The sequence below is a fragment of the Mytilus edulis genome, chromosome 2, assembly GCF_963676685.1.
Source record: "Mytilus edulis chromosome 2, xbMytEdul2.2, whole genome shotgun sequence".
Classification (NCBI taxonomy): Eukaryota; Metazoa; Mollusca; class Bivalvia; order Mytilida; family Mytilidae; genus Mytilus; species Mytilus edulis.
Window position 1 is genome coordinate 8,469,679 of NC_092345.1, and position 53,624 is coordinate 8,523,302.

At 32.6% G+C, this 53,624-nt stretch overlaps 4 protein-coding genes across 4 annotated transcripts; 1 reads left to right on the forward strand and 3 right to left on the reverse strand.

Moving 5' to 3' along the window:
* Positions 1-6,634: 6,634 nt before the first annotated feature.
* Positions 6,635-18,603, forward strand: LOC139511373 (uncharacterized). Its single transcript, XM_071298039.1, has 10 exons — positions 6,635-6,785; positions 7,801-7,853; positions 8,406-8,468; positions 11,102-11,186; positions 12,170-12,250; positions 13,234-13,344; positions 14,414-14,557; positions 16,461-16,505; positions 17,724-17,745; positions 18,549-18,603. Exons 1-10 carry the CDS (start codon positions 6,743-6,745, stop codon positions 18,550-18,552), a joined length of 651 nt encoding a protein of 216 aa, XP_071154140.1. The 5' UTR covers positions 6,635-6,742; the 3' UTR covers positions 18,553-18,603.
* Positions 18,604-25,426: 6,823 nt separating this feature from the next.
* LOC139510426 (uncharacterized) lies at positions 25,427-25,810 on the reverse strand. The gene has a single exon (XM_071297009.1). The coding sequence runs from the start codon at positions 25,808-25,810 to the stop codon at positions 25,427-25,429; it is 384 nt and encodes a 127-aa protein (XP_071153110.1).
* A 3,819-nt stretch (positions 25,811-29,629) lies between these two features.
* LOC139510427 (uncharacterized) lies at positions 29,630-30,133 on the reverse strand. The gene has a single exon (XM_071297010.1). The coding sequence runs from the start codon at positions 30,131-30,133 to the stop codon at positions 29,630-29,632; it is 504 nt and encodes a 167-aa protein (XP_071153111.1).
* A 9,025-nt stretch (positions 30,134-39,158) lies between these two features.
* Positions 39,159-49,935, reverse strand: LOC139511375 (low-density lipoprotein receptor 1-like). Its single transcript, XM_071298040.1, has 9 exons — positions 49,794-49,935; positions 48,811-48,863; positions 48,002-48,064; positions 46,475-46,559; positions 45,486-45,584; positions 44,395-44,583; positions 42,237-42,392; positions 40,045-40,066; positions 39,159-39,213 (listed from the first exon to the last, which is right to left on the reverse strand). Exons 1-9 carry the CDS (start codon positions 49,834-49,836, stop codon positions 39,210-39,212), a joined length of 714 nt encoding a protein of 237 aa, XP_071154141.1. The 5' UTR covers positions 49,837-49,935; the 3' UTR covers positions 39,159-39,209.
* Between the last annotated feature and the right edge of the window lie 3,689 nt (positions 49,936-53,624).

Consider the following 53,624-nt stretch of genomic DNA (forward strand, 5'->3'; position numbering starts at 1 on the left):
AAATATAAGAGGAGAACAACGACACAACATTAAAATGTAAAAGTCAAGATAGTTATTTCGCTATTCATTTTTATGATTTTTTTTTTTATTTCAAAGCAACCACATGCTCAGGATTTATTTGTTTTACACTGTTTTCACTTTGAAGAAAACCCGACAGGGTTAGAAAATAAAATAGTAACACCGACACTAACATAATTCTGTATTAATATTCTTGTAGTTGTTGGAACAAAAGACATTGCATCACATTACATAATTATCAACTTAATCACATTTTCCAGTTGATAGAAACACGCAACATCTATTTTTTGTAAACTGCTGTAGTAATTGAAAAAAAACTTTAAAAAAGAAGGGTAACTATAGCATAATGTCCATGTAATTCATTCTATAGTAAATTAAATCAATATTATAAGGGAAACTATCATGACCTCATTGATATGGTCATTTATAAATCCACTGTTGACAAAACTTTAGATTTTTCGAAATACGAAAGATTATCTACCCTCAGAAATATATTGCTTTTCTGAATTATTGGTTATCAATGATCTTCATCGTCGTACCTTAGTTGTCAATTTTGACTTTTTTATTCGAGCAATGATGAAAAAAGTTATCAAATGTACCAGGATTATAATTTAGTATGCCAGAAACGCGTTTCGTCTACATAAGACTCATCAGTGACGCTCATATCAAACTAGTTATAATGCCAAACAAGTACAAAGTTGAAAAGCATTTAGGATCCAAAAGTCCAAAAGGTTGTGCCAAATACGGCTAAGATAATATATGCCTGGAATAAGAAAATCCTTAGTTTTTCGAAAACAGAAAGCTTTGTTAATAGGAAATTTATGTTGATGATTCTTTAGAAGACGAAACGCGAGTCTAGCATGAACAATTTTAATCCTGGAATCAATGATGAGTTTATCTTCCGTGACACACTCTGGAACTAATAGGACAAGACAATACTATGCTATGTATTTGCCAAATGATATTTATTTGCAGCTGGTTGATCTAAGAGTAAATATGTATTCCAATATAGATAAAAGATAGATTTACTTGAACAAGTGCCATCCTAAAACATTACAATTAGTAGTATACAAATATAGCAGACATGACCCTCTGCTGTTGTTTTTTATTTGGTCGGGTTGTTGTTTCTTTGACACATTACCCATTTCCATTCTCAATTTTATGTGAACATACTTAAATCATGAAATAGTGATACAATTGCTGATATCTGATCAGGACTGCCCATGTAAGCTCTGTGGCTTATTTCAAATAGGATTCCTTTATGTTACATTCTTACTAAGTGTTGAATCTAGGAACAAGACAATACTTATGTCAATGTAAATTGTTGAATAATTGTGAAAGGGTTGATGTATCACTAGTAAAATGAGAAATCTAGGAACAAGACAATACTTATGCCAATGTAAATTGTTGAATAATTGTGAAAGGGTTGATATCTCACTAGTAAAATGAGAAATATAGGAACAAGACAATACTTATGCCAATGTAAATTGTTTAATAATTGTGACAGGGTTGATGTATCACTAGTAAATAAGAAATCTAGGAACAAGCCAATACTTATGCCAATGTAAATTGTTGAATAATTGTGAAAGGGTTGATATATCACTAGTAAAATGAGAAATAATTGTGAAAGGGTTGATGTATCACTAGTAAAATGAGAAATCGAGGAACAAGACAATACTTATGCCAATGTAAATTGTTTAATAATTGTGACAGGGTTGATATTTCACTAGTAAAATGAGAAATATAGGAACAAGACAATACTTATGTCAATGTTAATTGTTGAATAATTGTGAAAGGGTTGATATCTCACTAGTAAAATGAGAAATCTAGGAACAAGACAATACTTATGCCAATGTAAATTGTTGAATAATTGTGAAAGGGTTGATGTATCACTAGTAAAATGAGAAATCTAGGAACAAGACAATACTTATGCCAATGTAAATTGTTGAATAATTGTGAAAGGGTTGATATATTACTAGTAAAATGAGAAATAATTTTGAAAGGGTTGATGTATCACTTTTAAAATGAGAAATAATTGTGAAAGGGTTGATGTATCACTAGTAAAATGAGAAATAATTGTGAAAGGGTTGATGTATCACTAGTAAAATGAGAAATCTAGGAACAAGACAATACTTATGCCAATGTAAATTGTTGAATAATTGTGAAAGGGTTGATATATCACTAGTAGAATGAGAAATAATTTTGAAAGGGTTGATATATCACTAGTAAAATGAGATATAATTGTGAGAGGGTTGATGTATCACTAGTAAAATGAGAAATAATTGTGAAACGGTTGATGTATCACTAGTAAAATGACAAATCTAGGAACAAGACAATATTTATGCCAATGTAAATTGTTGAATAATTTTGAAAGGGTTGATATATCACTAGTAAAATGAGAAATAATTTTGAAAGGGTTGATATATCACTAGTAAAATGAGAAATAATTGTGAAAGGGTTGATGTATCACTAGTAAAATGGGAAATCTAGGAACAAGACAATACTTATGCCAATGTAAATTGTTGAATAATTGTGAAAGGGTTGATATATCACTCGTAAAATGAAAAATAATTGTGAAAGGGTTGATATGTCACTAGTAAAATGAGAAATCTAGGAACAAGACAATACTTATGCCAATGTAAATTGTTGAATAATTGTGAAAGGGTTGATGTATCACTAGTAAAATGAGAAATAATTGTGAAAGGGTTGATGTATCACTAGTAAAATGAGAAATCTAGGAACAAGACAATACTTATGTCAATGTAAATTGTTGAATAATTGTGAAAGGGTTGATATATCACTAGTAAAATGAGAAATAATTTTGAAAGGATTGATATATCACTAGTAAAATGAGAAATAATTGTGAGAGGGTTGATGTATCACTAGTAAAATGAGAAATAATTGTGAAAGGGTTGAAGTATCACTAGTAAAATGAGAAATCTAGAAACAAGACAATATTTATACCAATGTAAATTGTTGAATAATTGTGAAAGGGTTGATAAATCAATAGTAAAATGAGAAATAATTTTGAAAGGGTTGATATGTCACAGTAAAATAAGAAATCTAGGAACAAGACAATACTTATGCCAATGTAAATTGTTGAATAATTGTGAAAGGGTTGATGTATCACTAGTAAAAAGTTAAATCTAGGAACAAGACAATACGTATGCCAATGTAAATTGTTGAATAATTGTGAAAGGTTTGATATATCACTCGTAAAATGAGAAATACTTGAGAAAGGGTTGATATGTCACTAGTAAAATGAGAAATCTAGGAACAAGACAATACTTATGCCAATGTAAATTGTTTAATAATTGTGAAAGGGTTGATGTATCACTAGTAAAATGAGAAATAATTGTGAAAGGGTTGATGTATCACTAGTAAAATGAGAAATCTAGGAACAAGACAATACTTATGCCAATGTAAATTGTTGAATAATTGTGAAAGGGTTGATGTATCACTAGTAAAATGAGAAATCTAGGAACAAGACAATACTTATGCCAATGTAAATTGTTGAATATTTGTGAAAGGGTTGATGTATCACTAGTAAAATGAGAAATCTAGGAACAAGACAATACTTATGCCAATGTAAATTGTTGAATAATTGTGAAAGGGTTGATATATCACTAGTAAAATGAGAAATAATTGTGAAAGGGTTGATGTTTCACTAGTAAAATGAAAAATCTAGGAACAAGACAATACTTATGCCAATGTAAATTGTTCAATAATTGTGAAAGGGTTGATATATCACTAGTAAAATGAGAAATAATTTTGAAAGAGTTGATATATCACTAGTAAAATGAGAAATAATTGTGAAAGGGTTGATGTAAAACTAGTAAAATGAGAAATCTAGGAACAAGACAATACTTATGCCAATGTAAATTGTTGATTAATTGTGAAAGGGTTGATATATCACTAGTAAAATAAGAAATAATTTTAAAAGGGTTGATGTATCAATAGTAAAATGAGAAATAATTGTGAAAGGGTTGATGTAGCACTAGGATTATGAGAAATAATTGTGAAAGGGTTGATATATCACTAGTAAAATGAGAAATAATTGTGAAAGGGTTGATGTATCACTAGTAAAATGGAAAATCTAGGAACAAGACAATACTTATGCAAATGTAAATTGTTGAATAATTGTGAAAGGGTTGATATATCACTAGTAAAATGAGAAATCTAGGAACAAGACAATACTTATGCCAATGTAAATTGTTGAATAATTGTGAAAGGGTTGATCTATCACTAGTAAAATGAGAAATCTAGGAACAAGACAATACTTATGCCAATGTAAATTGTTGAATACTTGTGAAAGGGTTGATATATCACTAGTAAAATAAGAAATAATTATGAAAGGGTTGATGTATCACTAGTAACATGAGAAATCTAGGAACAAGACAATACTTATGCCAATGTAAATTGTTGAATAATTGTGAAAGGGTTGATATATCACTAGTAAAATGAGAAATAATTTTGAAAGGGTTGATATATCACTAGTAAAATGAGAAATAATTGTGAAAGGGTTGATGTATCACTAGTAAAATGAGAAATCTAGGAACAAGACAATACTTATGCCAATGTAAATTGTTTAATAATTGTGACAGGGTTGATGTATCACTAGTAAAATGAGAAATCTAGGAACAAGACAATACTTATGCCGATGTAAATTGTTGAATAATTGTGAAAGGGTTGATATATTACTAGTAAAATGAGAAATCTAGGAACAAGACAATACTTATGCCAATGTAAATTGTTGAATAATTGTGAAAGGGTTGATATATCACTAGTAAAATGAGAAATCTAGGAACAAGACAATACTTATGCAAATGTAAATTGTTGAATAATTGTGAAAGGATTGATATCACTAGTAAAATAAGAAATAATTTTGAAAGGGTTGATGTATCACTAGTAAAATGAGAAATAATTGTGAAAGGGTTGATGTATCACTAGTAAAATGAGAAATCTAGAAACAAGACAATATTTATACCAATGTAAATTGTTGAATAATTGTGAAAGGGTTGATATATCACTAGTAAAATGATAAATAATTGTGAAAGGGTTGATGTATCACTAGTAAAATGAGAAATAATTGTGAAAGGGTTGATGTATCACTAGTAAAATGGGAAATCTAGGAACAAGACAATACTTATGCCAATGTAAATTGTTGAATAATTGTGAAAGGGTTGATATATCACTCGTAAAATGAGAAAGAATTGTGAAAGGGTTGATATGTCACTAGTAAAATGAGAAATCTAGGAACAAGACAATACTTATGCCAATGTAAATTGTTTAATAATTGTGAAAGGGTTGATGTATCACTAGTAAAATGAGAAATAATTGTGAAAGGGTTGATGTATCAATAGTAAAATGAGAAATCTAGGAACAAGACAATACTTATGCCAATGTAAATTGTTGAATAATTGTGAAAGGGTTGATGTATCACTAGTAAAATGAGAAATCTAGGAACAAGACAATACTTATGCCAATGTAAATTGTTGAATATTTGTGAAAGGGTTGATGTATCACTAGTAAAATGAGAAATCTAGGAACAAGACAATACTTATGCCAATGTAAATTGTTGAATAATTGTGAAAGGGTTGATATATCACTAGTAAAATGAGATAATTGTGAAAGGGTTGATGTATCACTAGTAAAATGAGAAATCTAGGAACAAGACAATACTTATGCCGATGTAAATTGTTGAATAATTGTGAAAGGGTTGATATATCACTAGTAAAATGAGAAATAATTTTGAAAGGGTTGATATATCACAAGTAAAATGAGAAATAATTGTGAAAGGGTTGATGTAAAACTAGTAAAATGAGAAATCTAGAAACAAGACAATACTTATGCCAATGTAAATTGTTGAATAATTGTGAAAGGGTTGATATATAACTAGTAAAATAAGAAATAATTTTAAAAGGGTTGATGTATCACTAGTAAAATGAGAAATAATTGTGAAAGGGTTGAGGTAGCACTAGGATTATGAGAAATAATTGTGAAAGGGTTGATATATCACTAGTAAAATGAGAAATAATTGTGAAAGGGTTGATGTATCACTAGTAAAATGGGAAATCTAGGAACAAGACAATACTTATGCAAATGTAAATTGTTGAATAATTGTGAAAGGGTTGATGTATCACTAGTAAAATGAGAAATAATTGTGAGAGGGTTGATGTATCACTAGTAAAATGAGAAATAATTGTGAGAGGGTTGATGTATCACTAGTAAAATGAGAAATAATTGTGAGAGGGTTGATATATCACTAGTAAAATGAGAAATAAAGATACTGTAAATAACGGTCAACAGATTTGTTATTGTGACCGCAGTGCACTATCAACTTATGATAGTTTTCCCTTATAATTATGCTTTTGTAGATTTTGAGTAAATAATTTACATGTTTTAGTTAATTTACAAAAACTAAAGTATACTCCTGCATATTGTATGAAATGAAATAAAAAAACGTAAATAGCGTAAAGGCAGTTCTATTTATTCGATAACATTTCTTTTGACTGAATTTCCTCAGTTTTATAACAACCACTTATGTGGCACTATATATAATGAGACCAAAATTCTTGGTTCATGATAAATCTAAATGTTTCCCATGTCACCTAGTGAAGAAATAGCTCGAAGAAATAGCTAGTCACGTTTTATTTATCAACAGAAATAGATCAATTTGGTTCTTATCGTAAGCAGCTTACTTAAGTTAATACTTACTTCAACAATGGGTGTCCTTACAACGCTTGTATCCGTACTTGTAATTCTTCGTAAGTATGACATTTCTTTATCTGTGAAAACTATAATTTATATTTATATGAAATACTTAATGAAAATTTTGTATTGAAAACATATTGGAATTCAATATCATAGAATAAATATGAACGTGAATTACATTGGAAAAATTACAAAACAAAAGGTTCCGTTTATTTATACATTTTCAATTTGCATAAAGGTTGTGTTTTTCTTTTGAATTTATTGTATATCGTATATGACAAATCAAGTAAATTATGTGACAAACAAAAGCAAAGTTCAGATACGTTTTGGAGTTGTGGGAGACGTTTTTTGAGTTTGAAACAGATTCAAGGTTGGATCACATACATCATTGATATTAAACCAATAGCAAATCTGTATAATTTGATAATTTGAAGAGTTTGATTCTGATATTATTTTTTTTTAAATTCGGAAGGCATCTACGTAACCTTAGTCGTTAGGTCATTTTACCTCTCATTTTGTAGTATCTATGTAGTAAGAAGATTTCTTGTAATGCATAAATCATTTTCAATGACATCGATGACAAAACTGCCAATAGCATATCTAGATTAATAAACAAATATATAGGGGACTAACAGAACATAACAGATTTAATGAGAAAGGAAATTACAACTGGTCTTATAATTCAATTTGTGTTTCTAGGTCAGTAATTTAGAACTGCTTATCATTCATTTATATTGCATAACTCATCATAAGATCTTACAGATAAGACTAATGCGAGAGAATGATTTTGTTATGACTATTGTTTTGCTGCTAGACATAAACAGAACTCAAATGTTATACATTTTTTATATAATTTTGTTTTATATTCCGCCGACACCCTCCACTGATCATTCCATGCTGTTCCAACCTATTTCTTGTGTACATTATCGAAATTACATTTTAACAAATCTAACAAAAGTCATTTCTATTAACTTTAATATATGAGGGTGTTAGAATCGAATAGGTCTACTTTTAACAAATCGTACAATCACTTTGTGTGGACAGTGACATATGGTTTTTCTAATTCAGTGCCAACAGCAACATCGCTTTCGTGTGTGGATCAGACATGTGACAGTAGTCATGTATGTATATATGCACAACATTTGTTTTTAAATTACTGAAATAAACATTTCTTAATAAGCTATGCTTAGATTAAATTTGTGCAGGAAACTTGTTACATTCGAGCCTTAGTTTAGTTATTACGTTAGAGCAGAAGCATCGCTATCGTTTTATAACCCTTAGAAATTTCAAAGAATCATTCTCTCCATATAACCTCATTTTTATACTATAAGCTAAGAAATACAGTTGTACACGTTTTAGTTTGCATTGATATAACGGTTGTTATAGAGTGTAGCATTTCATTGAGGAAAGCATAACAATTTGAGAATTTCTTGGGAATATTCTCTACCAATCAAAATTATTGAATATTATGAAAGATTAATGTTATTTGAATAAATGTGAGTGAAAGTTTTGAAAATGATTCTATTAATATGATATATAATGTTTATTTTTTCAAAAGCAAATTCAGTTTCAATTGAATTATTTGTATTTCAATCAAAAGATGCTTATCAAGTTCTACATTTTTCAAATTAATCAATATGTAAGGACTAATTGATACGTTATTATTCCAACAGGTTTGCAAGCTTCAGTTTCATCAAGGAACTTTAGCTAGCCACAACTGTGATAGGCTTCATGCCGTAAGTAGTAAAAATAGGCAACAGTAGTGAACCCCTGTTAAATAGTAAAAAATCGATTAAATGAAAACAAAACAGTGTCACCAACCGAAACCCAGGGAAATATATCAATTATAAGAGGTAAACAACAGAACAACAGAAACACTGAATAGATCCAGAAACAAATGACAACATTTATAACAGTTTATAACAACTGCCATATTCCTGACTTGGTACAGGACATTTTAAGAAAAAAATGGTAGGTTGCACCTGGTGCAATAGCTAGCCAAACCTCCCGCTTGTATTGCAATGTTAACAATACTGCTCAAATGACAACTTACCTGACAAGAATACATTATGAATAAACTCAAGAACACTCATAACAGAGAAAAACATAAAACAATAACATTATGATACACTACAACATAAACACCAAAGCTTTACACTGGACTTCTTTCGTGAATTTAAAATAGTTTGGAGGTAGACTTTTCCAACAATTTGTCGGCATTCCTATGGGAACAAACTGTACGCCTCTTCTTGTCGACCTCTTCTTATTATTTTCATATGAATCGGAGTTCCTCCAGACACTTGTCAAAAACAAGAGGATCAAAGAAGCCAGATTATTTAATTTCACTTTCAGATATATTGATGATGTTCTTTCCATAAACAATCCGAACTTTTCTGATTCGGTGCCATTAATATATCCCCTAGAACTATCAGAACTAAAGATTAAAGAAACAACAGACACGGCTTCCTCCGTTTCATTTTTAGACTTATATCTCGAATTTGACTTACACAGTCATCTCAGTACCAGAATCTATGACAAACGAGACGATTTTGATTTTGAAATTATAAATTTCCCCAACCTTAGTAGCAATATACCAACTTCACCTGCATATGGGATATATATTTCCCAATTTATTCGATTTTCAAGAGCTTGCAGCTCCTACTCAGACTTTGTAAAACGTCATCAGTGTCTGAGTAGAAAGTTGATGAACCAGGGGTATGTCAAAGAACGTCTCGTCCTTTTTCTAAAAAAGTTCATTGGAAGGTACCAAGACCTTGTTGATAAATATTCCGTATCAACTTCACAAATAATACACGATGGTCTTGATGTATAGATTCTGCGCACTGATGTTGTTTATCATTTTAACAACGTGATTTATAGTTCTTTCATTTGTCTTTGTTCTATTATTAATATTACTTTTACTGTTGAATGGTTTTATGTGATATTCGTTTGACGTGGCTCGGTACTAATACATCTCGTCAATGTGTTTGTATTGGCTTTCATTTTTTGATTGTGTGTTTTGTATATGTGACTTTTTGTATTTCTTTGGAAACTTATAACGTGAATCTGTACTTTAAAAGATCCCGTCAGTATGATATTGTTCTATTTTATGTCATTATGATATATTTCTATTATGAATTATAATATACGTTGAACCACAAACGTCAAAATCATTCAATCGCGTAGTGGAATTAACTATTTGTGGATTCTTATAAATTCTATATATAACTTTTGGACTAGTTTAAATATCGGTCTATATCTGAAATTTATTCTTACATACTTCTGATTTTTTAACCCTGTATGCTAACATTGCCTCGGTAAATTTTAAAATTGTGTGTATGCAGATTGAACGACAAATCTATGTGACGTATAGAATTTTCTGACGTCAGACACACAAATCAATGAATGTGTTTGTAGATAGATGTTTTTGTGTTCTGTTAAATTGTTCTTGTTAAAATTGTTATACGATGATGACTGATATACCCATATTCTGACTATTTTATTTATTGTGTCTGTTTAGTTAGCACATCAATGTAAATATAACGGAAATTGATGAGACTGCCATCAAAGTGAGAGGGTTAGCGCTATAAAACCAGGTTTAATCCACCATTTTCTACATTTGAAAATGCCTGTACCAAGTCAGGAATATGACAGTTCTTGTCCATTCGTTTTTGATGCGTTTTGTTATTTGATTTTGCCATGTGAATATGGACTTTCCGAATTGATTTTCCTTTAAGTTCAGTATTTTTGTGATTTTACAGTACACTACAATAGAATTATAAACTGTGCGTCATAAAAATTTATTTTTCTAGGTTATATCCGCATTATAAAAAAAATCCAGTATAATAACATTTGACGAAATGTGTTTTTACTAATGCATCTCAGAATCGTAATTATTTTCTTATTTTGTTAAAAAAAAAAAAAAAAACGACCAAATAATAGATATGTATTCTTGAATTTGAAATCATAATTCGTATTATAGTTCTTAAGACCTTCAGAATTGTCAGTTAAATGACAGTTGACATGTGTTATCTGTGTATATTTATACGAATAAAACAAGTTAAAAAGGCCACCTAAAGTACGATTTTGAAAACTATGAAAATGCAAGCTTGGACTTTTCTATCAACTGGGAAACATCTATGTATGCGAACGATGCTGGAACTTTTGTAAGCTGACATCTGTTGTCGTAAAGGTTTGTTGTCAACCGGTGCTCATTGCCAATTTCTAGATAAAATTCAAGATATTTGGCAAACTTCTTTGAAAGGTTGTGTCATTTTATAAACAATCTTTTTTTCGTTTTTTTACTGCTTATCTGATACCAATTATTTATTTTTTGACTAAAATCAATGTTTTATTTCACACCTTCAAGCATGGACATCATCCAAAATGCAGTGATCCATTTCCTTCCAACGACCATTGCCATTGTGATGATGAAGCTTGCATGAATCGTTTATGTGAGTTTTTCCTATGACTTTCATCTTTGGAAAAAGATTGTTCCTATGTGCGTTCATAAATGGAAGACGCCTTAAAACAAAGGGTAGAAAAAATGTGATACACACAAATATATATTATATTGACCTAAAACGGTACTTAGATCTAAATCGATTCTGAATAATGAAATAACGATTATAAAAAATGTTCAGACTTTAAAATCTTAATTTTTTCTACTTATGGGGTTGTATAAAAACCCTGTCAGGTCATTTTAATTCTGTGTTTTATTAGATTTATTTATGCTTTGTATTCATCATATAATTATGAAAAAAAAGATGTGGTATGATTGTCAATGCCCTTTTCAGCTGATTTTTGTAGTTTGTTATTATGTTGTACTGTTGTGACACTGTTTCGTGTTAGGGAGGGTTGGCGCCTTAAAACTACTAGTAGTTTAACCCCACTATATCCGGTCTCCATTCATGATCCTGCTTTCAGTGATCTGCAGTGGTTGTTGTTTGTTGCTGTATGTCATATTTGGTTTTTATTTATTGTTTTGTAAATAAATCAGGCCGTATGATGGTCGGACGGAAAAAAAGACACATTGAGCTACAAATTATTTACAAGTGATTCAAGGGATTATCGTAAAAGAAGAGGGACGAAAGATACCAAAGGGACAGTCAAACTCATAAATCTAAAACAAACTGACAACGCCATGGCTAAAAATGAAAAAGACAAACAGAAAAACAATAGTACACATGCCACAACATAGAAAACTAAAGAATAAACAACACGAACCCCACCCAAAACTAGGGGTGATCTCAGGTGCTCCGGAAGGGTAAGCAGATCCTGCTCCACATGTGGCACCCGTAACTTTACTTCTGTGGATTGTAAACTCGATCACAAATTACTCGATAGTAACGATGAGGGTAATTGTAAATTTGAAACTTTCTATCGTTAATTATTGTTTTAATATGCAACACCAAAACAATTTATGACCTATGAACAGATGCATTGATGACAACTGCTGCAACTATTGATATGACCACTGCCGACCCGATGGTAAACCCAACTGCAGCACCTACACAAGGTAAAATTCAAAAATGCTGATTTATCTCATTATTACACTTGTATGTATTAACCAACTAAGTAGATTGTAGTTTAAATGCACTTTTGTAACGAACATTGGAACAGTACGTATAATGGAACAATAAGGAATTATTTATGAATCGTGATGGTTAAACCAGTCATTGCAAAAACTCCGCAAAATGATGTTGTCTTCTTTGGCATCTTAGCTTTGTGTTCCAAACGTTATCACCAGTCAATTTCAGGCTTATTGTACGCCAATTTGAGGACAGATGAATTCCAATAAAGTACAGAGAGAATCATATACTACTATTGTGCATGTGTGTGTGGGGGGAGGGGGGGAATAAACAAAGTGTTGGTCAAGTGCAATAGCAAACAGACCGGACTCTTACGATGAAAGTGGAACAATGCATTATTCAATATTTCAATATACAAATAAGATGTGGTGTGATTGTCAAAATGCAACTGAGACCAAAGGACAAGGATGTTAACTAAAGTCACAGTACGGCTGTCAAAAATACGCAAAGTCATTAAATTTTTCGGTTGTATGATGACGATGGAAGTTTTTAACGACCTTGCCTGGTTATACAGCCCTTGCACGGTCGGTGGTTGTATGATATCAAAATTCATTTGCATTTATACTGTGTTAATTTGTCATTTTAAAAGTTCCATTCTTTTATTTTTACACGAAACCTAAATCTGCAAGTGTTCAAATTTGAGGACAGATCAATTAAAAAAATCCGTCTATTACATCTATTTTTCAAAATACAATTCCTGTCAAGGTGAAATGTAACCGGATTTTGTTTTATATTAATAAACACTGGAGATGCAATATTGTCTTCCATCAAAATAAGATAATTTTAATGAAAAGTAATTTTGAAATATGTTCTCTTCTAACTGTTAAGTAGTTTTTTTTCAAGCTGTTGAATTCATTGAATACTAAGTAAAGAATTTGAAAAGATGAAAAGTCAATTGTTATTATTTAAGCATCCGTAAAAACCACAGCAGCCCAACCACCTGTTACAACAATGGTACCACAAACTTCTCAACCTGTTGTCACAACAATGGCACCTGTAACTATGGCTCCGACAACTCAAGGTAAATATGTGTGTCACACATTTTCTACTTTTATTGATACATATATGTATTTTTAAAACAATCTAAAGTGGGATGACAAAAACTTATAATTACTTTTATCTTTCTACTGCGGTATCTTTGGTCCAAACTTACGTAATATTTTATCATGAAGTACTTTTGTTTAAAACGTATGTTATCTTCTCACATAGGAACATATTTGATGGCTCACTTAAAATCGTGCATAGCAATATAAAAAAGAAGATGTGTTCAATGAGACAACTCTTCACAAAAGACCAAATGCCACAAAAAGTAATTACTATATGACAATGTACGGCTTTCAACAATGATCAGATTTTATTTATCAAACTGTAACAGAGATGTGACGCTCAAGGCCAGATTCCGCGTTAAACAGAATTAAACCATTGATATGGTCATTTATTATAAATTTACTGGTATAACATTATTGAAATGTGCAAAAACGCTCAGTAATTCTACTTCTGGGTTTGTCTTAGTTGTATTTAGCCAAGCTTTTTCGGATTTTTTTGTTTTGTTTTTTTAATTTATTTTCAATGTTGTTATGCTTTGGATTTTGTTTGTTTGTATTCTTGTCTTTCAGTTTTTCTTATGTGCTTTGTCTATGTGCCATTTTGATTTTCTTTGTTGACATATTTGTTTGTTTTTATAGTGGTTAAGATTATAATACAATGCTGACTACTTGACCCCCATTTTGTTATTTAACCTTTCAGTATATCTGTTTTGTTTGTTCACACATTGTTGTCAATATAATGAAATTATGCGACTGTCATAAAAGTTATAGATTTAGCTAGCTAAAATAAAACAGAATTATGCCACCATTTTCTACATAAGAAAATGCTTGTACTAATTCCGGAATATGACAGTTGTTTCCCAATTTGTTTTGTGTTTGACCATAAGATGAGGAATTTTCCTATTCGAATTTGTGTTTGAGTTAGATATTTTTGTTACTTCACTTTCCACTGTGTTGAAAATTATTTGTTTATTTTATTAAATCTATCGACTGTATCTTACAAATAATACAAAACGTACAATGATTATGTTGATGGTGTTTTAGCTACAACGGCATTGGTATGCATGGACCAGGATAAAAGATGTAACGATGCAATTTACCAGCAAATCTTATGTCAATCTGTCGACAATAAGGATTACGCAATTCGAACATGTCCAAAGTCATGCAATTTATGTAACGAGTTCTTCGGTAAGTAACGCATTTACCTAAATAATTCATCGACCTTTTTTTTTTAGGTATTATCATAGGAAAATATCCTAAAGTGTTTAAAAGACAGCTTTTCAAAAACTAAATCAACTAAATTATTCATTCATCGTTATTGTTAATAAATAAAGGCAACACTGTAAATAAAATTTTCTATACAGGACAACTTCAGGTACGATTTAAGACCGTTTTGATTCTAAATTGAAATGACTACTAAAAATATTTTAACCTCTATTAAAAAACTGCCATTTTAGTTGAAAAATATTATTTTCATTGGTATTGCAGTCTTTATGTTTCTAACATAAAACAATTGTTTTGTTAATTTGGTACGTGGTCCAATATTGTCGCCGTCGAGTTAAGTCACCAGGAGTTACTTAACTTTTAGATATTTGAAATAAAACATATATTTACCAGGATCATAAAACACATATTGGAATGATTTAATTCGATAATTATATTGTTACGTGAATGCCTAAGAATCTTATTTGAAACTGTAAATATACAGAAAGTATAACGTCCTATTCATAACACTTAAATACATGGCGGAAGGTATGCTGTTAATGAGAAAATGGGAATCCTTAAATCGTCAAATTTGTCATAAATCATGATGTTACTGGAATGGAAAACAATATATGAAGTAGACGTTCAACTTTTAGTTGTACCCTAAAATTACAAACCACTAATATACAAGTCATTAAGAAACGTTATATTATCTCAATTTTTGATAATTTATTCAAAATTTCGAGAAAAATACAAAATTATTACAAATAAACTCATCATAGATACCAGGACTAAATTTTATATATACGCCAGACGTGCGTTTCGTCTACAAAAGACTCATCAGTGACGCTCGAATCCAAAAAGTAAAAAAAAAAGCCAAATAAAGTACGAAGTTGAAGACCATTGAGATTCAAAATTCCTAAAAGTGTTGCCAAATACAGCTAACCTAATCTATGCCTGAGGAAGAAAAGCCTTGGTATTTCAAAAAATTCAAAATTTTGTAAACAATTAATTTATAAATATAACAATATCAATGATAATTCATGTCAGCACAAAAAGTGCTGACTACTGGGCTTGTGATACCCTCGGGGAAATAAATCTCCACCAGCAGTGGCATCGACCTAGTGGTTGTAAATAAACTCATCATAGATACCAGGACAAAATTTTATATATACGCCAGACGCGCGTTTCGTTTACAAAAGACTCTTCAGTGACGCTCGAATCCAAAAAGTTAAAAAAAAAAACCAAAAAAAAAAAAAAAAAAAGGCAAATAAAGTACGAAGTTGAAGACCATTGAGATCCCAAATTCCTAAAAGTGTTGCCAATACAGCTAACCTAATCTATGCCGGAGGTAGAAAAGCCTTAGTATTTCAAAAAATTCATATATGCAATGATTGAGACTTAAAAGACAAATTATGACTTTGACAGTCCTATTCCTGTGCACCTGTGTGCCGTTAAGCGCATACTTAAGCGTTTACAGCACCTAGCTTTGATAAAGCTTAAACCAATGATAAAGGTCGTCGTGAAGGTATAGAGATGAAAAGAAAATTACAAAAGCTGCTTGTTTGCCTTCGCCAAGTTCGTGTAAATAATAAATATTAGTGTGATACAAGTATACTATATTAATAAAACAAGCAGAACAATCGACGGGGCATTCAGAACTCATTTGTGAAATACACATAAAACCATAATAAGTTTTGACTTGCATGTTTCAATGCTAGCACTTTTTATGCCAGAGGTTTAACCAGAACTGTTAAATGGTGTTGAATATTTGCATCCTTAATTGCTTTTATGAGAATATGTCGTCTTTTTTCATAATTGTAGTACAACACAACTACTTTTGATAATATGTAATGTATATATATATATGTATATTAATAATTTGTAGCTCTGAAATCGAGTACAACACCTGTACCTGTTGTCACAAAGACAGGTAACTATATGTATATTTATATAATATCCAATAAGTAATACTACCTATTAAGAGATGACAGAGAGGTATGATAATTTAATATCGTTTTCAACCATAACAAAATATTGAGATGCCGTATGCTTGCCAATATGATATCATAAAGATGTGAACCGTTATATGTCACATAACGGCCTTCAACAATAAGCAACTATTTCACCTGTAAAGGCTCCAGGATCATAAAATGTAATTCAATTGTAAAGAGAAATCCAAAAGCTTATTTGGCTTGTTAAAATAAAAAGCAGATGTGGTATAATTGCAAATAAAACAACTCTCCACAAGAAACCGAATGACACAGAAATTAACAACTATAGGTCATCGTACGGCCTTCATCAATGAGTAAAGTCCATACCGCTTATGGCTATAAAAGCTTAAGCTAATGTTAAATTTTTCAAATGCGTTATACTATAATGATACTTATAGTATGGGCGCAAATCGTTGTATGTATCTAATATTTCTTTATACTATTCACGTGTACATTTCAATAAAACAAAAACAAAAAGAAATTAAAACAATAACGACGACAATGAACATATGAAATGAATCTTTAGAGACGCTCGATCGAGGCAAAGTTATTGAAAACAAAAATTATAATGTTTACTTTGACGAGATGTAAAGGAAACTCTTCCTTTATCGCATGACGTCACAGCAGTCCAAGCAAAAGAGATGTAATGACATTAAATTAGCGTAGCAAGTGGTAAAGCATGTAATTATACACCTGGAAAAAAGTATTGCAACACTTATTAAAAAACAATGTAAACTTCCATGATTGTAGAATGTGTATAATTTGGGTTTTACCAAATACTTTTAATCCGTTTATGGTTTGAAATTGAATTTGTGTTATAGGCTTACATTTCATGCAAACTTAAGAATAGAGAGACACATCATTAGAGCTCATTGCAGAACCAATGTTTTGGAAAAATTTAGTCGTGCAAAATTTGTATTTTTTGTGAAAAGTGCCAAAAACTGTTTTCGGGCAGCTGTTCTGTCCTCTCCATGTAGGATTAATTTTGGATGAAAAGTAAGTTAATGCCATGAATTCAATTTTAAACCATAAATGGATTACAAGTATTTAGTAGAACCTAAATTATACACATTCTAGAATCATGTCATTTGCATTGTTTTGAATGAAAGTGTTGCAATACTTGTTCGGTGTGTAAAGAATTTTAATTCTTTTCAAAGGTTCTCTGGATCCGGCTTTCGGGTAAGTAAACCAACATTCTTTCAAAATTAAGATTTAACTGTGCTCACATCTAACTCTATGAAACTCACAATATAAAAGAACATTTAATTCGCATAATAACATTTAAACACAAACACAAAGAACATAATGCTTAAATCGAGGGTTTTGATTGTAGTCATGTATGCAGCGTTTTGTTGCATCACATTAATTTTTTTTAGCATCACATGATAGTTGTCTGGAATTTAAAAATTGGTAAGTGAGTGATAGGTAGGATGCAGGTTGTTTTAATGTATTCAAAATGTTGCCACCGTTACATCCAAAGAAATGGAAACACTAGTTAGCATGTAATTTATCATACGTTAAAGTATTAAATGTTATGTTTTGACAAGTACGTATTGATATTTTTCAAACTGCTGAAACATTCAAGAAAATATAGGAAAATATTAAGAAATATGCCACCCAGTATTTTTCATAAAACATTTAAACGATAATAAAAGACGGGCGAAGGATGAAAGGTACTCATGAGTCGTAAATAACATGACAACACTATTGCTTAAATAGAACAGACAAACAATAGTATACAAAACACAACATAGAAAACTAAAGTATGAGCAACACAAACTCCACCTAAAGCTGAGAGTGTTCACTTGTCCTTCTGAATGGTACGCAGTTTCTTTCTGCTCTACATGCAGCGTCTGTCGTGTTGCCCTTATTAGTATAGATCAAGTATTATGCTTAATTCGGAAGATCCGAAAGGGAACTGGAATATATTCGATATCATCTGTCAAATTATCTTTTTAATATAATTCTTTTATTTATTTCAGATAAGAAAACGAACTTCACATACTAGCTTTTGTGGAAATAAACAAAATATGTAGATTTCTTTGTTGATGAAAATGCAATATGTACCGATATCGAAACTGGTCTTCTTTTTAAAAATATACATAAAAGTCGGGCATTATTGATGTGTTAAATAAAGGTTTTACAGCGGCAGTAGATTAGACATTGACCTCAATGCAAAAAGTTCTTTATCAGCATTTTAATCAGCCTAATCATTCCATCGTTTCTATGACAGTTCGCATTGTCGAAAAAAATATACCACAGGATTAACAATTCTCATCGACAAATGGGAACTGCCACAGCATATGGTTGCAATGACAAAATTGATGGTATATGTATTTTATCATGTCCTTCGTGTAGGTCGGTGAATGTATTGAATATTTTCAACTCTACTCCTCAACGAAGATTGCAGTCATTGTCATCGTAATTATACATCATACTCTGCATGATGTCTCTATTAATGAATTACTCCCATTTGTAAAAAAACACCGTTACGTAATCTTCACATTCTCACGAAACTTTATTTATTATCTCTTTCAAAACTTCATTCTCTGTTCAATATATGTTTGGAAATCACTCTTACCAACCTTCATTCAAACCAATACAAACTTACAGGTATCATTTCGGATATTGCAAGTCACAGACTTTTCAAACCAGTTTGCATTGGAAAAGATTAAAAAGAGAAAAGAAATTTTCTAAAAAAACCTCCTTTGTCATAAAGGTCTCGACGACGTCAACTTAAACAATATCCTTCATCATAGATTATTTCAAAGATCAGTCTGTACCAATAATTTCTTATACCTATACCAAACCAATTAATGCATCTAAAATTTTCAATACAAACACGTTTTGCAGGATCTCAGCATTGACGACTTCATGTCTAAACCTCCTGATTGCACTTGCGCTAATTCGCATGTAATACGGCTGGTCACGTTATTATCGGTTACCTCAACAATGTCAATAACACTTCTCTTCGAAATATGTTATCCAAAGGTCCGAAATATCGTGAACCTAAATCCATCAATTGGAAATACAACTTCAAAATACTGATGAAGTCAGTCAAGGATTATGTCAGGCAATGGACTAAGCACGAGAAGGAAGACGTAGCTACTCTTTCCGAATTGATTAAGGCTGTGAGGTCGTTGATACAAATCACAATTAAGAAACTAAATGGGTCTATCAATACCCATGCAACGTCAATCTTTAAAGACCAAAAATTTCAAAACACTTGTCCTACCTCCATGACAAATATGTTGTTGTCCCCGTAGATAAAACTTCAAGCAACATCGTTTTTGTGTGTAAAACTCATTACATAAACTGCTTGATAAATGAATTATGTATTGACAATTCACTTGGAAACTCAACATATACTCTCACGACACTAGATTTATTCCCCCGAGGGTATCACCAGCCCAGTAGTCAGCACTTCTGTGTTGACTTGAGTTATCATTGATATGTTCATAATAATAAATTAACAGTTAACAAAACTTAGAATTTTTGGAATACTAACGCTGTTCTACCTCAGGAATAGATTACCTTAGCTGTTTTTGGCAAAAGTTTTAGGAATTTTTGGTCCTCGATGCTCTTCAACTTTGTAATTTATTTGGCCTTTTAAACATTTTTTGATTCGAGCGTCACTGATGAGTCTTTTGTAGATGAAATGCGCGTCTGGCGTAAGTGTTAAGGGAATATGTTTGGTAAGGTCAAAATCTTAGTTTAAAGATGATGAATTTTCCAGGCTGTAGTCCCGATCCAATCACCATGCAGGATACTCCGGAATATGAAACGACAAAAGAAATAGTTAGCTCATGCATAATAACAATAATAACATACTTAGTTATGAGACAATTTATGTACATCAAAGAAAAATTTCAGAACCAATCTCTGTTTACCCATTATTTACAAAGTTTTGTACATAGTTGTATTCGTAAATTAAGTCATCTATATTCATTGGTTATTTTAAAAGGTAAAATGATTAAATGTGTTGAGAAGAAAGAAAAACAAGGAAGGCAAATAATGAAAATTGGTCGTTGATAAATGATGAAAGTACAAAGATTCGTACATGAAAATATGAAATAGAACATTGAAGAATTTAAAATGTAATATCATTTGGAAGTTAAAGTTCAGGCGGTTTATATTCATTAAACTGTGAAGGATTAAAAGAAATGCCTCTGTTTATATGAGAACCATCAAATAATGCCTAAAATTTTAACTAACAAAAGATATAAGTACAAAATGTACATAAATTAAACATCTGATAGAAAAGTTGTATAAATGTGAAAGTTTGGCATTGTGCGCTGCAGCGATTATTTTAATTTTAAGTTGAAATCAATATGTAAATTTCCCTTAACATTTTTTTCCATTTCTCAATTGTGTTTTATGTCGTATAACATTTTATTTTTACTTCAAAAGATTTACAGTTTCTCAGCACATGCTAAACTTTCGTAGTTTTGATGATAAATCTAACGTTCGGTGTTTTGCATTTTTCATTTTCATTTTATTTGTTTTGCAACATTATGTTACGTACGATACAATGTGTATACTTACTGCAATTGGGTCAACATAGTATTAATGAAACAAAATTAGGACATTATTTGCAAACAATTTGCTTCAATTTGAAGTACTACATGCCTTCAAATAGTTACCAAAGGTACCAGGATTATAATTAAGTACGCCATACGCGTGTTTCGTCTACATAAGACTCATCAGTGACGTTCATATCAAAATATTTATTACGCCAAACAAGTAAAACGTTGAAGAGCATTGAGGAGCCAAACAAGTACGAAAATGAGCGATTTATGTTGTTACGTTAATGTAATTTTTCAATTTTATTTTTTTACCTTACTATATCAATTACTAGTTTCGAGTTTCAAAGATCGTTAAACTAATGTCGCCAAAGGCTATCAATGTTTGATATTCCATAAACATCAATATGTCTGTAGTTCGAAAATGGCATATACCATGCTAACTATGAAATCGTTATACATAATTCGTTTGTGGTAATCAACGTATATTTGTTATAAATACAGGTTGCAAGAAAGTAAACGATACGATGATTCCGAAAGCCTTGTATCAAATAAACTCATCATATGTATGTGCCTGTCCCAAGTCAGGAGCCTGTAATTCAGTGGTTGTCGTTTGTTTATGTGTTACATATTTATTTTTTCGTTCATTTTTTTTAAATAAATAAGGCCGTTAGTTTTCTCGTTTGAATTGTTTAACATTGTCATTTCGGGGCCTGTTATAGCTGACAATGCGGTATGACTTTGCTCATTGTTGAAAGCCGTACGGTGACCTATAGTTGTTAATTGCTGAGTCATTTTGGTCTCTTGTTGAGAGTAGTCTCATTGGCAATCATAACTCATCTTCTTTTTTTTATAGAATCATCATATATACCAGGATTGAAATTTTGTATTTGCACTAGACGCTCGTTTCATCTACATCAGTATTACTTTTTCCATATTTTGTTAATTGCCTCCAAATGCTTAATTGAATATAGTGCCTAAACAAAATAGATATACTCCACGAACCTAACAAAACTTATATTGCAATATTTCAGGACCATTAATGATACTTCGTCCAGTCATTGTCAAAATGTTAAGTTTTGTTATACTTTATCTCTTGATTGCTTGTATGCAGATAATGTTTTTCTCGAAACTTTTCTAGTACATACCAAGGTTTATTGAGAAGGTATAGACGGAGGTATTAACCATGATGCATCTTGATGCACGATCTACCATTTTCTTCAGACAATACACGTAGCAAGCAATTTTTCCCTTCCTACGTTAATTGGTACTACTAAACGTATGCAGGTGCTGCTGGAATGTTGCTACATAGATATGGAAAGCTCACAATTGGGAAGCTAAAATCATCTCTTTTGTCGTAAAGTTTTGTTTTCAACCAACCTTCTTAGTCATTTTCTAGATGAAGTCAAGATATGAGGCAGACTTATTTGTATCTGTCGTATCCTTTATATATAGTTTCATGAGATAGATGCGTCAACATAGTCACCAAATTTTGAATTATCTAGTGAGGGAACACTATATCTGTATAGCGGAAAGTAAAGTTAAAGGATATTGCTAACTTCTTATCTTTCTTCATAAGATGTTCCTGTATGAAGTCATCCTCATAATAATAAAAAAACCAAGTCGGCAATGAGAGTGGCACAATGTGTTCCCATTGGAATGCTGACAATTTGTTGAAAAACAAGTCCTCCAAATGTAACAAATATGTTGTCAAGAAATCCAGTATCTTGCTTATGTCAATTTAGAGATTTTTTTATTTGAATCAGAGTGATCCTTTACAAAGTAGGATTTATCCCTCCCTCAAACAAAATACTTGTATCTACGTTGGCCATTCTCTTTTATGAAACAAAGCAATATCAACTCTTTCAAAATATCTTTTAGTATGGAATGCGTAATACTAGTGTAAAGTGTAGAAAAGTCAAATGTTTTAATACTATTGCAAGATGAAAAATTCTTAAGATTGTATGTACTCTAAACGATCTTTGGATTTTTTTAGTATCCACATCTGATGCACGCCACCTCTAGAACATGCAGTTCACTATGACTTTGAAGTCCGGCTTTGATTGCTAATAAAATAGATTTGTATTATTTAGAAAGAGGTTTCGTGGAGCACTTGGAAGACTCAGCAATATATCGTTTTTTTGTAAGGACTGTTCTGTCCGATCCCGGGGTGACAGTTAGTTGAACTGGTTGTATCCAACATGCAATGAAAAAGCGCAAAGTTCTCCAAACACATCTTTATTGGATGTCAAAAGGTAAAAACTACAAAAGATAAAATAAACACAACCTTAAGTATTTTACAAACACATACGTAGTAAGAATACAATTTTCAATACAATGTCAAAAATTGTTTACAAATCTTTATCACACAAATGGCGTTCCAAACAAAAATTTAATAGAAATAGGGGACACTTTGCAAAGCAAAAAATACAAATGTTAGAGGGCGATGCAGGCCAAATACTTACACAAAAAGGGGATTGGACTACCATAAAATGTATTTAAGGAGGCTCGAGGGTATAAAAATTTCAGAAAAAATCAAACATTTGTTTTTCATTACAAGTTTTATTTATTTCCTTTTGTAGTTGTTACTTTATCATATGGTACAATAATCATTCAAAACAATCAATTCGTGTTGGCCCCAGATGACTTTCAAAATGTATACATCATTGAAAAAGTTCCAAATTATCTCCCTTTGGTGGAAAAATGCCATTTTTTGGCTCTAAAATTGAAATATCTTTTTCAACTCATCGGTGACCTATCTTTTTTAATATAATTTCCATATAAGCTGTACTTAACTAAATTATTGTAAAATTTTAGCGATTTTTGTAATAAATTTCTTTTTTTTTATTTCGATATTACCTTTATTTCTCCTATTACTTCAACAGAAAAAAAACACCTTTACAAAAATGTATGCTTCTTTTGAAGGCAGATTGTGAGCACAAATGAACGGTAACCCCACTTTTTTATTTTATTTTTCTATTAACTATAAGATAAAGTTCATTTATAGAAAAATATAGAGAAATCCTATATAAATGATTTAGACCCGCGAACCCCCTTAACTTGCTTATATGCCCGAAAAATGATACAATGTATGACAATCAAAATCTGATGTTTGCAAAGGCTTTTACGTGAAATTACTTCAAATCGTCATAGAAATCATTATGGAACTAGCGGTATATATAAAAATATACATAATAATACAAAAATAGCATAACTTACAGTGTGGTGGACAATAATAAGCCAAAAATTTATCCAAAGTTCTGAAGCGAGGATACACGAGTTGTGTTGATAAAGGGAGATAATCACATGAAAAGTATGTATGGAAAGCATGCAAAAATGTTGCAGAACACTCCTTATATGATATTAATATATAATATCACTATATCAAACATACACTTATCAAAAAGTTATGAACTATGAATGAACAAAAAACATCTGATCCCTAGCATATCTTGCAAATGGACAACAGAATAATGTTTGATAAAGTCAGTTCAAAGTCTACACTCTAAGCAACAGCACCATTTCGGAAATAGGTCTGGTGTAAGTTGAATCATTTCTTGCGACTCGGACCTCTGCCTTTCTAACTCGTCCATCATGACCTGGTAGAGGATTAACGATAATGTCTGTTGGCCACTCATTTCTCGAAACGTTTTGTCCTTAATTAACACTATAACTCCTTGCTTCACATTTGGAGAAGAATCTGTCCATTTACGACGTGTTTGTAGAGTTTGAAGATACTATTTGTTCCACCGTTGCCAGAAATTATCTGCCAAATATTGCACTCGTTTCCACTGTGCTTTATACAGATCCTTTGTATCAAATGTTCCAATTGGTGCTGGGTAACAACCGGCTTTCTGAGTGAGTAACATCGCCGGACTGAGTATTAAAGGCGATTCCGGGTCAGACGATACAGGAACGATCGGTCTTCCATTGACTACGGCACACACCTCTGCCAAAAAGGTAATTAACACTTCATGTGTTAGATTTTTCGATTGTACTTCCAAGATCATAGAATCCAGAATTTTTCGGGTAATGCCAATCATACGTTCCCACACTCCTCCCTATGTAAGGAATGTGGGGGATTAAAAATCCATACTGTCTGTTTATCCTCAAGATATTTATGAACTGGCCCTTCTTCTACATTAATCGAACCAATGTTCAAATTGTCTACTGAACCCACAAAATTGGTTCCTCGGTCTGAGCGAATTTCAATAACACTTCCTCGTAAGGCAATGAATCTACGTAGAACGTTAATGAATGGTGACGAACTTAGTTCTTCAATAACCTCGATGTGTATAGCCCTTGTTGACAAACACGTGAATAATAAAGCCCAACGTTTACTGTTGGCTTGACCCCCTCTTGTTTTTCTTGTCACTATCGACCACGGTCCTAATTTCTATTCCCACTGATGAGAACGGTGGACTCGGACATAACCGATCTACAGGTAAATCAGACATAAGTTGTTGTTCCTGTTTGCCAGGTAACTTACGACAAATAACGCACTTGTGTAGCAACGACGAGATTAATCTTTTCTCACCAACTATCCAGAAACCAGCATCTCTGAGTTCTCCTGCTGTAAAGTGCCGGCCTTGATGATTAACCTCACTGTGATAATGACGGATCAATAGAATAGCGATATGGTTATTTCCTGGAACAATAAGAGGATGTTTTAGTTTGTAATCAATGTCTGCTCTACTAATTCGACCACCCAAACGCAACATTCCAATATCATCGATGAACGGATTCAAGTTTCGAATTCGGCTAGTCTTCGGTAAGGATAACTAATGCAATTAACTTATGTCGAAAACACTTCGCTCTGGGGCCGTATGCATAAAACATCTTAACTTAAGTATTCCTTAAACTTATATTTCACTAAGAATTTCCTTAGTTAAGTAAAATTATTAAGTGGTATGCATAAACTTACGTAAGTCTTCACTTAACTAAGGGATATTTAAATCGGAACCTTTCTTTCGTTACCGTATGCTATATTTTAGCTCATCACATGTACTCATCCGTGTAAAAGTTTGTTATGACTATTTAAATTTATTGATCAATGTATGCTTTTATTTTAAAGAGCTGGCGTTAAATTGATATTGGTAAGTAAAACAATTCAATAGAACGTAACATGTATTAGATAAAATACAAAGGTAACAGAGAAACAGGCCGGTAACAACCGTTGCCGAATAGTTTTTCTGCATCGCCTCGGACTCGACCTGACTACAAGTGCAGAAAAACTATTCGGCTGGTTGTTGCCGGCCTGTTTCTTTTGTTACTTTTGTTTTTTATCTGACTTGTGAGACGTTTCAAGAAAGTAATAATACATTTTAGAAGACTAAACATTTGAGAAACTTAGAAAGCCATTAAGCAGTAAATATAAGTCATAGCATAAACACATTTTTTTTCATTTCCCTTCAACAGAGATTTTTTTTCAAGAAAAAAAATCAGGAATCTAATTATTTGATAAAAAAGAACCATTTCAAGTAAAAGATGAATGTTGTACACATTTAAGACTTTTTAGAATGCAATTTCGTAAAAAAAGTAATATATTATTAAATAAATATTTTAGTGGTAAGTAGGATAACGTTTGATTTTTAGGGGGGGGGGGGGCTAATTCATTTTAGAATAAACAGGCTGTGATCCTTATTTTTTGATGAAAAAATGCAGGATGTGCCATTCAATCCCCCATTGCTCCTTAAAAAAAATCGTAAAAATCACGCGTTTGTTGCCAAATACATAAATTTAATATTCAGTGGTGGGGGGTTCCGGGGGTTGGAACAACCCTTTTTTTTATGATCAATGCATTTAAATGGGGACATATAGTTGGATCCCCCTCCCTGTTTTTTCCTGGATTTGGACCTGGATCCGCCACTGATATAAATACGTAACAATATAAATGTATCAAAAGATTGAATTTCCTACTTCCTTTGGTGAATGAAATGTTTATGAAAAAATGGATTTTGTCTTAATATTATATAAATTCAGGCATATACTTTAATTTTGTTTTAAATTCATGCTCGTCTCTAGATCTGCAAGTGTTGATCGTGATTAACACGTGTTACATTATGATCAAATCGCAGCTTACCACCCAAAATTGATGACATAAGTTGAATGATTTATTTGAAATGCTTATTTGGACGTGTATTACATGAACACTTTTTGTTTCTAGGATCAATCATGCATTGGTGAGTTGATAGGGATTTTATCTTTTGTTAAGATTTGATTTTTATTTATTGATTTCCTGTCTTATTTTTCTTTAAATATACACGTGTGTCAGTATCATCATTTCTTTACTTTCAGCATTGTCCAAAATACTATTCATGTCCATATATTGAAGAAAACATTTATTGACCGAATATTTTGCTTCATAAAAGGGGCGGTATGTTCTTTTTTTAAGTATATTAACTATTTACTTTTCAACGCCATCACCCAAATGTTTTTGTTTGAATTAGCACTATTTACGGTATTCGGAAAGTCAGGAATCGTGCAAAACATTAATTTGTCATCTGCTTGATAATAATGTTTTTCCCATAAAATTTGGAATCAAAATATCTTTTTTAGGAGAAAACCATACCCCCTCCCCTTTTGAAGTTAAATGTCTAATCCCTTAGTGTACTGATATGAATAGGATTTTACTGGAAATGTTTGAAAAAAGATATTGATGCTAACGTAAATATTTTGTTCAATAAAAAGACAGGAAATAAGTCGGTGAACCAAAAAGTTCAAATCTAATTGAAAGTTAAAGTGCCCATGAGCTAACTGATCATGCACGAGTGATTCTATTCATAAAAAGTGTTCGTGTAACAACTAAAAAGAGTCCGTGTATCATATAAAAAGAGTCCGTGTAACACCCGTTAATGTACTGTTTTTCTATAGCTCTGATGGGGGTAAAGTCGTACAAAGTATAATGATCTACAATTGGCGCATATAAGACAACACTTTTTAAGGTTGGGTGTTTTGACGGATGAGCATTGGAAGAATAAAATTTCGGTAATCCAAAACTTTCCTCTACTTAATCTTTAAATATCTTTCATGGTTGTAATATTTTCTGGAGACAACAATATGTTTTAAACTTTAACAAAACATGATTAAGGACTCGATGGCGTTGCCCAAGACTGAGTGTAGCATTGTAAGCATGTGCTAACAAATAATTTTACAAATCACTTTTTTCAATAAAAGTTTACTTTATCGTTCAGCTTATTATGCGCTGCCATCTTCCTTCAAGGCCCCTTGCTTACATTTGCTTATGGTAATAAAAAAAAACTATTTTGATGTGAAATTAACCTTTTTTCACTTCCTTTTTACAACAATAAAAGGTGGAGGGTAGATATTTTTTCCATGCAGAAATCTATATACAAACTAGGGCATTTTTCAAAGTCCTACAATCTTTAATAAAACCAATTATTACAGTAAGTATATTCTCCACACCTTTACGTACTTAGCAATATTTCTCACTAAATATATAAGGAAAAATGAAGAAAATAAATTAATACGAGTAAGGTATCATAAATACCTTATATAAACGTCGAATTCCATGGGGTGTAGCAGTGTGGACTTCTGACTGTCGTAACAGTGATTATAAACAATCAACCTAATTTTGACAACGAAATGGAGGTCCATGCTCCCCCTTTATGAAAGAAATCAACCTCTTGGTAAGTCTTAAAACTTTTCGATGTTGTCCCTGTAAGTGATTTTTTTTAGGGTATGCCTTCTCTACAGCTTTAGAATAAAACTAAATCGAAAATTCAAATGAGTTACCCCCCCCTTTCCCCCCTCCTGACACACATATAGAAAATGTGGTTTTGCATGCTCTCTCTTCATTCTTTAATACTGTTTTAACTAACGGTTACAATTGATACCGCACGGTGTATTTTAACAATTAAAAAAAAACGTGCACGTACAGAGTAAACAAAAGAAAAATAGTACCATGATTTACATGAGTGTAAAAACTGAGTACTTTTCGGTATACATAACAACGAGATTAGGAAATAGTATATATAACTACCCACTGTTATCTCTTGATTTGTTGATTATACGTGATTTGAAGAAAATCACAATGATCGTTAATATCTAGCAATAAATAAACGAATACTAAGTATTGTATAACTGATATAGTTATTAATCAATTAACTTGTAAGTAACCTATTAATGTTCTGAAAAAAAAAACCCGCATACTTTCGACTGATTTTTAACTATTTTTGAAAATTTAAGGTAGCTCTATAGGTACATTAGACTTAAGTATTATCTTAGGCGTTTCCTAAGTATAAGGAGTTTTATGCATACCACTTAAGTTTTGTGGGCGTGACTTAAAACAACTAAGATTTTACTGAGGAAATACTTAGTTTAAGATTTTTTATGCATACCACTTAGATAAAACTTAAGGGTTTACTAAGGAAAATCTTAACTTAAGTAGCTTTATGCATACGGGCCCTGGATATTACTTATAATAAAGTTTTCGGTAGCGTTGTATGATGATAATAAATCATCGGTGTTGTCTTTCTGAAATGTTTTAGCAAAGAGTTTCAAACGTCTCAACGTATTTACTAGAAATTTCCATACTCAATACGATGAGTAATTGCAAGCGTACTATCCTGTAGACCTGTTTTCATAACTTGTACGTTTGGTCGAATTTCCTTGTCCTGCTCTGTATTCAATAACGGAAAGTCGACATCAATTAAATCCTCTGGTGATTCATTTAGCGTCGGCGGACCATTTAACCACATACTGTCTTGTAGTTTATCTGGCGGAACGGATCTGGTAGCTGCATCTGCAGGATTTAATTCAGTAGGTATGTATGACCACTGGTTGGGTTGTGAAAACTTCCTTATTCTTGACACACGGTACGTAACATACATATAGAACCTCCTTGTAGTATTGTGAATGTAACCAAGCACCACTTTGCTATCGCTGAAGAAACGAAACAAATTTCTATCAATATCGAGCTCAGTAGACACGGTTTCAGATATCTGAACTGCCAACACGGCGGCACAAAATTCAAATCTGGGAATACAATGTCCGTGCAATAGTGCAACCTTAGCCTTCCCCATGATATATCCAATGTGAACCTCACCTTCTGAGTCTGTAGCTTTACGAAAGGCAACAGCAGCGATTGCTTTCTCCGATGCATCACAATACACGTATACTTATCTTTGACTCATGTCTCTCCATGAGAAAGTTGCATAAGAGCGTGGAATTGACAACTGATGTAGTACTTGTAAAGAATCTTTATTTATCTCATTTATCACGCATAAGTTCCGGAAGAGGCTCGTCCCAATTCTTTGTACTTGTCATTAATTCACGAAGGATTAACTCTCCCAAAATCACAACTGGAGCAATGAAACCTAGTGGATCATAGAGGCTGTTAACGACGGATAAGATTCCTCGCTTGCTGAACGGCTTCTCCTCTTAAGACACACGGTAAGTAAATGAGTCATTTTGCAAGTTCCAGTACAGCCCTAGACTACGCTGCATAGGAGCCTCAGAAACACCAAGATCAATGTCCTTTAAATGGCTTGCTATGTCATCCTGAGAAAAGGCATTCATGACGTCCTGATTGTTAGATGCTATTTTATGTTATCGCAAGTTTCCTTCTTTCATCAATGTTTCCTGTGTTCTTTTCATGAGATCGATAGTTTCGGAAGCTGTCGGTAGTGACATAAGTCCATCATCAACATAGAAATTTCTGTTAACGAAATCTAAAACATCGGATCCATAAGTTTCTTCACCAGATTGTGCGGCTTTCCTTAGTCTGTATGTAGCTACTGCCGGGGATGGACTGTTCCAAAAGACGTGCACTCGCATACGATATTCGATAAGTTCATTTTGCGGGTCGTTATCTTAATACCAAAAGAAACGCAAAAAATTCCTGTATTTTTCACTAACAACAAAGCAATAAAACATCTGCTGGATATCAGCGGTGATAGCGACAAGATCTTTGCGTAAACGTAACAGAACACCCACAAGACTGTTAATTAAATATGAACCAGTAATGAGAACATCGTTCAATGAAGTATTGTCATATTTGGCCGATGAATCGAAAACTGCTCTGATTTGTGTGGGTTTCTTGGGATGGTATACCCCGAAAATAGGTAAGTACCAGCTTTCTTCTCCATCTGACAAAGCAGGCGCGATTTCAGCATGGTTGTTGTCGAAAATCTTTTGCATGAATGCTAAAAGTGTTCTCTTTTAACACCATTCTTTCGAAGTGTGAAGTCTAGGGACTTTGCTCGTCGCAGTACTTGAAGTCGATTATTCGGAAGCTTCGGCTTCGGTGATCGAAAAGGTAGGGGTGCTTCCCAGTCACCTTGTGCATCTTTAGAAATGGTTTGATCCATAATTGTTTTTAGAAATTCCCTATCTTCGATTGACATTCCAATGTTATCATCATCATTCGTCCTTGCGAATATTTCTGACTCTGAATCGGAGAGGTAACAAATGAATCTGCTGATAAGTTCTCCTTAATTTCAATATTATTTGGACACGGCTTACAAATTGACGATCTACCGTTGCGTAACAGGTAAGTTTTATTGACGGTTACTGTATCAGGACGATGAAACTGGTTAAGACATGTTTCACCAACTATCACCCAACCTAAACGTAGTTTCTGGGCGTATGGAGAGTAAGTAGGACCTTTAAGCTGCTCTATCACATGATGTGCTTCTAGTAAATCACGACCAATCAATAGTCCGATAGGAGCAGTTTCATCAATTTCAGGTATGTAATCGACGATTTCCCGTAGGTGATCGTGGTGCAGTACTACAGCTGGAGATGGGATCTCCTCTCTGATATTCGGTATGTCAATCAAAGTTGGAAGCTGAAGGCTTGTGCTACCATCTAATGATTCTATAACTAGGCCAGTTGCCCGTCTACCAAACGTGTTCATAGTTCCTGCACACAAGATGTAAGTTTATATTCTGACGAATGTCCTTTCAAGTGTAACAATGAGAATAGTTCAGGTCCTGCTAATGACCTTTTACTTTGATCATCAAGAATAATGTAGGCCATGATCGCCTTGTCGGGTTGATTCTGTTTGTACACCTTAGCAAGAATGTTTTTTTGAACATGACATGCCGTTGAAGTCCCCTCCACATACTTTAGTACAAATACTTGAAACTTCAGGTGTATGGTTCTCCTCACCGTTATTTGTTGGGTTACCTTGTTTTACTAAATGCAACGCAGACGGATGAGAATCACTTTCACATTCACCACACACAATTTTCTCCTTACAAGCTCTACAGTTGTTAAGGGTATGATTAGTTTTGTGGCGAGGACAGCGATTATCTTGTGATGCTTTCGAGTCATTGTTCGGTTAAAACTCGGTTTTCTTAGCAGAAATTCCAGGTTTATTCCAGTTATCACGGCAACAGCCCTTGGATGGTGTTAACTTCCCAAAAAACGTGTATGGTGTAATGGTGTATGGCATATGGTGCAATGGTGTAAGGTGTATAATGCTATGGTGTATGGTGTATGGGGAATGGTGTAATGGTGTATGAGGAATGGTGTGATTGTGTAACGTGCGATCGGGAATGGTGTGAATGAACAGTGTACGACATTTCATTGGTCAAAAACGAAGTTCTTTTTATTTCAATTTTTCGGAGTGTGAACATAGACAATAATTAATGATAATCTTAATATTTGAAATTTAATTGCATTATGGGTATTTTCGTATCGTGTAGATAGAATGGGGAATGGTGTATAGTGTAATATGTAAGGTGTATGATGCAAAGGTGTAACGTGTATGGTGTAATGGTACAAGGTGTATGGTGTTATGGTGTATGATGTATGGTTTAATGGTGTATGGTGTTAGTGGGAAGTTTACACCATCCAAGGACTGTACCAAAATTCTTTGAGAACGGCTTTGATGATGTATTCACTGATGGTTTCTCGTACAAGAAGCTCGGGTCATTCTTGACACGACTGACTTCACGGATGAACCCAACGAAACAGCTGAAAGGAGGAAATGGAACATCGCGTTGTTTCATGTACTTCACGGGATGATTTGTCCATTTCTCCTGAATACCATGTGGTAGTTTCTTAACAATTGGTAGTATGCCAGACGATGAATCGTAGAATGATGGAAGTTGTCAAAATTGCTGATCTTCTTTTACTACCTCGATTTCATATAGAATGTCACATAACTCATAGAGTTTCTTATTTTCTTTAACTGTCAGTTTAGGAAAGTTTTCAATATTATTCCGAAGTGCTGCGTCTATCATTTCTGGACAGCCGTACCTCTCAAATAATCTTTCCCACAGTCTAGAGAGTCCCTTAGTATGAGTATGTGCGTTTGCTGATCTTATACTGTGTGCATACGAAGACGATTCCGAACCTAAGTATTTCACTAAGAGATCAAGTTCCTCGGACGGATTAACTTCGAGCTCTGACTTTATGCGTTTGAAACAAGCCTTCCTGCTGCAGAAAGACTCCGGTTTATCGTTAAATACGGTAAGTCTTGAAAGAAGCAAATCTTTCTTCAACAAAAAGCGTGTTAAGTCCGAGGCAAAGGTTTGTAACGGTTGATTTTTTTGGTATGTACTCTGGTTTGTTTGTTTAAGTAGGATAGAACGATTTGATGTAGGATTTAACGTACGCACATTCATGTTAATCTGAGGTTTTACAGGGCGCTGCTATTTTACCTCCTCTATATTACTTGTATCCTTCAATTGCGATTGTTGACTTACAAATTTTGCAGTTCTTTCAGCAGGATCTATTTTTCCATTTAGTTTTAATTTCTCTGGGGTAAGATCTGACTCATCAGATTCAGTGTCTATTTCACTTTCTAAAACTCTATATTCTGCCTCAGCCACTTCCGCCTCTTTCTGGTGTTGTAAAAGTTTGATGTTTGCTTCTGTTTCAACCTTTTTACGTTCTAACGAAGCGTTTGCTTTAGCATTAATGAGCTTTTGTTCTTCTTCCAAGCATTTTGTTGGCGCAACTCTGACTCTTTTTGTGCAAATTCCATACAAACTCTAGCTGCTGCAGCTTTTGCTTTTAATTTCAAAACTTCAGATGATATAGAATCGTAACTAGAACGAGTTCTCAAGACGAAGATCCAGTAGTACTGCGAGATTTAGACTTTTTCTTAATTTTAACACTTTGATGAGATGCAGATTCTAGTAGTGATTGTTCAATGGCATCAATGTTTGCGAATGTGTCGTTTACTGCTTTGACCCGTTGGTCAATAGTAAGTCCAAGCTTATCAAAGTCTTCTTTACTTTGTGCAGTGTTTGTCTTTACAATGAAGTCTTTCACTTCTTCTGAAATTTTACAAAATATCTCATATTGTCTAGAAAGTTCTTTTCTTGCGTTAGTAATGTCCTTCTGTTCACTTTTTTGTAAAGCGGTGTTCATACTGTTGTCTACACGCTTCCATAAATCTTCGAGAGAAATGATGTACTTATCTCGTGTTGTTTCGTACATTTCTACTCCCTGTTCTGTATGAGTCCGGAGACGTTTTTCTGAATCAGCCATGTCGATGTATTTTATCGTCACACTTTTTTACTGTTCTGTCCGATCCCGGGGGTGACAGTTAGTTCAACCGGTTGTATCCAACATGCAATGAAAAAGCACAAAGTTCTCCAAACACATCTTCATTGGATGCCAAAAGGTAAAAACTACAAAAGATAAAATAAACACAACCTTAAGTAATTTTACAAACACATACGTAGTCAAAAATACAATTTTCAATACAATGTTAAAAAATTGTTTACAAATCTTTATCACACAAATGGCGTTCCATACAAAAATTTAATCGAAAAAGGGGACACTTTGCAAAGCAAAAAATACAAATTTAAGAGGGCGATACAGGCCAAATGGGGATTAAACTACTATGAAATGTATTTAACTTGCTTAAATGCCCGAAAAATGATAAAATGTATGATAATCAAAATATGATGTTTGTAAAGGCTTTTACGAGAGATTACTTCAAATCGTCATATAAATCATAATGGAACTAGCGGTACATATATAAATATACATAATAATACAAAAATAGCATAACTTACAATGTGATGGACATAATACGCCAAAAATTGATCCAAAGTTCTGAAGCGAGCATACACGAGTTGTGTTGATAAAGGGAGATAATCACATAAAAAGTATGTATGGAAAGCATGTAAAAATGTTCCAGAACAAGGGCACTTATGTAGTTTATGCATCCAATACAGTGATGGAAGATCTAGTTCTTCATATTTGATTGAAATTCCAAAGGAACATAGAACAGACTTATGATTATCCAGGATTTCCTCTTTGGTGAATAAACTCATCATAGATACCAGGACTAAAAGGAGTAAGTTCGGTAAGGGCCATATTTGCCCCAAATTATAAAGTTTATAGTTACTAGACAATAAATGATTTAAGTTGCTTAAAGACATGTGAGAAAGTTAAACAGAACTGTTTTTGTTAAAGTTTAATTCCGGCACGTTGATTTTTACATCCCAAAAAGGTCAAGATAAGGGATTTTGGTGAAATTTGACAAATTCAGCTAGATTTCAACCAAATTAAGGACCAGGAAACAGAGCGTCGACAAATCTAATATTCAAATAAGACTTGTGAACTGTCTTTACAAATATTATTAGGTCTTTCCAGTTTTCTGTGGAAAGACCTATTGTTTTTCTTCTGATTTTTTTTTCTTCCGCCTAATTTTGTTCTTGCGATAAATATTTGTTTCACAATATATCGCTTAGATATTTGGTATATGATATCGAACAATTTATGCGCTTTTGAAATTTACCCTGCGTAACCGAATACTTTTCTTTGTAGGAGTTATCTCCCCAAACACTGTTTTCCTTGTGTCCACGACTCCTTCGAAACCGTAAAAGATTACGACAAATTTATTTTATAAAATTGCTCGTAATATCCTTCGCATGATTTGTTCAATTTTGGCTGAAGCAATATGAACGCTCCATATGACAGTTATTTCCCCTTTTGTATTTGAAATTTTGAAATGTATTTTAAACTGGAACACCATAAGTGATAGAGACCTAGGATCTTTTGATTTGAAGTCCTTGGTCCAAAAATATGAAAATTAGGTCAAGGTTAAAGGTCAAGGTCATATTCTAATTTTTGAATTTGTTTTATTTTCACTCATTTTCAGTAACCTTATACGATATCGACAAATTATTTTGTATAAATTGTTAGTTGCGACATGTGGTAACTAAATAATTTTAGTTGAAAGGGTGCGTAAACAATGAATTGGAGTTGTCGTCCCTATCATATCTTAAATTATATGTAAAGTGATATAACTTATTAACCATACATATTAGAGACCTAGGGTCTTTTGATTTGACATCCTCAGTTTGTGACCTTGAAATTGAGGTCAAGGTCATAGGTTAATTTGACGTTCTAGATTTTGACCTTTGCTTTAAATTCATATCTATACATCATAAAGCCATATGAACTGACATTTTAGACTGATTTTTTATATTTTAAATATCAAAATAGATATTAATTGGTGGAAAGACCTTCAATTGTTCTCTGAACAATTGGTTTTTAATTTTAGAATATTTTTGTTGTCGACGTATGCACTTTATGTTTCCTGTCCAATTATCTATGGAAATTAACCCATTTTCTTTAAGTTTTCGTAAAAAATCAAAATGAGTGCAACTTGTGACATCATAATGAAACGCAAAAACTAAGGATGTCAAAAGATCTGAACTTTAATACTCGGATACTCGATCATGATACGCGAGTACTCGGATGAATCTTAAACGTCTATCGAAAAGTTTAGATTTTAGGTTGGATGCAGTGTGTTTGTTATAACCTTTCATACACATATTAACGAAAGACAAACGTACTACGAAAATAGCTTGATCCTCTGTTTTTTTTGTGTCAATTAAACAATGATTTACCGACCGCCGTTTCTACAAATCAAAATAGAAATTATTATTTGTATACGTGTTCATGAACCATTTTACAATAAAATCCTAAATATTTGCATATTTAGTCCGACAAAGTAGATAATATATGTATCGTTTGTTCATGAGGAGTTGGTATTTTTCACAATACGACTTGATTAATTTACTTGTGTTTTTTTCGTGTTGTTCAGTCTTACTTTTTCTGTGGTTTTTTTTTTTGCACTATCGTTTGTTTGATTTTTTTTAGCCATGACGTTGCCTGTTTATTTTCGACTTTTGGGTTGGAATATCGCTTTCGTATTTTTGCCTATCTTTAAATTGTAAATTAAACAGTTATAGTTAAGTTTCAAATACAGAGTAATTAAATTAGTTTAAATGTACATCTTCTCATACCAATCACGTTTACATAGAAAGAACGGTGCTGGTACTACTATAACAAATAATATACTCAGGATAAACATATTTATGCTGTTAATTGATTTTATTTAGTATTACGAAGGGGATATTTCAACGATACTTAAGTGAGCGGAAATGTCTAGAGAAATATATCAAGATGTATAACAGGCAATCGAGTATCCGAATACTAAAACTGTACTCGAGTACTCGGCCTTCCGAGCGAGTACCCGAGTACTCGAGTACTCGTTGCCATCCCTAGCAAAAACGTAAAATTTGCAACAAAATGGCGTATTTCTTATCTAATCACTGTATTAGCTATTATTTATTGTGATATTGGTCAATAAATCCGAATTTGAAATTTATGCTAAACAAGGGGGCCATTTTATGACCTTACCGATCATATTCCTTACGCCAGACGCGCATTTCATCTTCAAAAGACTCATCAGTGACGCTCGAATCAAAAAATGTTTAAAAGGCCAAATAAATTACAAAGTTGAAGAGCATCGAGGACCAAAAATTCCTAAAACTTTTGCCAAAAACAGCTAAGGTAATCTATTCCTGAGGTAGAAAAGCTTTAGTATTCCAAAAATTTAAAGTTTTGTTAACAGTAAATTTATTATTATGAACATATCAATGATAACTCAAGTCAACACAGAAGTGCTGACTACTGGGCTGGTGATACCCTCGGGGGAATAAATTTAGTGTCGTGAGAGTATATGTTGAGTTTCCAATTGATTTGCCAATACATAATTCATTTATCAAGCAGTTTATGTAATGAGTTTTACACACAAAAACGATGTTGCTTGGGGTTTTATCTGCGGGGACAACAACATATTTGTCATGGAGGTAGGACAAGTGTTTTGCAACGTTTTGGTCTTTAAAGATTGACGTTGCATGGGTATTGATGGACCCATTTAGTTTCTTAATTGTGATTTGTATCAACGACCGCACAGCCGTAATCCATTCGGAAAGAGTAGCTACGTCTTCCTTCTCGCGCTTAGTCCGTTACCTGACATAATCCTCGACTGACTTTGGTTTGGTATAGGTATAAGAAAGTATTGGTACAGACTGATCTTTGAAATAGTTTCTGATGAAGGATATTGTCTAAGTTGACGTCGTCGAGACCCTTGTTGGCAGAGGAGGGTTCTTTTTAGAAAATTTCTTTTCTTCTCTTTTTCATCTTTTCCAATGCGAACTGGTTTGAAAGTCTGTGACTTGCAATATCCGAAATGCTACCTGTAAGTTTGTATTGGTTTGAATGAAGGTTGGTAAGAGTGATTTCCAAACATATATGTTGAACAGAGAATGATGTTTTGAAACGGATAATAAATAAAATTTTGTGAGAATGTGAAGATTACGTAACGTTTTTTTTTTTTATAAATGTGAGCAATTTAGTAATAGAGACATCATGCAGAGTAGGTGATGTATATAATTACGATGACAATGACTGCAATCTTTGTTGAGGAGTAGAGTTGAAAATATTCAATACATACACCGAGCTACACGACGGACTAGATAAAATACATATACCATCAATTTTTTCATTGCAACCATATGCTGTGGCAGTTCCCATTTGTCGATGATGATTGTTAGTCCTGTGGTATATTTTTTTCGACAATGCGAACTCCCATAGAAACGATGGAATGATCAGGCTGATTAAAAAGCTGATAAAGAACTTTTTGCATTGAGGTCAATGTCTAATCTATAGCCGCTATGTAAAACCTGTATTTAACACATCAATAATGCCCGACTTTTATGTATACTTTTAAAGAGAAGACCAGTTTCGATATCGGTACATATTGCATTTTCATCAACAAAGAAATCTACATATTTTTTTTATTATCACTAAAGCTTGTGTCTGGAGTTCGTTTCCTTATCTGAAATAAATAAAAGAATTATATTAAAAAGATAATTTGACAGATGATATCGAATATGTTCCAAATGACGTAACTACAACCCCGTTCCCTTTCGGGTCTTTCGAATTAAGCATAATACTTGATCGATACTAATAAGGGCAACACGACAGACGCTGCATGTAGAGCAGAAAGAATCTGCGTACCATTCAGAAGGACAAGTGAATACTCTCAGCTTTTGGTGGAGTTTGTGTTGCTCATACTTTAGTTTTCTATGTTGGGTTTTGTATACTATTGTTTGTCTGTTCTATTTAAGCAATAGTGTTGTCATGTTATTTTCGACTTGTGAGTACCTTTTATCCTCCGCCCGTCTTTTATTATCGTTTAAAAGTTTTATGAAAAATACTGGGTGACATATTTCTTAATATTTTCCTATATTTTCTTGAATGTTTCAGCAGTTTGAACAATCACAATACGGACTTGCCAAATATAAGAAAACATAACATTTAATACTTTAACCTATGATAAAATACATGCTAACTAGTGTTTCCATTTATTTGGATGTAACGGTGGCAACATTTTGAATACATTAAAACAACCTGCATCCTACCTATCACTCACTTACCAATTTTTAAATTCCAGACAATTATCATGTGATGCTAAAAAAAATTAATGTGATGCAACAAAATGCTGCATACATGACTACAATCAAACCCTCGATTTAAGCATTATGTTCTTTGTGTTTGTGTTAAAATGTTATTAAGCGAATTAAATGTTCTTTTATATTGTGAGTTTCATACAGTTAGATGTGAGCACAGTTAAATCTAAATTTCGAAAGAATGTTGGTTTACTTACCCGAAAGCCTGATCCAGAGAACCTATGAAAAGAATTAAAATTCTTTACACACCGAACAAGTATTACAACAATTCCATTGAAAACAATGTAAAATGAAATGATTCTAGAATGTGTATAAATTTGGTTCTACTTACTACTTTTAATCCGTTTATGGTTTAACATTGAATTCATGGCATTAACTTATTTTTCATCTAATATTAATCCTACATGGAGAGGACAGAACAGCTGCACGAAAACAGTTTTTCGCACTTTTCACAAAAATGCAAATTTTGTATGACTCATTTTTCCAAAACATTGGTTCTGCAATGAACCTAATGATGTGTCTCTCTATTCTTAAGTTTGTGTTGCAATACTTTTTTCCAGGTGTATAATTACATGCTTTACCACTTGCTACGCTAATTTAATTTCATTACATCTCTTTTGCCTGGACTGCTGTGACGTCATGCGATAAAGGAAGAATTTCCTTTACAACGTTACATGGGAGGCCCATTGAATTAAAGTATTATCTTTTTGCCACTCCGGTATAGTCGGTGGGGACAAATGTGTTCTTCAAACAGTTATCGGGTAAAGTTCTACATCTTATATTTCAAGAACATAAAAAAGTTATCAATGTAGAGAAATAGAGTTTTAAAGGCACTCATTATTAAAATCGGTGTCTTTTAATTATTATTATATTTAAAAAAAAAATATTGAAAGGTTCTTGTACATCATGTACTTACCTACTGAACCACACAGGTTACACGCCTTTGGACATGTGGCTAGAGCATAGTCTTTTTGATGGTTGGTCTGTAGCTTTACAGAGAATACTTACCTACTGAACCACACAGGTTCTACCACTGGGTCGATGCCTCTGCTGGTGGACTGTTAGTCCCCGAAGGTATCACCAGCCCAGTAGCCAGTACTCCGGTACTGGCATGAAAATACGGATTTTTTGTGTTATTAAATTTGCTGTTACAAAATGTAAGGAATGTATCTCCCTCATGCAAAGCTCTGATTCCTTTCACGGATTTGGCTATACTTTTTTGGAACTTTTGGATTATAGCTCTACATCTTTTATATAAGCTTTGGATTTTACATATTTTTGCCACGAGCATCACTGAAGAGACATTATTTGTCGAAATGCGCATCTGGTGCAGAAAAATTGGTACCGTTAATGTTATTACTACCACTGGGTCGATGCCTCTGCTGGTGGACTGTTAGTTCCCGAGGGTATCACCAGTCCAGTAGCCAGTACTCCGGTACTGGCATGAAAATACGGATTTTTTGTGTTATTAAATTTGCTGTTACAAAATGTAAAAAAATATTATAAATTAAGGAATGTATCTCCCTCATGCAAAGCTCTGATTCCTTTCACGGATTTGGCTATACTTTTTTGGAACTTTTGGATTATAGCTCTACATCTTTTATATAAGCTTTGGATTTTACATATTTTTGCCACGAGCATCACTGAAGAGACATTATTTGTCGAAATGCGCATCTGGTGCAGAAAAATTGGTACCGTTAATGTTATTACTACCACTGGGTCGATGCCTCTGCTGGTGGACTGTTAGTTCCCGAGGGTATCACCAGTCCAGTAGCCAGTACTCCGGTACTGGCATGAAAATACGGATTTTTTGTGTTATTAAATTTGCTGTTACAAAATGTAAAAAAATATTATAAATTAAGGAATGTATCTCCCTCATGCAAAGCTCTGATTCCTTTCACGGATTTGGCTATACTTTTTTGGAACTTTTGGATTATAGCTCTTCATCTTTTATATAAGCTTTGGATTTTACATATTTTTGCCACGAGCATCACTGAAGAGACATTATTTGTCGAAATGCACATCTGGTACCGTTAATGTTATTACACGCCTTTGGACATGTTGCTAGAGCATAGTCTTTTGGTGGTTGGTTTGTAGCTTCACAGAGAATACTTACCTACTGAACCACACAAGTTACACGCCTTTGGACATGTGGCTAGAGCATAGTCTTTTGATAGTTGGTCTGTAGCTTTACAGAGAATACTTACCTACTGAACCACACAAGGTACACGCCTTTGGACATGTTGCTAGAGCATATTATTTTGATAGTTGGTCTGTAGCTTTACAGAGAATACTTAACTTCTGAACCACACAGGTTACACGCCTTTGGACATGTGGCTAGAGCATAGTCTTTTGATGGTTGGTCTGTAGCTTTACAGAGAATACTTACCTACTGAACCACACAGGTTACACGCCTTTGGACATGTGGCTAGAGCATAGTCTTTTGATGGTTGGTCTGTAGCTTTACAGAGAATACTTAGATACAACGTATCACTACATTTGGTTTCATGATCAATGCACTGGAATGATGCTGTTGTCGGTAATTCTAAAGTATAAGAGTTTACAATAAATATATTAGAATTTTACAAAACAAAATGAAAAAATAATCACCTGAATACCATTCTCGTTTAGAAATGTAAAAAAAAATTGAAAACGTGTACATTTTAATAAAATATTCAGTTTTAACCGCCTCAGAAAAAAATTCGAACACGATTTTCTTGTAGCCCAATGGCTTGTATCATCTCGTCAAAGTAAACATGATAGTTTTTGTTTTCATTAAATTTGCCCTGCTCGAGCATCTCTAAAGGTTCATTTCATATGTTCATTGTCGTCGTTATTGTTTTAATTTCTTTTTATTTTTGTTTTATTGAAATGTACACGTGAAAAGTATAAAGAAATATTAGATAAATACAACGATTTGGGCCCATACTATAAGTGTCATTATAGTATAACGCATTTGAAAAATTTAACATTAGCTTAAGCTTTTATTTCCATAAGCGGTATGGACTTTGCTCTTTGATGAAGGCCGTACGATGACATAGTTGTTAATTTCTGTGTCATTCGGTTTCTTGTGGAGAGTTGTTTTATTTGCAATTATACCACATCTGCTTTTTATTTTAACAAGCTAAATAAGCTTTTGGATTTCTCTTTACAATTGAATTACATTTTATGATCCTGGAGCCTTTACAGGTGAAATAGTTGCTTATTGTTGAAGGCCGTTCGGTGACATATAATGGTTCACATTTTTATGATGTCATATTGGCAATCATACGGCATCTCAATATTTTTTTATGGTTGAAAACGATATTGAATTATCATACCTCTATGTCATCTCTTAATAGGTAGTATTACTTATTGGATATTGGACTCTTAGGCATTCACGTAACAATAAAATTTTCGAATAAAATCATTCCAATATGTGTTTTATGATCCTGGTAAATATAGGTTTTAGTTCAAATATCTAAAAGTTAAGTAACTCCTGGTGACTTTACTCGACGGCGACAATATAGGACCACGTACCAAATTTAACAAAACAACTGTTTTATGTCAGAAACATGAAGGCTGCAATACCCATGAAAATCGTTTCTTTTCAACTAAAATGTCAATGTTTAATTGAGGTTTAAATATTTAAATTTTAGTAGGCAATTCATTTTAGGATCAATGTGGCCTCTTATGTAGAAAATGGTGGCTTAAATCTGATTTATTTTTGCTAGCTAAACCTCTTAATTTTATGACAGTCACATAATTTCATTATATTGACAGCAGTGTGTGAACAAACCAAAAGATATATTGATAGGTAAAAATGCATTGTGTTATAATCTTAACCACTTTAAAAACAAACAAATATGTCAACAAAGAAAAACAAAATGACACATAGACAAAGTACACAAGAAAAACTGAAAGACAAGTAAACAAAAATATTTCCACAGCATAACAACACATTAGCTGGAAGCATGAATACCGAGTCAAACGATTTTTATTTCTACAAAATCTACACAGATGGAAAGCCAAATTAAATATTAAAAAAAAAACAACCAAAAATTCCGAAAAAGCTTGGCTAAATACAATTAAGACAAACCTTGAAGAAGAATTACTGAGCATTTTTGCACATTTCAATTAATTATACCAGTTTATTTATAATAAATTACCATATCAATGGTTTAATTCTGTGTAACGCGGAATCTGGTCTTGAGCGTCACATCAATGTCACAGTTTGTTACATAAAATCTGATCATTGTTGAAGCCGTACGTTGTCTTATAGTAGTTACTTTTTGTGTCATTTTGGTCTTTTGTGAAGAGTTGTCTCATTGACCACATCTTCTTGTTTTATATTGCCATCAAATATGTTCCTATGTGATTAGATAACATACGTTTTATACTGATAGTACTTCATGGTCAAAACTTACATAACTTTGGACCAAAGGTACCGCAGTAGAAAGATTAAAATAAATATAATACTGTTCAGTCAGATTGTCAACTCACTCTATATTGTTTTAGAAATATATATGGTATCAATAAAAGTAGAAAATGTGTCACACAATATTTACCTTGAGTTGTCGGAGCCATTGTTACAGGGGATAGTGTTGTTTTTGGTGCCATTGTTGTTGTTGCCAATGGTGCCATTGTTGTGACAACAGGTTGAGAAGTTAGTGGTACCATTGTTGTGACAACAGGTTGAGAAGTTTGTGGTGCCATTGTTGTAACAGGTGGCTGTGCTGTTGTGGTTACTACGGATGCTTAAAGTATAACAATAGATTTTTCATCTTTTCAAATTGAATTAATTCTATAGATTGGAAAAAAAATCTTTACAGGAAGAGAGAACAAATTTATATTAAAAATTTCAAAATATTTTATTATTAAAATTATTTTATTTTGTTGTAAGATTATATTACATCTCCAATGCTTATTTTTATAAAACAAATTCCGCTTGCATTTTACCTTGACAGGAATTGTGTTTAGGAAAAAAGATGTAATGGATGTTTTGTTTTTTATGTTATCCGTCTATAAGTTTTAACACTTGCAGATTTAGATATCGTGTAAAACTAACGAGAATGGAACTTTTAAAACGACAAATACATGTATTGATATCACAACCGAAAAATATATTGACTTCGCATATTTTTGACAGCCGTACTGTGACTCTTGTTTACATCCTTGTTGTTTGATCTCATTGGATATTTGCTTATTGGCAATCACACCACATCTTAAAATAATAATGCTTTGTTCTTCTTTCATTATAAGAGTCCGCCCTCCCTGACATTGCATCTGACGGAGACTTAATGTTTTTATCCTCCACATATGCAAATTGCCGTATATGATTCTTTCTCAATCTGTGAAGTGTTGATATTGATCTGTCCTCAATTTGGCGGACAACAAGCCAGAAAATGTCTGATGTTACGTTTTACACCGGAAGCATTCATATGACGTCTCCTAGTTTAGATGTCAAATAGTTAACATCATTTTGCGGCATTTTCGCAATGACTGGTTAAACCATAATGATCCCATAATAATGCCCTGTTGGTCCATAATAGGTATTGTTTCGATTTTAGTTACAAATTGGCAATTAAACTATAATTTACTTAGTTGGATAATACATAACAGTGTAATAATTAGATAACTAAGAATTTGTGAATTTTACCTAGTGTACTTATAGCAACCTGTGTAGGTGCTGCCGTTGGGTTTACCATTGGGTCAGCAGTGGTCATGTCAATAGTGACTGCAGTTGTCATCAATGCATCTGTTCATAGATAATTAATTGTTTTGGTGTTGCATATCAAAATAAAAAGTTATCGCTATTATTGATTGCCTTTATTACCCTGATGAAACGTTCTAACGAAACTTTTGTCTATTTGTTTTAGGTATTTTTGTCATATAGCTCTTCAACTGTTTCGGAACTTATACATCCCCCGGATTTCAAATGTTTGGCTTTGAGCGTTCCTGATGAAGGTAAATCCAGAAAAGTGCTTCGAACGCATGAAATTATTAAACGTGTTGTTTTCCATTATTGTCTTCGAGTTTATAATCTACAGAAGTAAAGTTATTAGAATCTCTTTAGTCACTAGTAAATACATTGTAGCTCAGTGTGGTTAATTTGATCCAAGCATAATACGGCCTCATTCATTTACCAAATTATGAACGAAAAACAAATATGATAAACAGCAACAAACAACAACCACTGAATTACAGGATCCTGAATTGGATGTTGTGGGGTTTAATAAGGGTGAAGGCGACAAACCTCCTCTGACACGGGACATTGGTACAACAGTAAAACATAAAAATAACTATAAAAATCAGTTGAAAGGGTTTGTATCATTGACAATCATACCACGTCCTCTATAAACTTAGCATATGGATACAAAGCAGAAATACATCCAACAAAATACAGAGTTGACGTGGCAGGGTATTTATACATCCCCATAAGGAGAAATACACGAAAATTTTAAGTCTGAACATTTTTTATAATCACTTTTCAGTATTTAAAATCGATAAGGATCTAAATACCGTTTTATGTCAAATTTAATATACGTCTGTATGACGTTTTTTCAAACATATTTCAAGGCGTTTCTCATTTTTGAACACACATATTAACTGTCTTTTCGAAAGACGAAAATCAAACAAAAAACTCACATAGACGATTCATGCAAGCTTCATCATCACAATGACAATGGTCGTTAGGAGGAAATGGATCACTGCATTTTGGATGATGTCCATGCTTAAAGGTAGGAAATAAAACATTGGTTTTAGTCGATAGTAAATAAATGCAGAAAAGCAGTACAAAAGTGCAAAATATGGTTCATGAAATAATGTGTTTACAAGTAGAAATGTTCATTTTGACAACATAAAAAGACATTAAATGGCCAATAAAAAATAAGAACTTGGAAAAAAGGAAAAGACATGTTCAAATTTAGAACGACATAGTAAAAGTATTTTCAGCATTAATGTATGAGACAAACTAATTTAGAAAAACAATATATATATATATATATTCATATATAAACCATTTGCCTAAAAAACCGAATGTTATACACGTGTATAAAAATTCCAAATCAACAAAAGAGATAATTATCACAATTTCGGATTCTTTTTCATGACCATTTAAAAATTGCACATTTTACCCCAACCTATAGAATTAAGTTTGCCTCATATCTTTAATTTTCATTTAGATATTGGCTATGAGCACCGGTTGACAACAAACCTTTGCGACAAAAGATTTCAACTTTTCAATTTATTTCTTTTAAGCAAAGTCCCAGCAGCGTCTGCACACATAGATGTCTCCAAGTTGATACAAAAGTATAAGGTTGCAATTTTATGGTTTTCAACATCGTACTTTTTTTGCCTTTTTAATTTTTTTTATTCGAGATTCTCTGATGAGTCTCTTGTAGACAAAAGCAGCATCTGAGGTCAGACATATAATCCTGGTATTAATGATTTATACTCGTTTTGTACGATTGCTATTGAAAAGTGTATCATGTAATATTCATCAGTGTCCTAACTTGGTATAAATATACTAAATATTGCACATGTCAATTGTTATTCAACTGACAGTACTGACAGTTCTGAAGGTCTTAAGATTTATAATGCGAATTATGATTTCAAATTTATAAGTTCATATGTATTGTTTTATTGTTTTCAGCAAAATATGAAAATAAGTACAATTCTTACATGTTTTAGTAAATCTCACTCAGTTTCATCAAATGTTATTATACCGTGCACAGTTCATAATTCTATTGTTGTGTACTGTTTTAAATTCATGAAAGGTGTCCGTTGTTATTCTTCGGTTTACATGTATTATCATATAATTTATTTTATGTATTTCTGTGTCCTTTAGAGTTCTTGCGTTTATCTGCACAGTTTTCAGTTGTCATGTTTACAGTATTGTTGACATTGTGGTGGGAGGTTTGGCTACCGTTTGATCCAGGTTCAACCAACCTTTTTTTTTAATTCTCTCCAAAGTCGGGAATATGGCAGTTGTTATCAAATAGTCCGTTTCTATAAATGTTGGCGTTTTCTTATTTAGCAGTTCAGTGTTTCTGTTTTTCTCTTATAGTTGATGCATTTCCTTCAGTATTGGTTTGTGACCTGGATTTGTTTTTGTTTAATCGATTTATGACTATTAAAAACAGTATAATACTGTTGACATTTTTGAATACTTACGGCATGAAGCCAATCACAGTGGTTGCTAGCTAGAACTCCATGCTGAAACTGAAGCTTGCAAACCTAGTGGAATAATATCGTTTCAATAAGTCTTTATATATTGATTATTTTAAAAATCATGTTTGATCAGCATCTCTTGATTGAAATACAAAACATTCAATTAAAACAGAATTTGTTTTTGAAAAATAAAGATAGCGTATAGCGGGTTATTTTCGCGGCGTGTAACTTTTTCTCTTATTTTCGCCAAACTAAATTCTGCCAATTTAAAAGTGCACTTTTAATGTATTGATAATTTTTTTGAATCCGCCAAAATAATAACCGCTAAATTGTATTGTATACCTTATTCAATAAAAAATTGTAACATATTACACCTGCGAAATTAACCCACCCTACAGTAGTATATCATATAAACATTCATTTGTTTTTAATTTTTCATGCATTTATTGAAATAACATAGCTATTTGATAAGGTTCAATAACTTTGATTGTCAGAGGATATTCGCAAGGTATTCTTATATTGTTATGCCCTTTTAAAAAATGCTACACTCAATGACAATCGTTACAACAATGCAAACGATTACAAAACAAAACTGTATTTTTTATCTATAGTATTAACATGAGGTTATAAGGATTGAATAATTGTATTGAAATTTCGAATGGTTATAAAACGATAGCGATGATGCTTCCGCTCTAGTGTAATAAATAGTAATAAGACTCGAATGTAACAAGTTTCCTGTACAAACTTATCATAGCTTATTAAGAATGTTGTTTGCAGTAATTTAAATACAAAAGTTGTGTATATATACATACATGAGTGCTGTCACATATCTGATCCACACACGAAAGCGATGTTACTGTTGGCACTGAATAAGAAAAATAATATATAACTTTCCACACAAAGTGATTGTACGATTTGTTAAAAGTGGACTTATTCGATTCTAACACCCTCATCTTTTAAAGAAAATAGAAATTTCAAAGTTGGTAGATTTGTTAACATGTAATTAAGATGATGTACACAAGACATAAGTTCGAATAGCATTTGGAGGGTGTCGGCGGAATATTAAAAAAAATATATATATAATGTATACATAACATTTGATTTCTGGTTCTGTCTAGCAGCAAAACAATGGTCATAACAAAATCATTCTCTCGCATTAGTCTTATCTGTCAAATCTTAAGATGAGTTATGCAATATAAATGAATGATAAGCAGGTACTGACTTAGATACACAAATTAAATTATCAGACCAGTTGTATTTCCATTTCTCATTAAATCTGTTCTGTTCTGTGAGTTCCCTTTATTTTATTTCTTTATCTTGATATGCACGTATTGGCAGTTCCGCCATCGATGCTATTGAAAATGATTTATGCATTACAAGAAATCTTACTAAGGTTACCTAGAGGCATTCTACATTTTAAAAATTTGATATCAGAATCAAACTCTTCAAATTATACAAATTTGCTATGGGTTTAATTTCAATGATAAATTTTGTCCAACCTTGAATCTGTTTCAAACTCAAAAACGTCTCCCACAATATCAAAACCTATCTGAACTTAGCCTTTGTTTTGAAATATAAGATAAACAATAAATTTAAAAACAAAAACACAACTGTTATGCAGATTGAGAATGTTAAATAAACGGAACCATTTGGTTTGTAATTTTTCCAATGTAAGTCACGTTTATATTTATTCTATGATATTAAATACCAATCTCTTTTAAGTATAACATTCTCGTGAAGTATCTCATATAAATATAACTTATACTTCTTCACAGATATAGAATGTAATACTTACGAAGAATTACAAGTACAGATACAAGCGTTGTAAGGACACCCATTGTTGAAGTAAGCTTTAACTTAAGTAAGCTGCTAACGATAAGAACCAAATAGATTTTTTTCTGTTGATAAATAAAACGTGACTAGCTATTACATCACTAGGTGACATGGTAAACCTTCAGATTTATCAAGAACCAAGCATTTTGGTCTCATTATATATGTTGCCACATAAATGGTTGTTATAAAACTGAGGAAATTCAGCCAAAAGAAATGTTATCGAGCATATAGAACTGCATTTATGACAACGCTTACTACGTTTTTTTTTCAAGTCATTCAATATGCAGGAGTATGCTTTAGTTTTTGCGTTTTAACTAAAACATGTTAATTTTTTACTCAAAATGTACACAAGCATACCAGGGGCCTCGGTAGCCGAGTATTCTAAGTAGTTACTACTGTAATCACTAGCCAGTCGACACTGAGGTTGTGAGATCGAACCCCGCTCGTGCGGTTGCACTCGACTCCAATCTTAAATTGACTAGGATTGTCAGTTTTCCTATCGAAGGTTTTCTCCGGGCAGTCCGGCTTCCTCCACTAATAAAAACTTGCCGCCACGAAATAGGCTAAATGTGGTGCTTAAAAGTGGCGTTAAAACATCAACAATCAATCAAAATCACAAGCATGGCTATAAGGAAGAACTATCAAAAGTTTTTAGTGCACAAGTACTGCGGTCACAATCACCAACTCATTACAGTATCGTGATTGCTCATTTTACTAGTGATAAATTAACCCTCTCACAATTATTAAATCATTTACATTGGCATAAGTGTTGTCTTGTTCCTGGCTTCGACACTTAATGAGAATGTAACATAAAGGAATCCTATTTGAAATAAGCCGTATCAGTAATTGTATTAAAATTTAACGATGTTAGTATGTTTACATGCCTGCTATTCTTTTATACTACATTTGTAATGTTTTATGACGATACTTGATTTCGAAAAATCTAAAGTTTTGTTAACAGTTGATTTATAAATATGACTATATCAGTGAGGGCATGATATTTTCCACTTTAATGTCGATTCACTTGACTTTAGGACGAATTACATGGACATTATACGATAGTTACTCTTTATTAGTCTGGTGTCATTTACAAACATAAGATGTTTTCGTGTTTCTAACAACTGGAAAATTAACTTAAGGTTACTGCTGGCTGCAGTTTTAGACTGTGCAAACTTCAGGTTACTGCTGGCTGCCGTTCTGGACTGTGCAAACTTTAGGTTACTACTGGCTGCAGTTCTGGACTGTGCAAGATAATGACAAAAGTGCGAGTGGAAGATGAACCATAGACTAGAAACTTTATCGAAATTGACCACAGCTGTTCGATCATGCGTTGTAAAGTGCATTTAAAAACACTACGATGTACCATGAGCAACGGGTGAATGGCCCATTTCAGTTGGTGCTGGAAATCATGGCATCTGATATGTTTTATTGAGATAACTGATTATATTAAAACTGATAGGTCTACATCAAATTGTGATAATGTACTGAGTGTTGACACAGTGAATAATCGACTAGTAAATAATCAACACTTCTCCCGTTTGTCAATAAGACAAGCGTAGTCCAGTTGGGCTCTCGTTTTACTGATTACAATGTCACGTCAAATAAATTCGACGGGATTTGAAAGGAAATTGCCAAACCATAAGTGCCCTCGATAAACCTTTACGAGGTATATGTATGTACCTGTTGATATGCAATATTTCCGTCTCTTACTTACATATTCTCTGTATTATGTAACAATACAAATTGATAGCCTTTGTACCTGACCTTCTATGTAGAAATCTTATCAAGGAACTGTACTGGCAACTGCAGAGACAAACAAACAAACATAAATATAAATCAGTAACAACCAGTGGGATTTCCAGTGACACTAGAACAATAGAAAAGTCACTCTTCTTATGAAAGAGATAGAAAAGGTCTAAGAACAGGAGAGACAATTTACGCATAAAACCCGATATGCATAGGGATGAATATCTCTTAAAACACAAAACCATTATATAACTTTTATACAACCACTATAAATAAAGTATATGTTAAAGCTAAATGTGTTAATATATGATTTTTTAATTGCCAAACATGCTGTTAATTGAACAACCTATTGTTCAACATAGGGGTGTGTAAAAAACTGCCAGATTTGACTGCATATTTTTCTTTTTTTTTGAAAAAAATATATATCAAACCTTAATAATGTAGCTTTCTGGGTATCCAATTTTTAACGTGTTCCGAAATGTAGTTTCGTCACAAGAATTTTTCAAAGTTGTGTCATTTTGTCTATATGAATGTCGGTAAATTCGTATGATCGAGCACACCGACAAGTATATCGTTGGGACAACTCGATATAATGTAATCCATATACGTGAAAGATTACCTTATGTGAAGTTTATCAAAATCATCATAACATAATTGATCAACACATTATGTTTGAACAACATGAGTCCTACAATATAAGATTTAAAGGTGCATATCATTTACATTCAACGTTTTTATTGGATTTTTTTTTTACTACAATGTAACCTCGAGGTTCAACGTTGATAGTAAAAAAAAATCCCAGAAATTTTTTGAATGATATTGTAAATGATATGAACCTTCGAATTCTTATAACATCGGAATAGAAAATATGTGATCCGAATTAACCATGCACGTGTGCTACAGAAGATTATGAACTTTTATGATGTACAGGGGGTAAGGGTTTTTCTTAAACAATATTATGATCCCAAATTTGATGAATTTTGTTGGCAATACTTTAATATACACACTGCATATAGCAAAGTATATATTAAATCTCAATTTATTATAATTAGGAAAAAAAAACACTTCCCCCTCCCCCCGTATTGCATGTAATGGTTTAAACCTAAAGGATTCGCACTAACTGCCTAAAAGGGGTCCGCTCCAGTCTTGAATCAGTGATTTTGTTTATCATAAACAAAATATTGTCTCACACTGAAAGGGTCAGCCGGGCAACATGCACAGCCCGGATTGTCAAAACAACTAAGATTTACAAAAACGATTACAAACAAAAACCATTAGTTGGACAATCTTACTGGAATCTGATTATCTCTACTGATAAATAATGCAACACTAAAGACACATTTAAGTTTTGGAATGATTTTATTCACAAAGAATGTTTCTCATTGGTATACATTTCTATGCTCTTGTCTTTTCAGAGTTTATATTGGAAATTAAAAATTGCTGCATGAAAGACACTAGCTCCACATTCCTATGCATATGATTTTATATGTACGAGAATCATTCCATAAAATATCCGTTTGATATCCTTTCAATGCATGACACTGTCTAGTGGTTTTTCTGCCACAATTACAAGGAAAACCTGGCTAAACTTGTGCTAAATCAAACACTTGAATCTTACATCGCTATTGATGTTAAGCAATTATTTAAAGGGCCATCCGGAACTGTTGGGTTTTATGACAGTCTTCCTTTAATACACACCATCGCTGCAAAATAATTTGAACATTCAATTAGATGATTATAATATTATTTGGCAATCCAAAGAGAACCTGAAAACATCAGACCACAATAAACAGACCCCAAAAAAAGCCAATTTTACTTTACAATGAAATTGAAAAAGTAGTTAGTCACATGTCAAATCATCTTTTGGCTGTCGACAAAAAATAAATAAAATCTAAATTTCGTAGCATTTTACCCCCCCCCCCCTTTTTTTAACTGAATTTGTTCAAGGTATGGTGGTTTTACCCCTTTTCAGATTTCAGTATGTCATGTTGTATATCTTTTATAAATTAGATGAATTTCTAGCAAGTTTCTACGATATTCTTTATCA

Bases quoted from the DNA above. Each gene is read 5' to 3' on its own strand.
- LOC139510427 (XM_071297010.1), bottom strand. From the start codon at position 30,133: ATGGGGAAGGCTAAGGTTGCACTATTGCACGGACATTGTATTCCCAGA.
- LOC139511375 (XM_071298040.1), bottom strand. From the start codon at position 49,836: ATGGGTGTCCTTACAACGCTTGTATCTGTACTTGTAATTCTTC. The intron at 42,393-44,394 runs GTAAATATTGTG...CTTATACTTTAG, and splicing joins AATGGCTCCGACAACTCAAG to AATTACCGACAACAGCATCA. The intron at 40,067-42,236 runs GTAAGTATTCTC...TTCTTTTCATAG, and splicing joins TAACCTGTGTGGTTCAGTAG to GTTCTCTGGATCAGGCTTTC.
- LOC139510426 (XM_071297009.1), bottom strand. From the start codon at position 25,810: ATGTTGCGTTTGGGTGGTCGAATTAGTAGAGCAGACATTGATTACAAA.
- LOC139511373 (XM_071298039.1), top strand. From the start codon at position 6,743: ATGGGTGTCCTTACAACGCTTGTATCCGTACTTGTAATTCTTC. The intron at 11,187-12,169 runs GTGAGTTTTTCC...ACCTATGAACAG, and splicing joins AGCTTGCATGAATCGTTTAT to ATGCATTGATGACAACTGCT. The intron at 14,558-16,460 runs GTAAGTAACGCA...AATAATTTGTAG, and splicing joins TTTATGTAACGAGTTCTTCG to CTCTGAAATCGAGTACAACA.